This window comes from Ursus arctos, chromosome X (assembly GCF_023065955.2).
Source record: "Ursus arctos isolate Adak ecotype North America chromosome X, UrsArc2.0, whole genome shotgun sequence".
Classification (NCBI taxonomy): domain Eukaryota; kingdom Metazoa; phylum Chordata; class Mammalia; order Carnivora; family Ursidae; genus Ursus; species Ursus arctos.
This window is the reverse complement of record NC_079873.1, coordinates 108,156,036-108,216,983: the sequence shown is the minus strand read 5'-3', so window position 1 is coordinate 108,216,983 and position 60,948 is coordinate 108,156,036. Positions and strand designations below refer to the sequence as shown.

The window sequence follows — 60,948 nt, the reverse complement described above, 5'->3', positions numbered from 1 at the left end:
CAGTTTTCACATCCTTTGAAAACTGGAATGAGGTAAGCTGCAGGTAAGCCAGCATCCACTACATGGTCCTTTTGCAGATGGGCCCAAACCATGCAAGCTCCTGGGATTTTGCCCTAGGGTCAGATTTTAGAGTCAAAAGGGGGCTTAGACATGATGCTAACTCTCTATTTACACATTGCAGCACTGAGGCCCAGTAGGAAGGCATTCAGGGCCACCCGAGTCGTTGGTGGCAAATGATGGGAATAAAATCTAAGTGCTCGGAGACACTCTTCAGTGTTCCTCACACATTCTCTGTCCTCACGTTGTCCTGTTTCATTTATTTGTAACTAAACCTTAAAATCTCTGAAGGCAAATACCATCTCGCTCCACTAAAAGCTCTAGTGCAGTGGAACAACCTACCGGTAGAATGATCTACCGTGTTCGCTGGTCACCACGCACGTACAGCGCTGCGCAATCCAGCTTCCGGCCGTGGTGGATACGCGGCATACCGGCTCTGTCCAGTACGGTCGCTGTGAGCAATGTATGGCTACGGAGCACCTGATACGTGACTACTGTGACCGAGCAACTGGTTCCTGAATTCCGTTTAATTTTAATTAGTTGGAATTTACATTTAAACAGCCACATTTGGCTAGTGGCTACCGCAGGGACTAAGGATGGTGGCTGTGGAGTACGGGGCGCGTCACAGGGCTGAACCTGAGGAAGAACGAGTCGCCAAGGCTGGAGTCTGAATTCCCGCGAGGTGTTTGGTTGATCCGCGATAAGCAGTCACGCCACAGACGCAGGCCTCAGGCCGCACGCCTTCATTCAAGGGCATTTCACAAGCAGTAGAAGGGCCAGGCCTTGAGCGGGGGAGGGGGCATAAGACCCCCTGACGGCCGTTAAAAAGGGGCGGGGCCTGGCGTCAACGGCTGGCACGTGCAGCTGAGGGGGGCCACGTCAGCGTCACCGCCGCGGGGGCTTCTGGGTCACGGGTCGGCGGCACCGAGGTGTCACTTCAGCGAGGCAGCGGCCCGGAGCCATGCCTTCTGAGCGGAGATCGATGCGGGGGAGGACTCGGTCGAAGTCCAGGGTCCTGCAGGGGATCCGCGCCAGGCTGCTAAGTTGTGAGGCGGGGTGCAGTGCCGATAACCCGGCGATCGGGTCGCACCCAGGGGGCAGCATCCCCGGGCGCCGGGCCGTCATGGCGGCCACGCCTCAGCCCGGCTGGCAGGCGTCTCTGCGCGGCCTCCGGGCTGAGACGCGCCCTTCTCTGGTGAAGATGTGGGCCCACAAGCGCTTCGGGCTGCTCTTGCTCGCCATCTGGATGTTGCTTTTGCTGTGCTACTACCTGAACACCGGTGAGTGGCCGTGGCCAGCCTCTGCCGAGCCAGGCGGTTGCGTTCCGCCCTCCCGCCCGCCCGCTGCTGCGCGCTTCCCCCGGCCTCCGACTTCTGCCCGCTTCATCGCCTCGCACGCGCCCCTCAGAGCCCCTCGGAAAGCCCTTCCCTCCCCAGCCCCTTCATCACGACCTGCCCTCCCCGACTTCCCCCACACAAAATTCTGACCCCCCTCACCCCCCTGCCTTTTTGCAAAAAATGGAGGTGAATTTCACCTCAAGTAAAATGGACTGTTTTGTGATGAGCTAGTCGGTGGCATTTAGTCTATTTCAACGTGGCAAAGCCACCACCTCTGCCTACTTCCAAAATGTTTTCCTCACCCCAAGTTGAAACCCGCACTCGTTCGTAAAGCAGTTAGTCCTCATCTCCCAGCCCCTGGCAACACCAAGCTGCTTTCTGTCTCTGTGGGTTGACCTTTGGCAGACATTGCATATAGAGGTAACCTAGAATATCTGTGCTTTTGTATCCAGCTTATTTTACTTAGCATAACATTCTTGAGATTTATGCCTGTTGTAGCACGCATCAGCACTTCATTTCATCTTAATGGCTGAATAATATTCCATTGCATGAATATACTGCATTTTGTTTATCCATTTATCACTTGATGGGCATTTGGGTTATTTCCAGTTGTTGGCTATTACTAATAATATTGCTGTGAATATTCATGTCCAAGTTTTTGTGTCAACGTGATTTTAGTTCTCTTGGGCATATACCTAGGAGTGGAATTGCTGGGTCAAATGGGAATTCCATGTTGAATTTTTGGAGGAAGTCCCAAACTATTTTACAAAGTGACCAAATCATTTTACATCCCCACTAACAATGTACGAAGGTCGCAATTTCACCAACATTTGTTACCCACACCCCCTTTTCGATTATCACCATCTTAGTGGGTATAAGTGGTATCTTATTGTGGATCTCATTAGTATTCTGTAAAGACTAATGATATTGAGTGTCTTTTCATGTGCTTTTGGACATTTGTGTATCTTCTTTAGAGAAATGTCTGTTCAAGTTCTTTGACCATTTTTAACTGAATTTTTTGTGGTTTTGTTATTGAGTTGTAAGAGTTCTTTTTATATTCTGGATATATGATTTATACATATTTTTCCCATTCTGTAGGTTGTCTTTTTACTTTCTTGATAATGTTTTTTTGATGCACAAAAGTTTTTAATTTTGAGGAAGTCCAATTTATCTGTTTTTTTAATTTTTTATTTTGTCACTTGTGCTTTTGGTGTCATATCTAAGAATCCATTGCCAGATCTAAAGTCATAAAGATTTCTTTCTTTTTTTTTTTACAATGATTTTTTATTATATTATGTTAGTCACCATACAGTACATCCCCGGTTTTCGATGTAAGGCTCGATGATTCATTAGTTGTGTATAACACCCAGTGCACCATGCAATACGTGCCCTCCTTACTACCCATCACCAACCTATCCCATTCCCCCACCCCCTCCCCTCTGTAGCCCTCAGTTTGTTTCTCATAGTCCATAGTCTCTCATGTTTCATTCCCCCTTCTGATTACCCCCCCTTTATAAAGATTTATTTCTATGATTTCTCTAAAGTATTTTATGGTTTTAGCCCCTCTATTTAGGTTGTTGATGCGTTTTGAATTAATTTTTGTATATGGTGTGTGTTAGGGGTCCAACTTCATTCTTTCTACATGTGGATATCCAGTTGTCTCAGCACCATTTGTTGAAGAGACTATTCATTCCCCATTGAGTGGTCTTGCCACCCTTGTTGAAAAGTAGTTGACCATAGATTTATGTGTTTATTTCTGGACTCCTAAGTTCTTTTCTGCTGGTCTGTGTATCTATGCCTATGCCAGTACCATCCCTCTTTTGATTACTGTAGTTTTGTGGCAAGTTGAGAAATTGGGACTAATGAGTTCTCCAGTTTTGTTCTTTATTCATAACATTTTAAGCATTCAAGGCCCCCTTGTAATTCCATATAAATTTGAGAATCAGCTTTTCCATGTATGCAAAAAAGCCACTACAGTTTTGATAGGGATTGCAATGAATCTGTAGACCACTTTGCGCAGCCGTGCCATCTTAACAATATTAAGTCTTTCAATCCATGAACATGAGATGTCTTTCCATTTATTTATGTCTCCTTTAATTTATTTCAGCAATGTGTTGTAGTTTTCAGGAAACAAACCTTTAACCTCCTTGGTTAAATTTTATTCCTAGATATTTTGTTCTTTCGAATGTTATTGTAAATGGAACTGTTTTCTTAATTTCCTTTTTGGATTTTTCATTGCTGGTGTATAGAAGCACAATTGATTTTTGCATGTTGATCTTGCAAATTCAGCAAAGTTGCAGGGTACAAGATCAACATGCAAAAATCAAAGTACTAGCCTCCATCTCCCCCTCTCTTAAAGCTCTTCTACCTCTAACCTCATCTTACCAATCCCCCTTTACCTCATCTCTCAAATTCCTTTCTCCATCACCTCCCTTCACAGAGACCTTTCTTTGCTAACTTCCCTACACCAAGGCCTTCCCTTCTTTTATGGTTGCTCTCCCTGCCTCCTCTACTCCCACAGTTGACTTCCCTCATTTACCTCCTCCCTTGAAGGCCTCCTTCCCTCAAGCCCTCTCCCAAAGTAGGAATTTCCCTCTCCTCACATTAACACTAAACTTTCACCTCCCTCACTGCTCAAAAGTTCTTCACTTTCTTATATTATGTTAGTCACCATACAGTACATCCCTAGTTTTTGATGTAAAGTTCCATGATTCATTACTTGTGTATAACACCCAGTGCACCATGCAATACGTGCCCTCCTTAATACCCATCACCAGCGTATCCCATTCCCCCCACCCCGAAGCCCTCAGTTTGTTTCCCAGAGTCCATAGTCTCTCGTGGTTCATTCCCTCTTCTGTTTACCCCCCCTTTCTTCTTCCCTTTCTTCTCCTACCGATCTTCCTACTTCTTATGTTCCATAAATGATATTAACATTGTATGTCAACTACACTTCAATAAATTTTTTAAAAGAAAAAAAAAGTTCTTCTTAACTTTTAATCAAGGTCTTTTCATTGTTCACCTCACCACAATGACTTTCCTTTGCTCACCTTACAGGCCTCCTCTCCCCTCACTCAAAAGCCCTTCTTCTTTTTTATTTTTTTTTTAGGTTATTTTGTTTTGTTTTGTTTTGTTTTATTTTTGCAAATGACACTACAGATAAAAGACTGGTATCCAAGATCTACAGAGAACTTCTCAAACTCAATACTCAAAAGCCCTTCTTTATCTCACAAAGCCCTTTATTCCCCTTACTCGAGGTCTTCACTCCACCTCCCTTTGAAAATGCTTTCATTCACTAACTTCACACTGTCCTCTCTCTTACTTTCGCAAAGCCCTTCCTTCCCTCAGTCAAAATCCTTCTCTTACCTCCTTATTTACCCTCCTTCAGGCCTTCTTCACTCACTATCCTCTTAGAGGCCTCTTTCAGCCCTCCGAAGACCCTCCTTCTCCCCGCTCACAGGTTTCTCCTCCTTCACCACTCAAAGGTACTCTCTCCTTCTGCCCCAGAATCTTCTTTTCCTCCTACTCAGTGGTCTTGCTGCCTCACTTTCCTCACTCAAAGTCTTTCCCACCTCCTTCTCCAAATATTTCTTGTCCCTCACTCAAATACTTTTCCTTTCCCCACAGCCTTCTCTCCTTAGCTCCAGGTTGGCCTTCTCTAAAGTACCTTCTCTACCTTACCCCCCTGGCCTGCCCTCCCTCCCAACTTCCTCTCAGTGGTATTCTGTCTCCTCATCTGCATGAAGGCCTTGGCTTTCCCACAGTCTTTCTCCCTCCCTCAAGCTCCAGCCTCAAGCCCAAAGCCCTTCCACCATCCCCACCACTAATCTCAATGACTTCTCTTTCCTTGCCTGCTCCAGGGCCTCCCAAAGCCCTTCCACCATCCCCACCTCTAATCTCAATGACTTCTCTTTCCCTGCCTGCTCCAGGGCCTTCCATCCCCCCAACCAAGGTCCTCCCACAGTCAAAGAAAGAGGCAAAAATTGGGCAGAGGCATTGTAAGTAAATGGAACAGAGACCTCTTATACTATGTCATAAGTTTGTGGTTTGTAACTTTTGGTGAGGGATGAAATTCAAAGTTAAATAAAGTATATGCTGTGCATTCTTTTATCAGCTAATTTACACAAGTTGGGGAAATATAATTTTTGCTCTTTCACAAATATCTTAAAATACTTTTTAAATGATTGCTTGCAAATCATATTACTTCAAATTATTCATATTTATTTTTCCTTCTATTCATCTAAAATACCAAAGTATTTCTGAATTACTTTTACTGTATTTGTAAATGTTAGTTACAAATACATTTGAGAGCTTTACAAACTGAGAGCTTTTTCATTCTCTGAAAAAGTAAGTTAAAAAACAAAACTATAAATTGTACATCATTTTTTCTTAGTCCATGATTTCTTCATTTTCTATTTCTATTTTGAGTAGAACTCTCACCAAAAAAGAATACTGTTATTCAGTGTGATTTCTTTATTTCCATGGGGACTTTTTCCAATATAGGTTTAACATGTTTTCTCCTAAAATAATCCATGATTCATTCTTTATATTGTCAGATTTCCCAGATTCCCAGGAGGTGATATGTGACTGGATGGATTAAGTATCATTTTGCATTTTAAATGATTTAACTTAATTAATTTAACTAAATGCAGTGTGTTATGGGTTGAATTGTGTCCCTTCCAGAAAAAAAAGTTAAAATTTTAAACCAAAGTACCTCACAATGTGACCTTATTTGGAGAAAAGTTCTTTATAGAGGTAATCAAGTTAAAATGAAGTGAGCCCTAATCCAATATGACTGGTGTCCTTATAAAAAGGGGAAATTTGGGCACACAGTTAGACTTTGGTAGAGGAAAGACCAAATGAATAGACACAGGGAGAAGACAGCTGTCTATAAGCCAAGGAGAGAGGCAGGCTTTTTCTCCCAGCCCTCAGAAGGAACCAATCCTATTGACATCTTGATTTTAGACTTCTAGCTTCCAGAACTGTGAGACGATAAGTTTCTGTTGTTTAAGTCACCCAGTTTATGGTGCTTTGTTTCAACAACCCAAGCAAACTAATACACACTGAAGAGTAAAATAATGTGGCCATGGCCTGGAGTATTATGGTGAAAACAGGTTACATGGTCCTAGAGCTAAAGTTCCCCTTCTCCTTCCTAGACAGACCCTTCTGATTTCTCTTAGACTTAATGTCACCAATGGAATTTGAAGTTGAAGGACTTGAGGTAGCTCTGGAATATCTCTAGTTTTGTATTTTCATTTGGTCTCCAGGCTGCTTTGCTTGTCAGGTTATATTTAGGTAGAAGACATAAAGACTAGTGGCATACAGGATGAGGAGACTAGCAGACTGGGGACTGGGAGTTTGATCCCACCTACTCCACCAATTCTCTGTAACCTATTGAATCAGTCCTCATTGCACATCTTTTCCAGGGAGATTTAAAAAATAAAACAAGAAGTAAAGATTGACTAATAGGTCATATTTTCAAAATACTTTAGCTCCATGGAAAAAACATGTGACTAGTTTCTGTATTATTATATTAGAATACTTCACTTATCTCCTATCTTGGGGAATGAATGAGGCAGCGTATATTGAAAGAAGGTCTGGCTATCTGCCATGTACCTCATTAAACATCAAGCTTGCTCTTGCCTTAACCATTTGTGCATGTGTGCTCTGAATTAGGAGTTGAGAGACCCAAGTTGTCTTGATTCTGCCGCTGACATGCTGTGTAACCTTTGATGAGTCACTTTACCTCTTCAGGTTTCAGTTACCTTCTCTAAAAATTGAGATTTCCTAGATGAGTGTTTCTCCTGCCTCAGTCATTTGTATAACACCTGCACAGTTCTTGATTATCTTAATGTTACCAGTTCTCCATATTTTGTTAAATTGCCCCACTTTTTTACATAAATATATTTATTTTAGAAGGAAACTGTAGCACAATTATAAATTGAAAACTGGTCATATTTGCTATTAAGATAATTATTTTAAAAAATAAATATCCTGAAAACAAAGTAATGTTATTAAATTTAAAATTATAAGCAATAAAAATAAACAATGAGGGACATATGACAAAATACTCATTTTACATTGTACTAAGCACTTCATTTATGACTTCATTTAATCCTTACAATCCTTCAAAATAAATATTACCCCCATTTTGCAGATGAGTAAACTAAGGCAAAGAGAAGTTTACTGATTTGAAGTTCACCAGCTAGTACGTAGCAGAGCCAGAATGCAAATTTGTGTCTATTTGAGGCCAAAGCCCAGAAAGACTGACCCTCATCTATGAAAGCCCCAGCAGAATCTTGTCCAACGTGATACCATTAGCCACTGCTCCCATTCTGTCTCCTCACTCTTTAATCCAGTTCCTTATCTGAGAGATCTCCCTGCAGAGCAGGGCTGGCAACATAATTCACATAATGAAAATGCAAGGTCCCTTGTTCAAAATTTATTACACATTTCAAGATGATAGCAGAACATTGAACCAAGAGTAGGGTCCTTCTAAGAGCCAGACTATAGATTGCACAGGTCTCATACCCATGGAACCTGCAGCTTTGAGTCTGTTTTTGTTTTTCTGAAATGTAGTTAGATTTTCAGTCTTTTTTTGTAACAGGGAAATTAAAAAATAAAAATCATTGTGATGGGGAAACATGGTTCTTTACCATTTCTTGCTGCCTTTTAAGGAAGCTGGATCCTAATCTTTTGCTTGCTGAGCATGTTAATGAGTGTACAGATGAAAATTAGAGGCAGAGAAGATGGAGTTATTCTGCCTATGAAAAGCAATGCTGGAGGGGAAAGAGTCTAGAGCCTAATAGGGTGAAGAGGAAGATCTGGGAAGACTTGGGTGAGGGCTGATTGGAGATTTTGGAGAGAGGGAAGGACAGTTGAATTGCTCCCAAGGATGAAAGAACAGAGGTGTTAAGGGGGATTTTATAAAGGTTTGCCATATGGTGAGTTATGTCAACCTTGTTTGGTGTCATGGTAGTTTTGATATCCTAGTCATTCATATATATATATATATATATATATATATATATATATATATGGAGAGAGAGAGGAAGAGAGAGATAAACAATCATATATTTCTTTCTACACTTATAAAGTAAATACATAAATAGCAAAAAATAAATACATCTATAAATATTCAACTGTGTTCCTCCTAAAATCAATTCATGTAATGCTGTTGATACTCATACCACACTTTGGGAAATACTGCTCAAGGTAATTTGTAACTAATTGTCTTTCAGTGTAGGGAAGAAACTAGTGGTAGAGTGCAGGTTAAATATACTGGAGAATTTTGGTTCAAGCTGCCACTCGTGGTGCCTATCTGAGTAAAATGTTTAATTTTACTCTATTTCAAATGCTCATTGAACTGACCAAAAGATCTATAACGGTTGAAAACTAAGAGAACCAAGAAGGGTTCCATCTGCCATCAACATGCCAGAAATTTGGAGGGATTTCTGAAAGATAGAGAGGAGGCCAGGCCAGACACTACTGAGAAAAGTTGCAGCAATATGTGTTTTACCTCAGGCTTAGGCCAAACCTATCTGACAGGGGCTGAAGGCTAGGGTACTTTGAGTTGGGGCTTAATCTCTGTCCAGGAGGGGCTCCAGGAAGCACAGAAAGTAGAAGATAACATAGAGTGGAGACTTAGGCCACAATGTGCTACTGCCAGCCAATACTTCCTTCAGATGGTGCACTGACAAGGACAGTCAATTGGGGAAGGGGGGCACCAAGTGAAGAAATGGCAGTTTCTCGTCCTGTCAAAGCCACTTCTAATTGTCGTTCCTTTCCTGTATGGTGTAGGGCAGTGAGCCCTCTACTCTGTTGAAGTGTGCCTGGCAATATTAATCTCATTTTTTGTACCCTGTTCTGGAAGCACTCTTCCAAGCCCTTTGTGTGCCCAGCTTCTAATCCTTTTTTTAAGCTTAAATATCATCTCAGATAGGCCATCCTCTAGTTAAGTTAAAGTAGGTCCCTTACTTTAAACTGTATTGGTATCCACTTTCTTCACAGCACTCATTACAATTTGTAATTATTTGTTAGTTTACTTATTTTTTGTCTGTTTTCTCCACAATATTTTAAGCCCCATGAGGGCAAGGTTCTTATCTGATTTGTTCAGTGGTGTATCCCCCAAACGTAGAATATAGTAGGCATTAAATACATATTTATTGAATAAGTAGGAGTTAGGAAAAAAAAACTGAACAAAATGGGTTATTTTAAATATTGTCAAGATATGTAATATACAGTGAAGATAAAACTGTAATGAATGAATGTTTATGCATAGTGTTAAAATACATAAAACAAATGGTTTAGAAATTCAAGTAGAAATGGACAAAACCACAGTCATTGTGGGAGACTCTAATACATATCTTTTAGTCCTTGACAGGTAAAATAAAGATATTGAGCATTTAAATAACACACTTTAGCTTGATTTAACATGTATAATAAAGTTAATATTCATATAATTTCATATCATAAGAAAGTGCCTTACAGGCTGAAAACACACATTCAAGTGTATGTGTATGAAAATTGGTCTCATTAAAATAAGAAAGGATATTTTCATTGATATAAAGGAGATTTAAAAATTATAAATGACTATTATTATGATTCCATCCTAATAATTATTTTGTAAATGGATGATTTTTTAAGAAAATTGAAATTAAAATGGGCTCATGAGCATGAAGTAGTGCAATGTTGCTAAGGAACTATTCCCTCTACAAAATAGAGTCAGACTATTTATGGAGGAGTTTTCCTAAACTTTTAATGGATCAAACATTTCCTATGTTGTTTAAATTGTTTCAGTATAGAAAAAGAGATGGGAAGCTTCCCAGATTATTTTATGAAGCAAATATAAACCCCACACCAAAACCTACAGAGATAGGAGAAAAGGAAATGCAGGCACACTTTACTTAGGAATGTTGATCCACAAATCCTACATAAAGTGTTAGCACTTGTGCACTTCAGGAATGCAAGAATATTTTAATATGGGAAAATATATTAATATTCAACTGTTAATAGGCAGAGGGAAGTATGATTGTAACAGTAAATATTAACAGCACTTGATAAATCCCACTTCCATTCTTGATTAAAAATGAAACAAAATAATAAAAGAAAATTTGTAGTAAGCCAGGACTAGAGGAATGCATCCTTAATTTAAAATAAAAAAGTATCTATCCTAAACCAGCAGCCAAAGATTTACTTAATGATGAAACACTAGTGCATTCCCATTAAAGTCAGGACTGACTGTAGGATGCCCATTATCATATGTTTTTCACCATAGTTTCAGAAGTTCTAGCAATGCAGTGAGAGAAGAAAAAGAAATGAGCCCTTAGTATTGGAAAGAAAGGAGGCAAAACCATCTATATTTAGTGATAATATGATTGTATAGATCTGGAATGAAACCGAAGAACAGTGGAGATCTAATGAGAGTCAAATAAGGTAGTAAATCAGAATATACATGAACCAAAATCAATAGCTTTCTTACATACCAACAGTAAATCAGCTAGAAAATGTGATGAAATAGATTATATTTGCATAGGAAAATATATATGATATAAGGGAGTAAACATAGTAAGAGAGATATGGGACCTGTATGAATATAACTATAAACCTTACTCAGAGAGAGAAGAAGAGAGTTGAATGAGTGGAGAAAACAAACCTATTATTGGGTGAGAAAATTTTGTACAATTATCACTTCTCTCCAAATGTGTTGACATATAACTGAATTCATGCTTAGCACATGAGACATACAATAAATGTTTTTTAATGAATGTTAAATAACTGAACATCATTATAATAAAATATTAGATTTTTTGACTTGATAAAATGATTCTAAGCTTCATGTAAAAAAACTCTTCAGAGTTAAGAATAAAATTTTGATAATGAAGAATAATGAAAGGATTGCCAGATCAGTTATTAAAACATATAACAATGTAAGATAATTATAACAGTGGTGGTATTGGTGTGTGAACACATAGATTTATGGAACAGAGTTGAAAAGTCAAGAATCAGATTTATAACTGTTTAATGACCTAGAATATGATGGTGGTATCATAAGTAGGGAAGGATGGATTTAATGTATTTGGAGATCTAGAAAAAAAGCGTCCCTGCTTCATAATATACTCCAGGTGGATTAAAGATTTAAATTTCAAAAGTAAAACTATCAAAGTGTTAGAAGGAGGGCGCCTGGGTTGCTTAGTTGGTTAAGTGTCTGCCTTCCGCTCAGGTCATGATCCCAGCATCCTGGGATGGAGTCCCACATCTGGCTCCCTGCTCAGCAGGGAATGTACTCCTCCCTCTCCCTCTGCCTCTCCCCCGGCTTGTGCTCTCTCTCTCACTCACTCTCTTTCTCTCTCAAATAAATAAATAAATAAATAAAATCTTAAAAGAAAGTGTTAGAAGGAAGATCGGTAGGAGAAGAAAGGGAAGAAGAGGGAGGGTTAAACAGAAGGGGGAATGAACCATGAGAGACTATGGACTCTGAGAAACAAACTGAGGGCTTCAGAGGGGAGGGGGGTGGGGGAATGGGATAGGCTGCTGATGGGTATTAAGGAGGGCACGTATTGCATGGAGCACTGGGTGTTATACGCAAGTAATGAATCATGGAACTTTACATCAAAAACTAGGGATGGTGACTAACATAATAAAAAATATTATTTAAAAAAATAAATAAATAAAATAGTTAATATTTATCCCACAAAAAAAGAAGGAAATATTGGAATTTATAATGTCTTTCTAAAGGAAACATTGGAATTTAGAATGTCTTTCTAAACCTGACCCAAGAGGCAGAAATAGTAAAGGAAGAGATTGATACATTTGATTACATAAGACACTTAAAACTTTTGAACTTCTCAAAAAATCATAAAAAATATAAAGGTAGCTGACTACCTTGAAAAATATTTGTAACATATGTGACAGACTAATAAAGCTTAAGTTCTCTACTATATAACAAATGTATGAAAGATGTAAGCTCACTGATGAATCAAGGTGAAATTAAAACCAAAGAAATACCATTATTTTGCCCATCGAACTGGCAAACAACAATAAAAAGTCTAGGGTGCAAGAAAACTGGTATTTGCCTGCGCTACTGGTATAAGTGTACTTTCGGACAGCTTTGCTGGAGGGTAGTGTGGCCAAAATCAAGAGCCATTCCTTAATAATTTATCCTAAGGTATTTTTCATAGCTATTTGCAAATCTATAGTTCCAGTGGTAATCATTACAGTGTTTTTTATTTCTTTTTTTCTTTTTATATTGAGGTATAATTGACATATTATATTAGTTTCAGGTGTACAATATGATGATTAGAGATTTGTGTATATTGCAAAATGATCACAATAACTCTAGTTAATATCTGACATCATACATAGTTACAAAATGTTTTTTTCTTGTGATGAAAACTTTTAAGATCTACTCTCTTAGCAACTTTAAATATGCAATACACTACTATTAACTATAGTCACCATGCTGTACATTATATCCCCAGAAGTTATTTATTTTATACCTGGAAGTTTGTACCTTTTGATTCCTTTAACCCAGTTCACCTACCCCTACCGCCTGCCTCTGGCAACCACCAGTCTCTTCTTTGTCTATAAATTCTATTTTGTTTTGTTTTTGTATCTATGAGTTCTATGCAGTGTTCTTTATAATATCAATGTCTTGTGAATAACTTAAATGTCTTTCTATGGGGGAATGGTTAACTCAGTTGTAATAGAGCCATGTAATGGAATACTGGGAAATTATTAAAGATAGTGTTGAAAAATACTGAATGATATGGACAAATCCATGCTACAGGAACAAAGATGGATATACTTTCCTGTGCTATAAGAGGGAATGATGTAAATAAAACTAAAAGCAGTTTGTTTGAAGTATTGAGGAAGAAGGATTAGGAGAGTTTTACAATGTCTAAGGTCTTGATTTTTATCAGTAAATAAAGAAGCCATCAATATATACCAAGAGTTTCTGTGATGGGGTCCGATTTAGTTGCCTTACATACCGTTTCCAAGTTGTTAATTGTTTGGGCCTCTGAATCTTAATGCTGTTTGTCAGAGGCAAGTTCAGTTTTGTAATTCAGATTAAAGCAAAACAATGAGATGTGTTAACCTATGTTTAAGCATTTTAAAATTATTTTTTAATTAAAACATTTAAAAAATTTAATACTTAGCTTTTCAGCTTCGCAGCAGAATCACATTCTCATTATTAATAGTACCTAAGCTGTTATGAGATGTAAGTATAATAACTGTTAGCTCTTAGACTTTCCATAATTAATTTAAGTAAAGGGTAATTACTATTAAAGGGTCATAAAAAGTGATGAACACTTTATATGTTGGGATTAATAATTTCACTTTTTCTTAAGGGTTCTCGAATTCTGTGTCTCCAAGTGAACGTATTCTGTGGAGCAGTGAAAATGCTAATGGACAATCTCTGGAAAAAAGTTCCATTTGGGAAGCTCTGTTAAAATTTTTCTTTCCAACAAGTAAGTTCTTCGATTTTTTTCCTCCCAATGTCCTCGTTTTGGAAAGAGTAGTTAAATGTTTAGGAGGCAGTGTGGTCTACTGGCATTGGGGTGAGACAGACCTGAGTTTCAATCCTGATTCTGCCCTTTGCCTTAGGCAGTGTAACATCTCTGAACCTCAGTGTCTTCATTGTTAAATGAAAATATTTACCACCAAGAATTGTGAGGATGACCTGAGACTATACTTTTAAGACATTCCATAAATGTTTGTTACTCTTTATGGAAATACTTTTCCTTCACAAATATCTAAACCTTTCACAATTTATCTTAATGGCATTGCCTGAAATTTAGTCATTGACCCAGTGTTGTGAAATCAATGTCTTCTTTAGCATTAATCAGGGAACTGTGTGGCTCTGATGTTATGGAATATACCAGATGTTTTCCCATCTGTTTTAATGATAAAAAGTTCAGGTTTCAAGTCACATCATCTTTTTGTGATTCTGTATATAATATGTTTATCAAGCACATGATGACCCCTGAGAATTATTAAACACAAATAAACGTGTTTCATTTTCTACAGCATGTGGTGCCCTTTCAAGGAGAATCTTCAAATAAATTGACATGTGAATTACAAAGATGAAGCTTTTATTAAAAATCATGAGAATTTATTCTAACAAAATTTGATGTACATATATGAGCACAAAATTATATCCATTGTTTAATTTCAGACTCTACCACTTAATTTACTTGTGATCTTGCATAAATCTCTTCACATTTCTCTATATTGGTTTCATCAAGTACAAAACAGGCATTATAACACCTACTACTAATGAGAATAGCAAAATAAATGAGGCCTTAAATAAATTTAAAAACTGCATGGTCAAGTTGAGTGAAGAAGGAGAAATTTGAGGTGTTGCCTGGCTGGCTCAGTCGGTAGAGCATGTGACTCTTGATCTTGGGGTTGTAAGTTCAAGCCCCATGTTGGGCATAGAGTTTACTGTAAAAAATAAAAATAAAAATAGGGATGCCTGGGTGGCTCAGTCAGTTAAGCATCCAACTCTTGATTTCAGCTCAGGTCATGATCTCAGGGTGTGAGATCGAGCTTTGCATGGGGAGTTTGCTTCTCTCCCTCTCCCTCTGTCCCCCACCCCCACTGACGCATACACTCTCTCTCTAAAACAAATAAATCTTTTTAAAAAAAACAATAAAAAATAATAAAATACTTATAAAAAAAGAAATTTGAGAAGGTGGTATGTTGTGAAACTAAAAGAAAAGTTTAGTGAGTGCCAACGTTGGTCATAAACAACAAGAAATGATGATTTAAGCTTTAGAGCTTATGAAGATAACAGACACAAACTGTCCCATAATTACCTCTAATTAACATTATACAAACACTAAAGCCACCTTTAAAAATAGTCAAATAAGAATATCTGCATTTCCAAAATATTCCTTCAACCTGGTGCAGTAAGTTGAGTCAAAATCAATTGTATGAGATGCCCAACAAAATCAGACTGTTCCATTTTAAGAGAAACATTGGACCCAGGGTGATTAAAATCTTTCAAAAACAGTGATTAAATATTTATAAAATGTATATGCTATCTCTTTGAAAAGAATAACTATAAGTTCATAAAATGTGAAATACTTTTAACCAATTTATTTCTTCCCCTGTATAATTGAAAAGGAACACTCTTCCCCCTTAAGCACTAAAAAAAAAGCCTCCCGCTTTGTCATCAGGCTGTTGTTCATAAAAGATTTATCTCTTGCGCATTTAAGTGATAACGTTGAGACAGACTAGCAGGGAAGCTTGAGAGGTCACATGATCCTTCTCTCTTTGGACAAAATTATATACTTAAACCTGATAAAAATTATTGTACCCTTTTTATTGTTCAAAATACAGGTGTCTCAGTAATTTAAGTCTGAAAAAATACAGGTGTCTCAGTAATTTAAGTCTGAAAGTTAATTTTAGTATCTGGCATAAAGTCTATCAGATGCAATTTCAGTATAAAATAATAGAAGCTCAGCATTAGATGGGATCTTAGAGATCATCCGGTCTGGTCTCTTCTGTGATTTAAAATCTCTTCTTTGATTTCCATTCCTGGAAAGTGGTCTTTGAACAATGCCAATAGTGAAGAATTCAACACGCAGTAAGTCCATAGCATCTCTGACCAGGCCCTGACTATAGTCACACGTTCTTGAGTGTGTGATGCCCAGGACTCAACGTGGTACTCCCGATGCAGTCCAGCCTGGGGAGAAAGTCACTGTGGGCCTGGTAGAATTGGAGAATAGATTGCCCAGTGAATATAACAATAAAGTAGACCAAACTCTCACATGTCTAAAATGTTTGGGAAACAAATATCCAGGCCAGCTGGAAAGGCATTAAATTTTTTGCACAGGTTACTTTGATCCTTCATTTCTTTATTTCTAGAATGGGGGTTTTAACACTCATTTTGAGAGTTTGTTGTGAAAATTAGAAATAATATGTGTAAAGCAAGGAATCTGGCCCAAACAGGTGCCTAATGAATGGTAGCTGTTATCACTTTTACCTTAGTTTTAGGAATTGCAAATATTTAAAAAGGAGAATATAATGAAATAAACCAAGAGATTAAAAAATATGCCTGTAACCATGATATTGTTCTTTGCTGACATTAAAGTTCTTTGCAGTGATCATGAAACATCAGTTATTACTTTTCTAAGTCTGTAGTTGTTGATAGTATTGGAGATTGAACTGAATCTATGCTGGCCGGCCTTAAGCCATACTATGGAAGTTATCTTTTTGAATAAAAATATGATATCTGCCTTTTTAGTTGTCATTTGTTTCTCTTATAAAACAGGATTTTTTTTAATCAGCTATTTGAGCTTGTGTGTCTCTATTTATTTATTTATTTATGAGCTTGCAAGTCTTATAGATTCAGATATGTATGGATTTATTGCAGTTGCATGAACCTTGGTGTTCATGCTACAAATCATTGCCTTTTCAAAATTATAGAGTCATAACTTAAGGGCAGAAGGAAGAGTCTTAAAACATACTGTAGTGCCAATATGGTAAGTGTTCACAGTAAGTAGGTCAATGTCAATAGTATCTACTTACCTTACACTCTAGCAATAAACTGTGAATTTTACTTACATTCATTTTCATTGACATATTCAGTGAGTTTCTGTAGCTTAGAAAAATTGAGTGAGAAGATATCTGTGGTATTATTTTAACAAGGTGTTAGTGTTAAGGACATTTGATATTTCTTGTTATTTAGCTCCTTCTATGTTATATTTGCATCACTACTACTCAGCTTATGATCTATAGTCCTTTAAAAACTATCTTACCAATGACCTGTTAACAATTTATATTTTTCTGTAGTTCATCTAAAATTGAAAATGTGACGGTAATAACTCTGTGGTAATTTTTAGCTTAGCTCTTATTTTTTCAGCATTCATCACTATTTGTATATGTCATTCAGTCTTTAAATGCACCAGTTAGAATGGTTTTTTTTGTTTTACAGTCATTATTTAATTAGGGAAAGTGCTTATTAACCATACTGAATTCTTTTTCTTGGATTTTGTTTCTAAAAGCATGCATTCCAAAGGAGAATCAGGTGGTGAAGGCTTGCAATGAGCTGCAAGATTATAACATGAGTGAATGTTTGGAATACAAATGCTGTTATTCACCCTTCAGGACCAGTAACTTCAGCTGCTTTGCCCCATTAAAAGATAGTAAGTTCATCCTTTTACATTTATTATATTTTTATTTTTAAAAATCAAATAAATAGGTCACAATGGCTTAAATTTAAATTTGGATCTCCCAGCTTAACACTTAAAGGGGGCTCCCAACCCTAGAGCAACACTGTCTGTAAAAGTCCTGAGGTGTTCAGGCCTCTATTCATGAACAGTTTCTGCTTAGCCCTTAGATGTGACTTTGGCAGTTCAAAATTAGTCTCATCTTTTCTTTTGTTTTAGTCACTTTCTGTCTTCTTCCAAAGATTTCAGACTCTATGAGATGTAACCCTCAGTGCCTGAGAAGAGATACCAACAGGCATGCCTTAGCTTATTTTTCTCTTCTCACTTTCTCTTCCTACTTGAGTAGAATTCTTCCCATTTTTCTTGTCTTCAACATCTCAGTATGTACCAGTAGACTCAAATGTTCCTTGTTAACGTTTATTAGTTTCTCTTTGTTCTATTGTTTTTGAATCAGTTTCTTAATATTTTTTTTCTTTATGAAGTTTTAAGAACTAGACCATCTGTTTTTGCTCCTGCATTTGGATAATGGGGACATATTACCAGTTGGTCCCATGATGGACATACTAGGTATGATTAAACACTAACAAATACTACAAAAAGTATGCATGCAAAACAATGTCTTAGGTTAATACAGCCCCTATTCAATTTACAACTCTTTGTTGAACATCTAGTATTAATAATGGAATCTGAAACCTGATCATGAATATAGTATTACAATTTCAACGCTGTCACATGGTGTTTATAATTCATTCATCAGTTTAGTCTTTATATTATGCGTGAAGAGACACTTGGTCTTCGTAGAGGGAAAAATTGAACTGTGACTTTTAATTCCCCAATCATATTAGAATGCATTTCCAAATGAATATAAGAATAAAATATGCTTGGAGCACCTAGGTGGCTTAGTTGGTTGAGTGTCCAACTCTTGGTTTCGGCTCAGGTCCTCATCTCAAGGTTGTGAGATCAAGCCCTGCAACAGGCTCTACACTCAGCGTGGAGTCTGTTTGTCTCACTCCCTCTGCCCCTTCCCCTAGTCTCTCTCTAAAATAAATAAATAAATAAAATCTTATAAAAGAATAAAATATGCTTATTTACCTGCAAATTCTTGATTTCTTGTTTAATGTTTTATAATTTGGAAGTAAACATTTAAGAAGCCATTCCTTTAACAAGTTAACTATTCATAGATTAATTCACTCCTTGAGTGCTTGAAGATGTATAACATATGGCCAAGGGAGAAAAACACACTTAGGCCATAGAAAGAAATATATAGTATGAATCATAATAGTCTGTTAACAAAAACAGTAGAATCACTTTGTTAAGGCTTCCTTTGGGAGGCATGTATTTCAAGTGTAGTGTTTAGTTGTATTTCAAGAACATTTCATAAACTCCTGCTACTGATAGAGTAGCAAAGATATTCACCTGTCATTTAAGAATACCTCCTTATTTTGCTTTATTCACTGGTAGGTTTTTTTTATAAAAACTTTATGAAGGAGCTCAGATTTGCTTTCTTGCTTAAGTCATAAAAGTAACAGGATATAATTAAACCAACAGAGCCTACACAGATGTTCCGGATGTTTGGGCTTGGTGTGATCAGCATGATCATCCTGGGATGTCTGCCCATTTATTGCTGCTCTCTTTGCCGGAGGAGGTAGGCAAACATAAACTTTTATTTGCTGATTGCTGAGTGTATTTGGATATTTCTGTGTAGACACATTTTTCATATGCACTAGAAACACAGGGATTATGTTTGGATCCCTTTTGTTTAAAAGAAGGTAGCTTAGGAAAAACCTAAAATAGAGTTACCATAATATTCTTAAATGCATGTTATTTTATTTTTCCATAAATTTAGACATTCTCCTGCATAGTCTGTACATTCCCTCATCAGACAGTTGGAAGGGAAAATACATCAGTGAGCTGGGAGTGTGTGAGTGGAAGTGGTTATTAACTGCAAGTCAGAAGAGTTCCCAGAACTGTTGTCTCCATCTAGTAGCCGGTCATCTACTATTGGGTCTTAAAAGCCTTGGTCTGTCTTCAAGCCAATTTGTATCAGATTTCTTCTTAGCATCTTATAAAAAATCCCAGTGGCCTATTGGCACAATGCTTCTAAGTTTAAAAAAAAATAGCTCCCTACCAGCGGAACAGTGGATGTGGAGATAGAGAGCAGGGACAGGGTGAGTGAGGCAGTTGGAACACAAAATTTAAGGAGGCACTCACTCTGAGGTTTGTGCAAGTGCAGAGTCGGCATTAGCACAACCCTGAGAGTAAGTATTTCCTTCAGTTCTCAAGAGAAAGAAAGGGTACCTCGGGTGTTTGGGTGGCTCAGCCGGTTGTCCGACTCTTGATTTCTGCTCAGGTCATGATCTCAGGGTTGTGAGATCAAGCCCTGCATCGGGCTCCGTGCTCAGTGGAGAGTCTGCTGCTCTCCCTCTGTCCCTCACCACCCCCACCCCACCCCTGCTCGCATGTATGCGCTCTCTCTCAAACGAATGGATAAGTCTTTAAAAAAAGAAAACAAGAAAAAGGCACCTGTTGAAGATTAAGCATCTTTAATGTTTTTATTTGAGTTAATGAGAAAGTGGTATTTGAGGTACCAAAAAATTGTTTAGATTTCACTGGAAGAGTGACACTATACACAAGTTACCTTATTTTCCATAAAGATCATCATGTCTTTTTTTTTCTTTTTTGTGCCTTTTCCTTGAGTTTGATGAATATGTCATATTCATCACTGTATTTTCAGTCAATAGCAGAGTGCCTCATATATTAAGGTGCTTAATATATTTTTGTTGAATAAATGAATGGTTGAACAAATAAAGAAATATAGTAGATGGCATTGGCTAGCCTGGAAGGCAGTCTAACAGTAATTTAAACTTTCTCATTGCTTACATAATTTTCTCAGACCATTTTGAAGACACAGTGGAGTCACAGCCTTTCAACTCCTCCAGTTTGCTGACAGTCAGTTCTTCTCTCAGTTTTCACTTAGTTTCCTATACTGAGTGTATAATCCTTAGGCCTCTCTCATTTTCTTTGTTTCCACAGATGATTGGGAATAGGAGTGGAATTTTTGACCATTCCTTCTTCAAAGTTTGATTTCAATTAAAAGATAACCCATGAATAAAAATGAAATAATATTTGCTAGAAAATGGTGGCTAGGATTATGCTATTCATTTTAGAGTGTCTGGTATAATAGGCCTGGTATAATAATTTCATTATGGCCCTTCTATTGTGTCTCTGCCAAGGAATTTATTGGGGATATTCAGGCACACTGGATTTTTCTTTAAAATGAAATTCAAAGAATTATTCTTGATAAGAACGTATTTTCTTCTTTCTACGTAGTATAAACTGCTTGAGAGACTTCAACAATGTGAATAGTATATTTATTGAACACCAGAAATTTTGGTTTACTATGATTTATTTATTTACTTGTTTATTTTTTAAATTTATTTTATGATTTTGTGTAAGAGTGTTATGTTCCTTCAGACATTCTGGGTTGTTTGTTGCAACCCCAGAGTATGTGCTTATTAGCAGCTTGCTGCTTAGCTTAATTTCCAGGAACAATGGATGTTTGAGGGTGGATGTGGCACTGTCAAGTTTTTTCTGGTAAGCTGATTTTAGAGGAAGGGGAATAATTGTGTTAGAATAAAGATCCTATCCTTGATACCAAACAAGGAGATTAAATGGAAGCCAAAGCCTGCTAACCACCCCTCTGCCTTTTTGGGGTCAAGATATCTCTTTAGAACTATCCCCTTAACTCACTTCCTGTTCTTCATTTCAAAGAATAAAGAGATAGATAAAATATTACAGTAGGTAAAATAAATGACCACATAAAAGGGAAATAGATGCAGCAGCAAAATCAATATGTAGTGGTTTTAAAAAGAAAAGAAAGTAGCCAAACAATTGTTTGTCTAAATCAGAGGGGCTAAAAGCCAAAAGCAGATCTGCAGTAACATGATCTGGACCTATTTGTTGGAAGAACTCTTGAGGCATTGGAAGATACTCTTAAGCTCCTTCTCCTGCTGGATCCTGTCCTATACATTAAATATACATACCTTCAGATGTTGTACCTCTCCCCTCTCGGCCTTTAGTTGTAAGGCAAAACAAGTGATGTTTTGACACTCCCCAGCTCCTGCAATTTGGACAGTGAGTTTTATTTACAGATTGGCTTGGGAGCTCACAACTGGCAAGAGTTGGAGGGAGTAAAAATGAGAAGTAATATGAGCAGGTGGGAGAAATGAAAGAAGTTTGGGGGAAGAGAATAATCACTTTCCAGAGCCAAATATATTTCATTCTTTTGGTGCCTAATTCATGCTTTCCTTAGTTGACCATATTTAATCACTGCTTGTTCTAGGAAAGATTCAAAAATGTCTAAGACATAGGCCCTACTTTCAAGGAGCTTAAATTTACCTTAAAATAAGTCCCAAGCATGACATGTTAAATAACAGTATAAGATGGAATATAATTAAGGACTAAAAGAGTGGTGGCAATAACTTGTCAAAGTTCTGAGGCAGTGGGGATCAGGATGAGTTGGGGAGAGCAGAGTGGGCTCCACAGTGGAGGTGCTATTTGAGCTGAGTTTTGAAGGGAGGACAAGATTTAGGTTGGAGGTGGGGCTCCCACAGAATTCATTACATCCAGATGGAGTCTTCTCACTATAAACCCCTTAACTGCTCATGATTTGTAAGCAGAGGTGGCTGAACTTTGCCCCTGGAGTAATCTATAATGGAATCTCTAGTTTACTTCTACTTGGCTTGAGTTCAGGTGTGGTTCGAACCAGGTACGCAGAGAACTCAAAACAGCTTGAGCTGGTTGCACATATACAAAAGGGAGCAGAGAGCATTAGTGAAAAGCTTTCTAAGAATTTGTGGCTAATAGCCTTATTAAACTTGCATATAAGATGAGTTTTGAAATTCATTACATCTTCAAGGTTATGTAAGATCTATTTTTATTCTCATTAATAGGGATCAGAAGCCTCATTAGGTTTAAGTGTCACTGGCAGGCTTAAGACTTATATAGAGATGAAGGAAGGAAAAGATCAGGTGGATGAGGACAAAAGGAAGCAGGGGAGGGGGGCTGTAGTGAAGAGAGGAGAAGAGTGGTGGCTGAATTGTTTCCGTTACAGTAATGGAGTGCCAATAATAGTAGTCTCAAGTGCCAAATTGAGTTTCTAAGCTTTATCTGTTTTTAGATAAGGTTTAATCTCTATGCATGGGCCAGTTGAACATCTGTGTATCATACAGTGATATGATACTTGTGTATGTACATAGCTTTGGTAAGGTGGAAAATTCAAACATTATAATACTATGCCTATTAGACTCAGATGGAGTGCATTTGCTTGTTTTTTTTCTTCCTATCAGATTGAATTTGCAACTTTGAATTAAGCAAAAATTCAGAACTCAGTCTGCAAATGACAAAACTATGTTTTCTTTCAACTAATAAAAAGCCATTTTTTTAAGATTGTAGATCATCTGATACACAGATGATGTAAATAGCACATCCCCCATACGCTTTCAATGTTGCTACTTGCCAGATGGCTGTTACTGAAAATTTCTACATTTAGACAAATCCTGCTGCGTGATTCTCTGTATTATAATGTGGTTTTCATTATGCAGATAGTCTTAATACCACTTCGTTTCTTAGAATGGGAGGTAAAGAATTGGGAATAAATGTGTCAAAAATTGCCTAAAAATCATCACCCATTGAATTTTAAAAATAGGCATTTACATTTTCAAATCCCCATGTTTGTGTGTTTCATTATACTGTACAATATAATTAGTAATGTTATTTTGAAAAGCTTTATGCAGTAATTAGCCAACTGCTGAAAGGTTTGAAGTTCCTGGATTATATACATATGAATTCAGAGAAAGGAAATAAAGTCTATAAATTTTGAAAGTATGGCTAGTCTCTAAGAACTTTGATAAAATATGATCAGATGAGAATGTGAGCAAATTGGAACCCTGCTCTATCATGAGTCAGTATAGATTTGAAACTCACATAAAGCCAGTTCTTCTTGGACCCTGTTCAAGGTAATTTAGTTACTGAAATAATAAGAGAATCTCATTATATGCAGCTTATATGTCTGAGGTGTTCCCATTGCAAGGACTCCAAGGGCAGCATTTTAGAGAATTCTGAAATAGTAGGTACTATTAAAAAGAACATTTTGTTGCCAAGTAACTAATAACCTCATTGCAAAATACAGTGGCCTTTTCTCAATTCCATCCAATTTGACCTTTTTGTCACATAGTAGTACACTGTTGACTGCTCCTTTTTTGCAACTTTCCTTCCTTGGATTTCATTGTCCCCTTACCATTCTGATCCATCTCAGTTTGCTTTTCTTTGTTCTCCCAACTGTGGTTGTTCCCCAAAGTCTTTTTCTCATCTACCAGAGAATATTACAAGTATGTATCAGAAAGAACATTTGAAAAGATCTGTGTTCTAGTTCTGCCTTTTCTACCAGTTTTATAGTGAGCTTAACTTCTTTGGTACTGGTTTTCTCTTAAAATTAGAGTAGAGAATTGAGTTAGATAATTTCTAAGTTCCTTTCTGATCATAACCCATTCTGGGTTTCTCTGGGTGAATGACTCTTTTAAATCTGAATCCTGGGGGGTGCCTGAGCGTTTCAGTCAGTTAAGCATCTGCCTTTAGCTCAGGTCCTAATCCCAGGGTCCTGGGATTAAGCCCCCACATCCAGCTCCCAGCTCAGCAGGGAGTCAGTTTCCCCCTCTTCCTTTACCCCTCCCCCAGCTTGTGCTCTCTCTCCCAATCTCTCTCTCTCAAATAAATAAATAAATCTTTTTTAAAAAATCTGAATCCTGAAATCCTTACCTCTATCTCTTCCACATTTCTAATTGCCCTCATGAATTAGATGTTCTGTTAGCACCTTAAATGCAACATGTGGAAAACTGAACTTACCTTTTTTTCCTCTCAAATCATCTCCCCTTGACACCTGTCCATTTCTATCAGTGATTTTTTTAGTCTCCCAGACTAGAAACCTTGGAGTCGTTTGTGACTATTTACTTTCCTTTATTTTCAGTATGTAATCTAGTCTCTTAGTCCACTGTCATTTTTTGCTTTCCTTTAGAATGATTCTGGAATTTGCCTCTTCTCAAATTTATTTGTTGTTACAGCTTGGTCCAGGTCTTGTATGCTGTCAACTTCTGTCCCGGGTAGGTGGTTTTGGGAGAGGAGCAAAAAGGAGCTAAGGTGTATTAGTCTTCTAGGGCTGCCATAGCAAAACACCAGAGAACAGGGGCTTTAAACAATACACATTTTTTTCTCACAGTTCTTCAGGCTAGAAGTCCATGATCACGATGTCAGGTGATTTGGTTTCTGGTGAGGACTCTCTTCCTGCAGATGGCCATCTTCTCACTGTGTACTCACATGGCCTATCCTTGATGCATAAGAGAAGGGGGAGAGAGAGAAAGAGCAAGATCTCTGGTTTTTAGTTTAAAAAACTGAAAAATTGGAGCACTTGGGTGGCTCAGTTGGTTAAGTGTCTGCCTTTAGCTCAGGTCATGATCTCAGGGTCCTGGGATGGAGCCCTGGTCTGGCTCCCTGCTCAGTGGGGATTCTGCTTCTCCCTCTCCTTCTGCCCCTCCCCCTGCTTGTGTGCTCTCTCTCTCTCAAATAAATAAATAAAATCTCTTAAAAATAAATAAGTAAATAACTGAAAAATTAGTTTTTGTAATGACATTCATTTTACTGATTGGGGCCCCACCCTTATGACCTCATTTAAACTTAATTACTTCCTTAATTACTAGAGCCCCCAATCTGCAAATATAACCACACTGGAAGTTAGGGCTTAAATATATGAGTTTCAGGGACACAAGCATTCAGTCCCATAACACAAGGCTAGCAAGCATCCAAGGGCAAAGAAAGGATTGAGAACTGTGGAGGGCATTGGAATGAGGTGTTTAATCCAAAGAGTTTGTACAAGAGAGACTATAACTAGTTTGGGACTGCAACTGGGGTTTGGAAGATGGCTAGGAGTTGAGTGCTGGAGAAGTTTCCTGGCACCTTTATAGGAATATATGGCTGTGCCCTTAAGAAGGAGGGCATTAGTAAGGATGCTTACCAAGCCAATTTGGACATATACCTGGATTCCTAATCTATGCTCCTTCTAATCCATCCTGGAATGTCCTGCCAGATTAATCTTCCAAAGATAGTATTATTTCATTTCATTGTATTATTCAAGAACTTCTAATGCATTCAAGAATATCTGGATTCCAGACCTTGTGTTTGGTAGCGTGAAGAACAAAGAGGTGATTCAGATCATGCTCTGCTCTCAAGGGACACCATAGTCTAATAAGGGATATATACAAATACCCAAAGTAAAAAGTCACACTCCATAAAAAAGGTACAGGTAAAAACAATTAGCATGTTTTACCTTTTCCAGTTTATGTGAAGTTTTCACATACATTGTCTTATATGACCTTCAAAACAGAGGTGCAGGAGGGTTTGGTCTCTTGCTCAAGATTACATAGTGATAGAGCAAGGATTACGATCTATTTTCTGAGTTCCTTGCTTTTTCTACCATAGAAAATAGGAAGAAAAGAAATGTAGATAAAAACACAATGGCATCTTGTTACTTCAAGTCCACTCAAAAGACTGTGGCTTTCAAAGTTATCTGTTAGATTCATTCTGTAACTCCAGTAACAGTTCTTATAACTCACCATGTATCTTGTGTTCCATCCAGGGAACTATCTTTACTTTTCTTGGCATACCCCAGGCTTTATTCTTGCCTCTGTTCTTTTGCCCATGTTGCTCCCAAATTTTGTGATTGTTCTTCATCCTCTTCACTAATTTAAATTCTTTCTTACCTTCCTATTGCAACTGCCCCAATTCGTCCACAAAATGTTCTGCAACTGCTCCAGATCCCAACGTTTTCTTTTTCTTGGAGCCTTTCACTGCACTTGTGTTTTTAACCACATAGTATAACACATAATTATCCGTTGTCTCCTGTTATTAGTTTTCTTTCTCTGGCTAAATTGTAACTTCTGTGAGGACAAAGGGGCAAACTTTATACTTCTCTGAGTGTAGAGCTGTGGTTCCCCAAATGGGGTCCCTGCACTAGTATCATCATCATCCCCTGGGAGCATATCAGAAATACATGTTCTCAGGGCCTACCCCAGATCTACTGAATCAGAACTCTGGGTTTAAAGCCCAACAATTTGTGTTTTAACAAGCCCAACAATTCATTCTCATGTACACCCAGGTTTGAGAACCACAGGTCTCTAGACCATGTGGTATGCAACTCAATAAATAATGATTGAAATAATCTAGTCAGCCTTTTTGGTGGATTCTCTATCTTTTTGATATTGCAAATAGTAAGTTAAATTGATAATTTTTTTATCTATAAGATCAATGTTATGTTCTTTAGCTATCTTAAAGAATTTACGTTTATATTAACGAATTAGAGTTTGTTAAGAAACATGGAAAAATCAACCTACTAGACCAGTATTTATCATGCACTAGTCTGTAGATGACTTGTATGGAAGTAACCTTGGGAATATTTAATAATATAGATTCCTAGACTATACCCAAGAGATTCTGATTTAGTAAGTCTGGGATTTGGACCTCAAATGTGTATTTTCTAAAGCACCCCAAATGAATCTGGTACATAGCCCATTTGGAACTACACTAGACTCTCCAGTTCAATCCTTTATACATTCATTCTTTCTGCAAATATTTATTGAGCTCCTATGGGCATTTGCTAGGTATTGTGTTTTTCTCCATCTGGTCATCTCCTTGGGCAGCCTCACTATCTATGTTATGAGCCATCTAAGCCCATAGCTTCAGAGTTCCCTGATGCGCTCAATTCTGAAGAATCTCTCCTGTATTCTGTATTGACCACCCACATTCATGCCCATATCCTGAATCTTGTCATTCATCAAAAATTGAACCTCTGAGTCTCTGAAATCTTAAACTTCAAATCTCAAACTACGCTCTTTGACCATAGGTGCTTTGTTTGTCCTCTCTGTTTTTCCTTTCTTTTACTCTTGCTGCACCTGTTCTTATTGGGACCACTAGCCTTTTTAACTCTGTTTTCCCCTATCTTCTGTTTTCTGTCTTTTAATATTATCTGATTTCTTTATCCAGCCTGGATCCTATTATCTGATACATGAATCCATTCTTTCCAGCTCCTTTGTTTCATTGAAATTGAATCCACACTACTGCTCTGCTCCTAGATCTATAGGTTCCTGGGATTCTTAGAGAAAAAAAGTCTCACAACCGTATAGATCTGTATCACAAGAAATTCCCAGTGAGCCAATTAGTGTTTCCAGCCATACCACTCTACTTGATATTTAGGAACAACATACTTCTTTGCCACTCTGATCTTTTCACACAGTGTACCACCCACTGTTTGACATGCTTTTATACATCTTCCCATCTCCACTCTTCTTTATCTGGCTCACTCCACTCTGGATGCAAGCCTCAGCTTAGATGTCACCTCCTCCAGGAAGCTTACGCCAAACCTCCGGCCCAGACTGGGTCAGGCTTCTTCCTTTTTGTCTCCTACCAATCTCGGCTTACCTGTGTTTGAACTATCTCAATGTGATATAATTATCAGCTTATATATCTGCCTTCCCTTCTAAATTTCAAGCTTCTTGAGGGCAGGATGCATATATTATTCATCTTTATGTCTTTAGCATTTAGAATGGTGTTTATTCCATAAATGAGCAAATGTGTCAGTGAGTGAATGAGTATGAGATAAGTTGATCTGTACATTTCAAGTATGAGTATGCTGGTAACAATATGATATTTTACATAAAAAGAAGAAAATCAGGGGCGCCTGGGTGTCTCAGCTGTTAAGCATCTGCCTTCGGCTCAGGGCGTGATCCCAGGGTCCTGGGATCGAGCCCCGCATCAGGCTCCCTGCTCCGCTGGGAGCCTGCTTCTTCCTCTCCCACTCCCCCTGCTTGTGTTCCCTCTTTCACTGGCTGTCTCTCTCTGTCAAATACATAAATAAAATCTTAAAAAAAAAAAGAAGAAGAAGAAGAAAATCTCCTCTAGGACTCTGGACAAATCATTTCACCCCTACCTACTTTCCCTCTTGGGTATTCTCATTAGATAGTGAGTAGAATATCTAACTTTGGATCTTAGTAATAAATTTTAAGGCTGAACCTAAAACCTAGTTTTCTGCAACCTAGACTAGTGCAGTGCATTTCAAAATAAGGCCATATTTCATTTTTCTTTGTCGATTAAGGTCAAATGTACTCCATTAAATTTAAAGTAAAATCTATGGATAAAGAAAACATAGTCATTTTAATTATGTGAAATAAAATATTTTGAAGTCACAACATTAGAAAAAAGTATAAGTCCCCAATTTCTTATCTAAAATTCTGAAGTTCAAAAACTTCTACAAACCCAAAGCTTTTTTCCTAACTCATTTGGTAGCAAAACATGAGCTGACCTGACCTGAGACATTTTCTAGCATTATTTAATGTTTAGAGTAATAATCATATATTTTGTTATAGAAATATTACTGTGTTTGATAATGAGATGTTGCTCCAGGCCTTATGGGAGTGTCATGTAATATTCAGTATATCATGTCATATTAGTTTTCTAAAACCCAAAATATTCTGCATTCTGAACCACATCTGGCCCCAAGAGACTGAGAACTATGTAGTTGTTTCAGTTATTATTTTTTTGAGACTGAAGTTAATAGCACTAAAACATAAAGAGGCCGTAGGTAAATCACAAATATATTTTTGGCCTTCACCCACTATTTCATTTATACCTGGAGACTTTTTTAATGATTAATTGAGGAAAAAGTATTTATTTGCTCCATGTATGTCTTACCTAGTGGAGCTCAGTGACAACTCAGTAATGCAATTTGAGGGGAGAAAAGTGAGTATTACTTTCAAAGTCATCATTTCAAAGGCAGGCTTATCAATCTCTGGGCCCCACATGCTAAGAACCTGGTTGCTCTGTATAGCTAAGTAGCACTGTCAGGAGCCAGGTGTCCTCTTCTGTACACTACCTAGCTTTGTGCTGAGGATAGGCCTATGTATCTGTCATTGCCTCTTCATAATGTCATATGGAAATTTTCCTTTCTCTTTTGGGTTTCCGTCCTTACCTTTGCTTTGAGCATTTCTAGTTTTTCTCCTTGGCTTGTGCTTAGGTCTTTAGAAAGTGAAAGATCTTGGGGCACTTGGCTTGCTCAGTGCTTAGAGCATGCAACTCTTGATCTTGGCGTTGTAAGTTCAAGCCCCATTGTGGGTGTAGAGATTACTTAAAAAGAAAATCTTTTAAAAAAAGAAAGTAGGGGGAATGAAGCATGAGAGACTATGGACTATGAGAAACAAACTGAGGGCTTCAGAGGGGAGGGGGGTGGGGGAATAGGATAGACTGGTGACGGGTAGTAGGGAGGGCACGTATTGCATGGTGCACTGGGTGTTATACGCAACTAATGAATCATCGAACTTTACACCAGAAACCAGGGATGTACTGTATGGTGACTAACATAATATAATAAAAAAACATTAAAATAAAAAAAAAAGAAAGTGAAACCTCTTATAAAAATAAATATCAGCTAACATTTCCTGAACCCTCATTGGGTACAAGTCTCTGTGGGGTATATAAAGTTACAAGGTAAGGCTCTAGCCTGAAGTTATTTCCAAGCTCTGAGGGGAAAAGGGGACAGGTTTGCATAGTGAGTGAGAGATTGCTCTTTGGATTAGGCAGGTCTGGATTTGAAACCTGGCACCATTGCTGAGTAGTCTGGTGACCTCAGGCAAGTTGCTTTCCTCCTCAGTGCCTCAGTTTCCCCATCTGAGAAATGGAAATGATAGAAAAAGAACCTGCCTCATCAAGTCATCATGAAAATTGAGTAAGGTCGTGCACATGAAGTGCTTATATAAGGCCTTGGCACATGGGACGTCTGTCATACTTGTTATTAGTCATTATTTGCTAATGCTGCAGTGTGGTCTAAGGGAAAGAGGCTGTATTTTAGAGTCAAACAGACATTGGTTCAAATGCTAGCATCTCCATTTACTATCTATGTATGACCTTGGGTGAGTTATCTTACTTCTCTAAACCCCAGCTTAATTATTTGCAGAACAGAAAACACAATATCCACCTTATAGGGTTATTGTGAGGATTAAGTGAGATAAAGTATGTAAAGCACCTGGCCAAGTTCTTAGCCTGTGATAGGCTCTCAAGCACCCCCAACCCCGACTATCCACACAAATGCAAGGAAGTACAAGATTGAATACCAAATGATAGCAATAGTCAGTGAAAGTGCAAGCTTGTAAAATTATAGATGATAATGTAATGTGAACTATTACCATTTAGTTTTGAAATTAATAGGATGGAAGAATCTCTATAAGCTAGAAGTAAAAGGGAAGGTTTCCTAGGCAAATAATATATAAGCCAGATCTTGAAGGGTGAGTAACATCGATGTCAGCAGAGGGGAGTATGACAGCATTCCTATTATGGAAGACGATCAAGTGATCAAAATGACACTATGTAGAGTAATAGTAATGGTTACAGTGATAAATATGAATGAGCCAAGTGCAATATTTTCTATCAGATTTGTTAAATTTGATGAATTAAACAATCAGGTGGGAATGTGTAAAGAGTTATGTGGATAATTAGCCTTTTCCTTATAACCCATCATTTTTTTATAACCCATAATTGTTATTGTTCACAATCACTGTTGAGAAATAAGGATTCACTTTGAAATTTTAATATTACAGCAAATGGGCCAATCCTTTACGAAGGAAAGTCAACAGAATTTTAAAGGGTTTGAAGAAACAAAGAAAGAAAATAAAGAGGGATGCTCAAATGTTAGGGAGAGCAGTAGAAGACAAGGAAGGTGTAGGTGATGAAAGAGAACAGGAGACCAAAGGTAATTAGCAGTAGGATATAAAATTGAAGTATTTAATATTTGATTCTTGTTACCACCATCTTGGTGCAATTGATGTGTTTTGTTTGTTTGTTTGTTTGTTTGTTTGTTTTTACCCCACAAATGCTTGGACTACAGTAGTATCAGCTTCTGAAACAGTATTATCACTAGGGATATTTGGATTCTAGGAAGGTGGACAAGAAATGAACAAAGTTGTTTGGGTACCACATTGTTTGGTATGCATAGTTCAGCTCTTTAGAAGAAATAAGTGGGATCTGCCTGTTCTGACTCTATGGGTCCATGAAAGACACCCATGCTAAATAACAATGGCTATAGTTCCCCATATGCATTGACCATGCCAAATATCCAGGGGAAGGAGGGTAGCTTCAGGAATCTGAGAGATCCGCAATCAAATCCTGGGTCCCAGCTGTTAGTTTCAGCTACCTGTTCCCCAAACTTAAATAATTCAGTATTATGAGTGGTTGAGGTATCCCAGAATTATACAGCAGGGACTACCTGGCCCTTAGGCTTACAGATCTCCTAGGCTTGGCCTGGGTTTCCTTCTCTCATGGTAATTATGAAGAGCCAACTAAGAATAAAATGGTCAGTGAGAAAAGAGGTATCAGGGAATAGAGTATTGGACTGGGCGGGGGGTGGTCAGGAGACTCAGGCCATTAACTTGTGGCATTTTCTTGGACAAGTGAGTTAACCTTTCAGCAGCTTGATACCATCAGCTGAAATTTTTTGTGTAGCTTAAACAATATATGTGAAAATGCTTTGACAATTGCAATGCAATACTCGAATTTAAATTGTTAATTTCTAGCCTCAGTTACAGAGAAGCAGAGGAGTGGAATAACAGACCACTGATCTTAGTGTCAGGAGACTCTGTCTTTAGTCTCAGTTCTGCCATTATGTACAGTGGGAGCTTGGGCAGTTCCCTTAACTTTCCTGGGCTTCAGTTCACCAAGCTGCAGAATGAGAAGTTTGGACTAGATGAACAGGAAATGTGACTTATCTCAGAAGAAACAAAATCCTTATATATTTTATATATATATGTATTATATTATTATATATATATATGTATATGTATATATATGTGTTTTATTATTATATATATGTATTATATATATAGGTATTATATATATGTATGTATATATTTATGTAAGGTAATACATAAATATATATATAATCATACATGTATATACATACCTATATATTATTGCTTTGTATAAGTTTAATGAAATACATACATATGCATATGTATGCACACACAGACACACATATATGACATTATAAATAGACTAACAATACAGTTTCTCTGGGCCATGTACTGGGTCATGGATGTTCACCTTGTTATTCAGAAATTGTGATTGTATTTGCCACAGTGTATTTTGTCTTTATGCTTCACAGTAACATAAGATGGTACACTGGCAAACTGAAAATATACAAGTTAAACATAGCATTGAATATATAGAGTTTGAAAACTTTGTTGCAGTCGTTTCCTTTTCTAACAAAGTGTGATGTATGTATACTAGTCCTTTCAAGTTGTTTAACTTTGTTTTACTTTTCTCCTGTAGCATTATTTTCCCACTGAGAAGAACACAAACCATTCAGAGCAGAGGAGACTGTCCCAGTCATCTAAACCTGATGGAACATTTTAGAAGGACAAAAATTCGTTCTTATTTTTGTCATGTTTACTTCCAAATATAAAATAAAGTTGATAGTTCTGTTTCTGTGCATCAAACCAGGATCTGAATTCTTCTTATTGAAAACAGTTACTACAGAATTTTAAAAAACGTATGAAAAGCACTGGTGGCATTTCAGTCCTAGGTAGTAGTGTGATTTTTGCAACTTCGGTTATGTTATCAACATATACTTCTGTTGGGGTTAAATAAGGCAGAGATTTCTTGTTGTTTTTCACCTTCCAGCAAAGTGGTTGGGGGGGTGGAACCCAGTGATCATATTTCACTATATATGATACTGTGTTTATTTTGAAGAAAAGAGGTAACAATATTTTGTAGTAGGGTTCTTCTTTTTATTTTATAATTTATAACATTATTTTTTCCACCATAAAAGGCACACTCATTATAGAAAATTTGGTAAATAAAGCTCTGTAGAAGAAAGAAAAAAAATCATCCATAATCCTACTACCAAGATCTGAACACTGCTGTTAGCTTATGTTTTTTAAAAAAAACAAAAACAAAAACAATTGTGTTCTGTGACATACATTAATTGATTTTTAAAAAGTTGTCTTTTCTTTAATATTCACTTTCTTCTTTTTAGATGTTTAGGACTCAAGTTTACCTAGGCTTGTTGCTCTTTCATTCAACAAGCATTGATTAAGCCTCTGCTATGGGTAATGCATTTTCTATGTGCTGGGGATGTAGTCACAATCAAGATAAAGTTGGCCTTTCCCTCATGGAACTCAGAGCCCAGCTGGAGAGGAAACCAGATAAAGAAGTAATAACAAGGGTATGATAGAAGGACTACCAAGTTCTGTGAGGGCATTTAGCAGGGGCACTTAGCCCGACTTCAGGAAGAGGCATAAAATGGAAGGTAAGAAGGACCAACAGGTGTTTCCCATGCAATCACTGTGTGGTGGGAGGAGTGTTTCAGATATGAAGGCTCAAGTACATGGAATATTTGGAATATGGCAGAAAGTTCAGGATAGCAACAACTTCGACTTAGGTGTTAGATTAAAAGAACTTTATTTTTTTTAAGATTTATTTATTTATTTGAGAGAAAGAGAGAGAGAGAGCACACACGTGGGGGGAGGAGCAGAGGGAGAGGGACAAGCAGACTCCATGCTGAGTGCAGAGCCAGAGACCATGATCTGAGCCGAAATCAAGAGGACACTTAACCGACTGAGCTACCTAGGTGCCCCAATTAGAACTTTATAACCCACATTTATTTATTTTTTAGGCCATTTTTAAAATTTTAATTCCAATATAGTTAATATACAGTGTTAAATTAGTTTCAGGTGTACAATACAGTGATTTGACATTTTTATATATTTCCCTGTGCTCCACAAGGTAAGTGTACACTTAATCCCCTTCACCTATTTCACCCATCCCTTCTGATAACCACCAGTTTGTTCTCTATAGTTAAGAGTCTGGTTTTTGGTTGGTTTCCTTTTTTTGGTTATAACCCACATTTTAAAAATGGGTTTTATCTTGTAGACAGAAGGGAACCAATGAAGGGTTTTAAGCACAAGAATGGTATGGTTAGATCTATATCCTTAGAGGTCACTCTACCTATTGTGTGGAGAATTGGAAGTGAGCAGCACTGGGATCAAGAGAATCAGTTATGAGACTGTTGTATCAATATAGATGAGAAAATATGGTGTCCTGGGCAAGGGTAGTGGCACTGTGGATAAAAGTAAATAGATCTAAGAGCTGTTTGGCATGTAGCATTGGTAGGACTTGGTTATTAGTTTGTGTGGGGAAGGAATGAGGAGGTTCAAAGAGTATAAATTTCAGGTTTCTAAATGATGAACCAACTGGAAAGATAGTGGTACTCTTCCTATTCAGTGAGATGGGACAATTAGAAGGACAGGTGTGGCAGGTGAAGATGAGTCATTTTTGGATAGGCTTTTTGAAGTGCCTGTGGAACATCCAGGTAGAAATGACTAGTAGGCAGTTAGATATATGGGTTTGGAGCTCAGGAGAAAGGTCTGGCTGTGTGTAAAAGTTTAGGAATCATCAATATATAGATGATAATTGAAGTCCTAGTGAATGATTGATATCAACCAGGAAGAATAAGAAAAAAAGAAGGGACTGGAATAGAATCCAGAAAAACACAAGCATTTAAGGGGTGGTCAGAAATGGTGTGCTGTCAGTGGAGACTGAGAAGTATGAGGATAAACGAGAGAGTTGTTGGGGAGGAAAAGTTTTTCTATACCTTTCAAAATTCTTTTGGCTGGTCTAAGAATTAAATTGACATGAGACGAACTAACAGGAGGAAATCAAATTTAATTATGTACATACAGAGGCTCCATAAAGAATTTGAGGCCTACAGGCAGGCAGGCAATTGAGGCTTATATGCCATTCAAAACTAAGGAGAAAAGGGATAGGGGTCTGGGACTTCAAACGGAAGAAAATTCACAGGTAGATGAAAACGAGTACATTTTTCTGGGCGCCTGGGTGGCTCAGTCATTAAGTGTCTGCCTTTGGCTCAGGGCTTGATTCTAGGGTCCTGGGACTGAACCCCACATCAGGCTCCCTGCTCCGCTGGAAGCCTACTTCTTCCTCTCCCACTCCCTCTGCTTGTGTTCCCTCTCTCGCTGGCTGTCTCTCTCTCCGTCAAATAAATAATAAAATCTTTAAAAAAAAAAAGAAAAAAGAAAAAGAGTAAATTTTTGGTAAACAAATGTTCGCTGGGCCTAACGGAAACAATGGGATACTGAGAGAAATTTTAACAAACAAACTTTGCTAGGTTCCTCCCTGTCTGCCACACCTAGTCCATAGTATACTGTAGTTATCTATGCTAATAGCTCCCTTCCCAGAGTAGGTCCTCTATCCAAATTCTTTCAGGCAGTTAGCAGGAAGGCAAAAAAAAAAAAAAAGTCTCGAGCTTTCGGTTTCTTAAAAATAATCAGCCTAAAATAATCCACATGCCAAATAGACACATTTTGGGGCGGCAAGTTTTGCTCCCCTACAGAGCAACATAATGAAATCTAAGAGGATGGCGTGTTTCAAAAAGGAGGGACTGATCAACAGCATCAAAATTCTGATTCATTTCCGCTGGATTTGGCAACATGGAAGTCATTGGTGACTTTGGCAATAACAGTTTCAGTGATGAGGTGGGAGCAGAAACTAGATAACTTGAGCTGCCGAGTGACTTGGAAGTGAGAAAGTGAAAGCAGTGTGGACAGCTTGTTGAAAAAGGTTGGCTGTGAAGGGAATCAGAGAAACAGTGGTATAGTAATTGGTAGTTTAGGATGGGGAGAATTTTTTCAAGATAGGAAGTAGAAAGAGCATTGAATGTAAAGGCTGGAGGTGTGGGGAAGTTTCAACCTACCCTTTTGATCCCCAACTTATCCTGTTCTGTTTATTCCATAGCATTTATCACCTGTGAACATACCATATAACTTAGTTATTTATTATGCTTACTGTTCATTATTTGCCTTCCCCTGCCAGGATATAAGCTCTCCTAGGGCAGAGGGAATTTTATGTGTTCAGTTCAGGGATACATCCCAAGTGCCTAGGACAGTGTCTGGCACACAGTAGGTGCTCAACAAATAAAATAACTATTGTATGATTGGATTGGAAACAAAGACATTTTTGTGGTATTCTTCACTTTTGCTATGATTAAGGGGTGCTTCCAAGGCAAACTGAAGTCTTAGAAAAAAAGCCAAACTGTACGACAAATGATCACCAGAGTTTAGTAAACAAGTGGTTGCTTTCAAAGCTATTCCCTAAGAATCTGATACTGCTGCTCTAAATTTTAAGAGGGGCATTCAGGGAAAATGAACAAACAAAACGAATGAAAAAGAACAAACAAAAAAGTTCTCTGGGTAGAAATAAGTAATAACTACATAAGGAAACAGATACTTTAGAGTATAAAATTGAAATTTTAACAAAAGCAGTGGCAATCTACAGATATAAGCATAGTCTGATGCAATACTTTGAAAGCAATAGATAGGAACATCTGCAATGATTCTCTAACAGTTCAGAAACTAAGTTGTAGGGGACACTGACAGAGATTACCATTAAGTGGTAATGTGAGGGGAAAGAATATCATTTTACAGTGGCAGTCGAACAACTAGAGATGCAGAATAAATATTGGGCCAGAGATGAAAATTTGAAGCAATTGAGGGTTGTTATTATTAAAGATTAGAAGCCAAAGGGACCCTCACAAGAGTGGGAAGGAAATAAGTTTTTCAGAGAGCTGTCCCCAACACCAGTGCCTAATACATTACTAAATCATGTCTGACATGGCTGACCAAGTCCTGCAAGAGATAAATTGGTAGATCATAACTGTGTCACTAACATGCAAACTTTAGTAGTCATGGAGTCATTTCCCTCAATCCATTCCTGTATCTGTTCCAAATAAAAAGACACTGAACAAGAAATACCTCTGATGCAGAGCCTGAAGTTAAACTGATTAGGGTGACTGCTTTAAAACCAGAGGTGATGAACATTCTCTCAAACTACACAGACATTGAGACTTTAAACCAAGAACAACCAGGGCACCAGGGTGGCTCAATCAGTTAAGCATCTGCCTTTGGCTAAGGTCATGAGCCCAGGGTCCTGGGATTGAGTCCCACATGCAACAGGCTCCCTGCTCTGCCGGGAGTCTGCTTCTCCTTCTCATTCTGCCTCTTCTCCCCACTCGTACTCTCTCTCTCTCAAATAAATAAATAAAAATCTTTAAAGAAAAATAAACCAAGAATGACCAAATGGTCAAAAACAAAGCTCTTCCAACTTAGCCCATGGCCAGCTAGACATTGGTACAGAGAGAATCTGGATAGATGTAAAGTTCAGTTGTTTAGAAAATGAGGACAATATCTCTCTTAGATATCAGCATCATGGACAATGGAAATGCTCCATAAAGTAAGGGCTTCTCTTTAGTATAAGAAAACACATTTTATTCATTATGGTATTTTGTAAATATTTCTTGTCTGTTTATGGTCTAAATGATGTCAACTTTCCCTTGGGAGGAGTAGGAAAACTGGTAATACCTACTATAGGATTGTCAGGCTGAATTTAAAGCCTCAGACCAAGCTGTAATATGTGGGTTAGCTGCTGCCTGTCCCAGATCTCAGGCAAAAAATGTAGTTATACGTGGGTAATAACTTCAGGGTAGAAAGAGCAGAAGGAGGTGAAACTCAAATAGATAATTATTTAGGAGTAGCAAGACTAGCTATATAATGTGTGGAGCCTTTTACAAAATGAAAATACAGGTCTCCATTTTTACAATTATTAAGAATTTCAAGATGGTGACAGCAGAACATTAAACCAAGCACAGAGCCCTTCTAAGAGCTGGGCATGTTTATGAGTGCATACGTTGCATGCCATGAAACCAGCCTTGAGGGATAGTCGTCATATATGGCAAACTGAGTTATCATATATGGATCCCTCCTCCACCTTCACCCCTGCTGAAGCGGGAGAGCTAGGTTCTTGTCTCATGGAGCTGAAGAATGAATCTCGAGGGCCTAAGGGAGTGAGTAAAGCGATAGAGTTTTATTAAGCAAGGATACAGAAAAAGGTCTCAGGAGTGAGAGGGGTCCCAACAGGGTTGCCTCTGAGGGCTTGTAGGGTTGGTCTTTTATTAAAAGCTAACCAGGGAACTTCTGGTTAAAAAGAAGTCTTTTTAACTTCTCTACCCGCAGCACCATTGATTAAGGACTAGTGATAACATTTTTAATGGCTTACTTCTTTTTTAGGGCCTGGTTGTTTTCTGTTGACCACAAGAGACTGTCATAAATAAGACCCCCCACCTCAGACACCTAGCGTGGGGTGGTCTGGTGTGTTCCCTTATCTCTGGTTTCCTTACAGCTCTGCATTTTTGGGCTTTCTGTGAGCCTGATCACTTAGCCCCCTATCATCTCTCCCTACCTAGCCCCACCTGTCCCTTACTCACTGCCAATGCCAAAAAAGTGATGGAGAAGTTAATGGAACTCAGTGTCAAATTTAGCGACTAAAAATCTATTGAAAGCCTTAGGGCAAGGTTCATACATGAAGGGAAATGCAGGGGTTGCCCAGGGCCTACAGATGCCAAAATGGTTAGGTAAGGTTTTCTAGTTGCACTCTTTACTTTCCCTTCATTTTCTCCAGAGTCAGACCCCATTTTCAAAAGGTGAATATTACTGAAATTTCAAGAACAGATAATAACAACCTTACACAAATTGTTCCAGAAAGTAGAATAACAGGAAAAGCTGCCCATCACTTTTATGAAGCTGGTATGCTATAGATACCACAACCAGAAGCTAGTGCAAGAATATTAGAGAATATTAGAGGCCAATTTAACTTAAGGACATAGAGACAAAAATCCTAGAAGTGTGTGCGTGTGTGTGTGTCTGTGTGTGTACTAAAGCCAACTATGTATTAAGTAGGCTTTGTTGCAGCAGTACAAGGATGCTTCAATGCCAGAATGCATAAGAATATAATTACATTAATGAACTGCAGGAGAAAAATTACATGATTTTCTGAAAAGGTGCAGAAGAAAGCAATTGATAAATATCAACACCCATTTATGATTTATTTTTTTAAAATTTTATTTATGTATTTGACAGAGAGAGAGGAGAGAACAAGCGGGGGGGGGGGCAGCAGGCAGAGGGAGAGGGAGAAGCAGACTCCCCGCTAAGCAGGGAGCCTGACCTGGGGCTCCATCACAAGGACCCTGGGATCATGACCCGAGCTGAAGGCAGACGCCTAACCCACTGAGCCACCCAGGCACCTGACACCAATTTATGATTTAAAGAAATCTTAGCAAACTAGAAATAGAAGGAAACTCCCTTAACCTTTTAAAAGAAAATAAACAGTAAGTATTAATGAAGACAACTTAGAGGTGTTCCCTTTAAGGTCAGGAACAGGGCAATGAAGGCTGGTATCGCAGCTGCTATTTTTGTTTTGTTTTGTTTTGAGTAAAAACTTTCCCCCCAATGTGGGGCTCAAACCCATGACCCCAAGATCAAGAGTTGCCTGCTCCACCAACTGAGCCAGCCAGGCGCCCCACAGCTGCTGTTTTACATAATACTAGAGTACCTAGCCAAAGAAATCATTTAAGAGAAACAAAGATACTTTAAAGACTAAAAGAGGAAGACTCTGTCACTTGTATACAATATTGTCATTTACATAGAAAATATAAGAGAATTAAATAACTGGGACTAATAAGACAGTTAAGCATGTTATATCCAGCACCTAGAGTCCCTAACAAGTCTATTGTATATCAGCTTCCCTTAACCTTACTGCTCTGGGCAAGGATAACCACTCTCCTGGTTGCCCAGAACAGAGGGGTTTTCTTGGATGCAGGACTTTCCATGCTAAACCCAAGACAGTCACCCTAACTCTGGCTCTGATTTCTTTCTTCCCTTTTAACCCCTGGAAATTTACTTTCCTTTCAAGCTAGTCTATGTATTAAAATTTGTTTGGGTATTTTATTTTATCCAACATTCCTAGATATATTTTAGCATAAGGTATGGGTCTACATCAGCTCAATCTGCTCTTTTGTCAGAATTCTCCATAGTAAAACTGTAAGAATAATGAAATGTTTAATGACATGGAAAAAATGTTTATGTGTAGAGTACAAAAGATGACACAATTCTCTGTATAGTTGAGTACCATTTTTATTATAAAAATATTTCATATATTCATATCTTTGAAATGTTTGAGATAGCTAATAGAATTTCTGCAGATAGAATTGACTTCAGTGTCTTTTGGGGGTGGATTATTGTGGGTAGGGGAGAAAGGAAATCTGATAGGTTGGAAAAGGGGAAGGATGATAGGGTAGGATAGGAGAAGAAAACTGGTGGAGATCGGGAGATGTAACACAGAGGGAACATTCCCATTGTAGTGAGAGGGTTTGTATTTTAGATATTTATGACCCATAGTTCTTTCTCTTTTTTCACACTGTATGACTCTTCTCTCACACTGGAGAGAAATAGTGATCGAATGTTATTCCTCAGAGCCCTGGATCCAGATTGCATTGTCTTATTGAGCATGTAACTAGGTCACTGGAGCAGGCATTTTAAACACTTACTAAGGGGATTTCGTAAAATCCATGCTTCAACCAGAACAAGAACATAATAAGTTAACTAACATATATTTGAATGTTAAATATTCCTAGAAAGGTTCTGATACATCCTGGGTTTTTTTGTTTGTTTGTTTGTTTGTTTTTTTTTTAATGGCAATAAAGCAGATTGATAGCTGTGAGCCCAGGTTCAAAACAGCTTTGATGAGTTGTCAGGGATTTCTCAGTTATGAAAATGAAGGAAATCTGTTCTTAGAATTTTTAGGTGTATGTGTGTCACAGTAGGGAAATCCCATCTGAGACAGTTTCTTCTTCTCCTTTTTTTTTAAAGATTTTATTTATTTGTGAGAAAAAGAGAACATGTGCGGGAGAGAGAGCACAAGCGGAGAGGAGGAGCAGAGGGAGAGGGAGAAGCAAACTCCCCACTGAGCAGGGAGCCTGACGCAGGACTCGATCCCAGGACCCTGAGAACATGACCTGAGCCAAAGGCAGATGCTTCACCCACTGAGTCACCCGGGTGCCCCTAGGGCAGTTTATTCTTTCAAAAGTAAACACAGGTAATGTAGAGAGGAGGGGGTAGATATAACTATGAAGGAGTAGCACTAGGAGATCTTTGGGGTGATGGAATAGTTCTGTATCTGGACTGCGGTGATGGTAACAATGAATCTACACACGTGATAAAATGACAAAACTATGCACACACATTGTACAGATGCAAACTTCCTGGTTTTGATATTGTACTATAGCTATGTGAGATGTAACCATAGGGGAAAACAAGGTGATGGATATGTGGGACCCCTCTGTTGTATCCTTGCAACTTCCTGTGAATGTATAATTATTTCAAAATAAAAGTTAAAAAAAATAACACCAAAACTGAGGTCATGTAGACTAGCGTCACCCAGGGAAAGCCAATGTAACTCCCAAATATTCTGTCTACTTTGTCTTAGTTGGGCACCAAGGCTGGGAGACGAGTTTGGGGCTGGCCGACACTTGCGTGCCTTGCCAAGTAATGTGTTTGACAATGGAAAGTTAAAGATAGCCTGAAAGTACTTGTTCATTTTCACTTTTATATAAGCCACAGTGTCCTGCTGCAGTTAGACAAATGACCTTCCAAAACATTCTTCCACAATTGGTTTATTTAGACTGTTTAGTCAAATGACCAGTTGATTCACTGGAGGCTGAAAAATCACCTAATGAATTGAATGATTAATCAGCCAGAATGTTAAGTCCTTCACTCAAGTATAGACAGACATGGGAAGCATGTTTATGATAAAATAGTTTACAGAACAGCTTTTAGACGATTTGACTTACAGTTTTTTTAAGTGAGGGTCATACTTGGAATAAGCATTAACAATAACTAGTACATTGGAAAATGGACCTTAAGCATCTAAGCTAAGTTTAAATGTAATAAGACTATTTAGAATTAGAAAAGACCAAAAGTTGTCTAACCCAATCACCTCATTTCATATGTAGTGGAAGTTTGTATCTGAGTAAATACTAAGATTTAGACATATCTAGGCATTCATTTTCATAGGTTCATTACATCGGGAATGGGGCCCGGTTAGGTTTGTGTCTGGCCACTAGTGGCAGAATCTTAGTGATGGATGAGTGAGTGGAGTGCCTATTCCTCTGATTGGCCCCATAGACCAGGCCAGAGTCCAATGGAGAGAAGAGCATTCTTTCCATTTCTCCTTGGAACATAGCATGTGTTAAGGGTAAAACAGAGAAGAGACAATAGGCATAAAAAATAAATAATGTGGTATGTTAGAATGTCATAAATACAATGGAAAAAAGTAAAAAGTAAAGCAGAAGGAGAGCGGTTCAGGGTGGCACTGAGTGGAGGCCCAGATTGCGCTACTGAATAGTCAGGATAGAATTCATTAAGCAGGGACAATTTGAGGAAAGATGTGAAGGTGTTAGCTGAGCTGATATCCACGGGAAGTGCATTCCAGCAGAGGGGACAGCTACAGCAAAGGCCACAAGGCAGAAATGTGCCTGGCCTGTTTGTGGAACAGCAAGGAGGCCTGTGTGGCTGATTCAGAGAGCAAAGGGAAGGGTAGGAGGTGAGGAGATAAGAGTGGTGGGCAGGGCCAGAGGATAGATAGGGTCTTGTAGGCCATGGTGAGGACTTGGGCCTCTTCATTTGACATGTGAGCTGGTGTGCGGTTTTGAGCAGAAGAGAGATGGGACCTTGCTTGTGTTTTAATAGAATCACTTAGGTTGTTGTGTTGAAAATAGACTTTAGAGTGGCAAGAGGAGAAGCAGGGACACCAGGGTGGAATCAGGTGAGAAGTGATGTTAAGAAGGTCTGATTCTGGGAATATTTTGAAGGAAGGGTTGATGGGATTTCCTAACAGATTGGTTGTGAGGTATAAGAGAAAGAGAGTAATCCAGGAAGAACTGGAAGGATGGAGTTGCTCTCAGTACTGATCTGGGAAAGGCTGCAGGAGGAGCAGATTTGAGGGGATGAATAGGAATTAGCCACATTAAATTTGAGATGATTATTAGATATTCAAGTGAAGATGTTGGCTAGGTTGTTGGATAGGATTTAGGAGTCCAGGGCTGCAAGATAAAGATTTGGGAATTGTCAGCCTATAAATGGTATTGAAAGCCCCAGGATAGTAGGGGAAAAGAGGAGAATCAGCAAAGGAGGCAGTGTCAAGTGAGGTAGGAGGGAAACTCAAAGTGTATGATGTTCTGGAAGTCAAGGGAGGAAAAGAGGAAGATGTGATCCACGGCCAAATGTTGCCAATAGGTCAATAAGGTGAGAGCTTACACTTGAAGGCTTATCAATACAGAGGTCATTGTAGACCTTGATGAGAATGCTGTGGTGGAGTGGATGGCGTGAAAGCCTGCTTCACGTGAGTTTAAGGAAGACTAAGTAGAGGAATTAGAGACAGCAGATACAGGCAACTCTTTTGAGAGGGTTTGTTTCAGAGAGGAACAAAGAAATCAAGCAGTAGTTGGTAGGTGGTGGGGACTGAAAGAGAAGTGTGGTTTTCTTAAGATAGTGTATTTCATAATGGGAAAAAAAGAGATCATTTCCCCATTTGAAGTTTATTGACAAATGCACAATTAATGCAGATTGTGTTGAATTAAGACATGGTCTGTGAAATGGAAAAAGAGGGAGTAAAGCTGCAGTTTTGAAAGTGAGGTTCCTGGAACAGCAAGACCAGTATCAATCGCGGGGATATGTTAGAAATGCAAATCTTAGCACCTGTGCACCTCCCCCCACCAAGACCTATAGCATCGGAAATCCATACTTTAACAAGCCCTTCAGGTGATTCTGCTGCACACCAAAATTTGAGAGCCACTGGTGAAAGCACCATTATCAGGTGAGTGTACTTTAGAATCCTCAACAGAGAGAGAATATCTCCATTTCTTCATTAAGAGCAGAAGGTATGTTTTTCCCCCCTCTTCCCTCCCATCTCTGTGTTGCTCAAGCGTCTTCATCCTAAAAGAAGTCTCTGTCTCTCTCACGGGAGAAATAACAGTATGTTTGTATGCTGATGGGAAAGATGCGGTACAGAGTAAAACACTGGGGATATAGGAGAGAGGGTGTAAACTTGCTGGAATCGTGTGCTTCAGCAGGTGGGAATGGAGGGATCTGATGCATAAGTGGCATTAGACAGGAGCAAGGAGCACTCACATACGGTGATAAGCAAGAAGACAGAGAGTGTGGGCACAAACAAGCGCTGTGGCAGTGGGAGTCTGCGCCAGGTTTCTCAGTTAAGTAGGAAGCAGCATCATTAGCTGCGAGTGAGGATGGAGGAGTCTTGGCAGGCTTGGCATCACATTCTGTGAGCAATGCTCTGTAAGAACAGTCACTCTCCAACTTTGCTAGTGGGAGTATGGAATCATTCTAAAACGACTCCTATGGAGAAAGGTTTAGCAAGATTTTTATCCTTCGACACAGCAATCTCACTTCTGGTAATTTAGCCTGAAGCTATCCCTCCACAAATATGAAATAACATATGTACAAGGTCATTTTTGGCAGCATTGTTTGTAATAGCAATATATTAGAAATAACCGAACTGACTGTTCATAGGGGACTGGTTGATGGACTACCGTGCATCAGTAGAAAGAATAAGGAAGATCTCTACAAGCTGACATACAGTGATTTCCTGGCTATACTATTAAGTGAAAAATGCAAGGTACAGGAGAGATTATATTGTGTGCTACTTTTTGTGTAAGAAAGAAAAGGGAATGAGAATATATACTTAGTTTTACAAAAAGACACAGAAGGGTAAACCAAAAGCTAAGACAAATTATTACACAGAACAGGTGGGTAGAAATAGGGTAAAGGGAACAGGGATGGGGCTAAGACTTCTCTGAGTATCTCTTAGCATAGTATTCTTAAACAGCCTTATTGAGATATAATTCAGTACATAAAGTTCACCCTATCAAAGTGTACAATTCAATGGTTCTTAGCAAATTCACAGTTTTTCATCAATACCCATCATCTAATTCCAGAATATTTTCATCAATCCCAGAAAAACCCCATACCTATTAGTGCTTATCCCCTTGCCTTACCTCCCCCAGGCCCTGGCAACCACTAATATACTTTCTGTCTCTATGAATTTGACTATTCTGGATACTTCCTATAAATGCAGTCATGTGATACGTGGTCTTTAGTGTCTGGCTTCTTTTACTTAGCATCATGTTGTCACGGTTCACCCAGGTTGTAGCACGTGTCAGTATTTCATGCTCCTTAATGGCTCAGTAATGCTCCACTGCATGGATATACTGCCCTTTGTTTATTCATTCATTAGTTTCATGGACATTTGAGTTGCTTCCTTCCACTTCTCGGCTATTATGAATAATGAGATTATGAGCACTCATGTACAACTTTTTGTGTGTTTTCACATCTCTTGAGTATATATCTAGTATATACCTGGAATTGTTGGGTCGCATGGTACTACTGTATTTAACATGTTGAAGAACAGCCAAAGTAGCAATGTATGAGGGTTCTAATTTCTCCAAATCCTTACGAACATTTGTTATTCTCTGTCTTTCTGATTGTAGTCATTCTAGTGGGTGTGAAGTGGTGTTACACTGTGGTTTTGATTTGCATTTCTCTAATGGTTGTTGAGGTTGAGTTCCTTCTTATGTGTTTATTCTATGTTGATTCTTATGTGTTTAGGTGTCAATTCTATATCCTCTTTAGAGAAAAGCCTATTCACATCCTGTGCCGAGTTTTTTAAAAAGATTTATTTATTTATTTGAGAGAGAGAGAGAGAGAGAGAGTACAAATAGGAGGGGCAGAGGGAGAGGGAGAGAGAATCTCAAGCAAGCTCTGTGCTGAGGGCAGAGCCAGATGTGGGGCTCGATCTCATGATGCTCAGATCATGATGTGAGCTGAAATCAAGAGTCAGATGCTCAACTGACTGAGCCACCCAGTTGCCCCTCATTTATTAGTTCTAATAGTTTTTTTTAGCAGATTACTTAGGATTTTATATATAAAAGATAACATCTGTGTATAGAGAGATAGAAAATATGGCTTTACTTCTTCCTTTCTGATCTGAATGCCTTTTATTTCTTTTCTTGGCTATACCTCCAGTATAACATTGAGCAGAAGTGATAAGAGTGGACAGCCTTGTCTTGTTCCTGATCTTTAGGTGAAACATCCAGTCTTTCATCATTGAGTACAATGTGCAGTTTTCATAGACGTCCTTTATCAGGTTGAAGAAGATTCCTTTTTTTTTTTTAATTTTATTTATTCATTCGACAGAGATAGAGACAGCCAGCGAGAGAGGGAACACAAACAGGGGGAGTGGGAGAGGAAGAAGCAGGCTCATAGCGGAGGAGCCTGATGTGGGGCTTGATCCCATAACACCAGGATCACACCCTGAGCCGAAGGCAGACGCTTAACCGCTGTGCCACCCAGGTGCCCCAAGAAGATTCCTTTTATTCCTAGTTTATTCCTAGTTTGCTGTTGATGGGGTGTTAGATTTTGTCAAATGCTTTTTCTATGTCTATCAAGATTATCATGTGGTTTTTCACTTTATTTTATCGATATGGCATATTACATTGATTTTCATATGTTGAACCAACCTTGCGTTCTTGAGCTAAGTCCCATTTGGTGATGGTGTATAATCCGTTTTATATATTCTGGGTTTGGTACTTTATTGAGGATTTTTGTGCCTATATTCATAATGGATATTGATCTGTAGTTTTCTTTATTGTGATGTCTATGTCTTTTTTTAAAGATTTTATTTATTTGAGAGAGACAGAGGGAGGAGCATGAGTCAGGGGATGGGCAGAGGGAGAGGGAGAGAGACAAGCAGACTCCCCACTGACTGTGGAGCCTGACATGGGGCTCGATCTCAGGACCCTGAGATCATGACCTGAGCCAAAGTCAGACGCCTAACCAACTGAGCCACCCAGGCGCCCCTATATCTTTTTTTTTTTTATGGTGAAACATTTTAGATTTAGGTTTAGCCAGCTGGACTTAGTTTAGATGATTCCAATTTTGTCGGCAACATCCAGAGCATCATAGTCAGGAGCCAGTCAGACATATACCTTCTTCTCTCCATCGGGCCTGATCAGGGTGTTGGCCTTGTCCACAGCAATGTCATAGAGTTTCTTCAAGTTTATTTGATCTGGTGCTTGTTGGCCTTGACATCCACAATGAACACAAGTGTGGTGTTGTCTTCTCTTTTCTTCATGGCTGACTCAGTAGTCAGGGGGAACTTGATGATGGCATAGTGGTCAAGCTTGTTTCTCCTGGGGGTGCTCTACTGAGGATATTTGGGCTGCCTTGAGAGATGCAGTGTCTTGGGCTGTTGGAAGGTAGGTGACATGTAGGTCTTCTGTTTTGTGTGTGACTTGGACACTTTTTGGCACTGCTTTCTAGGCCTTCAAAGCTTTTGCTTTGGCTTCAGCTTTGGGAGGGGCAGGGGCTTCCTTCACTGCCTTCAGCACCATCTTCATGAAAGGGCTATGTCTGCTTTTGATATCAGGGTATTAATGGCCTCATTGAGTGAGTTGAGAAGTGTTTCCTCTTCTTCTATTATCCGAAAGAAATTGTGAAATCCAGTGAAGTTATCTGGACCTGGGCTTTTGTTTGGGGATAGTTTTTAAATTACTAATGGAATTTCTGCTTTTAAAATCTATTTGGATTTTTGTATTTCTTCTTGAGTTTCAGTAATTTGTACCTTTCTAGGAATTTATCCCTTTCATCTAAGTTGTCTAAGTTATTGGCATATAATTGTTCATAGTAACCATTTTATTTCTGTATCCTTTTTTATTTTTGTAAGGTTGATAGTAAAGTTCCCTCTTTCATTTCTGATTTTAGTAATTTGAATCTTCTCTCTTTTTTGCTTGGTTGATATAGTTAAAAATTTGTCAATTCTGTTGATCTATTCAAATAAACAACCTTTGGTGTCATTGATCTCTATTTTTCAACTTTCTATTATTAATTTCTGCTCTAATCTCTATTATTTCCTCCCTTCTGCTTGCTTTAGGTTTAGTTTGCTCTTCCTTTTCTTGTTTAGGTTATTGATTTGAGTTATTGATTTGAGATCTTTTTCTATTAATATAGGTCTTCACAGCTATAAATTTTCATCTAAATACTGCTTTAGTTGTAACTTATAAATTTGGTATGTTGTGTTTATATTTTCATTCACCTCAAACTATTTTACAATTTTCTTTGTGATTTCTTCTTTGACCTTATGGTTATGAAGCAGTGTGTTGTTTAATTTCTACTCTTTTGGGGTACCTGGGTAGCTTAGTCAGTTAAGTGTCTGACTCTTGATTTCAGCTCAGGTCATGATCTCAGGGTCCTGGGATCAAGTCCCACATCAGGTCTGTGCTCAGCCCAGAGTCTGCTTGAGATTTTCTCTCTCCCTCTGCCCCTCCTTCCACTCATGCTCTCTATCTCTCTCTAAAATAAATAAAATCTTTAAAAAATGGTAATTTCTACTCTTTTGATATAGTTTTGACTTTTGAAACATGTAAATATCTGACATATCCAAAAGAGATTTAAGAAATGCAAATCTTAAGTTAAATGCATACAAAAACAAATGATCCTAACTGTGTATCAGATTGATAACTTAATCACAGAAGAAAGAATTCAAGTGAATTTTGACTCTGAATAATCTTAGTAGGATATATCCTAAAAATATAAACCAAGGGCACCTAGGTGGCTCAGTCAGTTAATTGTCTGCCTTTGGCTCAGCTTGTGATCCCAGGGTCCTGGGATTGAGGCTCACATCAGGCTCCCCACTCAGCAGGGAGCCTGCTTCTCCCTCTCCCTCTGCCTGCTGCTCCCCCTGCTTGTGTTCTATCTCTCTCTGTCAAATAAATAAATACAATCTTTAAAAAAAGATATAACAATCAGGAGATAATATAATTGTGGTTTGTTCCTATACTTTTTATTTTGTTTCATTGATGCATTTATCTATGCTGTCCCCAACAGCACACCGTCTTATTATAACTGTATAGTGGGTCTTGATACCTGGTTGTGTAATTCCTTCAGCTTTATTCAGGTTTGGCTATTCTTGGACTTTTGCATTTCTATATAAATTTCAATATCGGCTTGTCAGTTTTCATAACAAACCTGCTACAGTTTTTATTTAGATTTCATTGACTCCATAAATCAAGGAGGAATTGACATATTAACAGTGTTCCATGGTGGCCCAGCGTAAAATGGCTGCAAACAGTACCCTCCTTGATAGTGTATGCAGCCTGTTGATTTTATGGGTTGCCCTAAGAGGCCTGGGAGACAGCCCTTTCCGGTGAACATTGATGTCTGACCTCATGCTATCTCCAATCTAGGCACCAGACAGGTATACAGGGTACCTTTGGAAAGCCCAGGGCACAGTGGCCAGGGTCCACATTGGAAAAGTCATCATGTCCATCAGTACCAAGCTGCAGAACAAGAAGCATGTGCTTAAGGCCCTATGTGGGGCCAAGTTCAAGTTCCCTGGCCACCAGAAGATCCACACTTTCAGAAAGTGGGGCTTTACTAAGTTTAATGTAGATGAATTTGAAGATACGGTGGCTGAAAAGTGATTCATCCAAGATGGCTATGGGGTTAAATTGTGACCCCTTGGACAAATGGCGGGCTCTGCACTCCTGATTACTTTGGCACCGCCTTCTCCCTATTCATCCCCACCAATAAATCCTACTTTCTGTGAAAACCTCCCCCCCCCAGTATTAACAATATTGAGACTCTAACCTATGAACATAGTATAACCCTACATTTATTTAGGTTTTCTTTAATTTCTCTCAACAGTATTTTCTAGTTTTCAGTGTAAAGATCTTACAGATCTTTTGTTAAATTTACTCTTAGGTATTTGATGGCTTTTAGGTGGTATTATAAATTAAAATTTTTTTAAATTACTTATCCTGATCTATAGAAATTGATTTTTACATTTTAACCTTATATCAACATTGTTAAATACACTTACTAATTCACATTATTTGTAGGTTCTTTTGGATTTCTTATGTATACAATCATGTCTTGTGTAAATGATAGTTTTTATTTCTTCATTTCTGCTCTTTTCGCCTTTTCTATGTTTTCCTTGCTTGATTACACTGTCTAGGACCTCCAGGACAGTATTAAATAGAAGTGTTGCTAGCAGATATCCTTGTCTTATTCCTGATTTCAGGGGAAATTTAAAAAATAATGATTTAAATGAAAAATTAATGATTTTTTTGCAGCTACTATTTATTCAGACTAAGAAAGGTGCCTTTTCTTCCAAGTTCACTACAAGTTTTTTTTTTTTGCTATGAGTTTTTTTTAACATCAAGTGGGAGTACAATTTATTAAATGCCTTTTCTGCATCTGTAATTTTCTAGCTTTTTCCTGTTAACATGCCAAATTACACTAATTGATTTTCCCATAAACCCTACTTCGTTGAGATATGTTAATCATTTTTAAATATCACTGGATTAGATTTAAACATATATATCATTGTTTACAATTTTCACTTCTTTTTTAAGCCACTTTATTAAGTTATAGCTGGCATGCTAAAAGCTGTATATATTTAATGTATATAACTTGATGAATTTGGGGATAGGTATATATCTCTGAAACCATCACCACCATCAAGACTATAGACATATCCATCACCTTCCAAAGTTCCTTCCTGCCCCCTTTATTATTATTATGTGATTTTCATTTCTTGTCATTTTTTCAAATTTTAGTTATGCCAGCTTCATAAAATATGATGGCAGATATCCCCCTTTTTTTCTGATTTCTGCAAGTGTTTGTCTAAGATCAATGTTATTTCTTCTTTAAGTGTTTGAAAGAACTTACCAGTGAAACCATTTAGTTCTGCAGTTTAACTTTGTCGGGAGGTTTTTTCTGAGGGAGAAGGTTTTTAATAACAAGTTTCATTTCTTACACACATAGAGGGCTCTTTTCTTCTTATATCAGTTTTATTGAATTGTGTTTCTCAAGGAATTTGTCTAAGGGCTGCTTCTGACCCATTCTCTCACTTTTCTTTTCTGGGTCTCCCAAGTACACTCTCTACCATATCTCATATGTCTCTCATATGTCTCATTTCCATCCTTTTTTCTCTCCATTCTTCTTTCTAGATATTATCTATTGACCTATCTTTTAATTCACTAATCATGTTTTCAACTTTGCCCAATCTGCTGTTAAATCTATTTATTGAGGTCTTAGTTTTAGTTATTTTATTTTCTGTTCCAGAGTGTCCGTTTGGCTTTTTATTACAGTTTCCAGTTCCCTGGTGAAAATTTCTCTCTTGCCATCTATTTTCTTGAACCTATTCATCACACAATTATTCCAGCGTCTGTGTCTGATAACTCCAGTATCACCTATGCTTCTGTTTCTATCCTCTCTCTATTGCTCTTGGTCTTGTTTGTTTTTATGCCAGTAAATTTTGATTGAACGACCAACATTATGTGTGGAAAATTATAAAGCCTCCAGATCATGTTATCTTCCTCCAGAGAGGATTACCCCCTCCTCTGGCAGGTAGCAGAGATTCAGATCACCTTATTTCAACTACAGACTTTGCGGACTCAAGGCTAGTTTGCAGTCTTTATACGTCCAGGTTTGCCTCTGGTTCACCCCCATTTCTAGGGGGTAGCCCTCTAGGAGTTCCAAATAAAAATCAGGGTGGTTTGCTAGGGCTCTTTCTACTTGGCACTTTATAACCTCCTCTTTTTCTCTCTCCAGCGCTGTGAACCTGTCACAAACTTGCTCTACTTTGCTGATGCTTTCTGCCTGATTTCTTTTTTTTAAAATAATAATTTTTTATTATATGATGTTAGTCACCATACAGTACATCCTTAGTTTTTGATGAAAAGTTCCATGATTTATACTTGTGTATAACACTCAGTGCACCATGCAATACGTGCCCTCCTCTGCCTGATTTCTTAGCCTCATTCTCTGCACAGCTTAAACTGTAAATACCTCTAGAAGAAAACTGGTTCCACGTGTTAGGTTCTATTTTGTGTCCTCCTATGTCTCTAGGATCTTGGTCCCTCAACAGTCAGCTACCTTGACAATTCCAAACTTTACTTTTATAGTCTTCTAAGTCCCATGAGGCAACCTAAAGCTGATCCACTGGCTTCTTTGTCTTATGTCCATATGCCAAAAAGATCCTGAGGGGAAAACAATGTGCAGAAAGTAAGGCTTTCCTTAATGAGCTTCTCTTCTTTCTGGATCTAGTCTCTCAAATCTTGGCTGCCTCAGTAGTCCCCTAATTCCTTCACAAAAGGCATTTTTTAAAACCTGACTTTTCTAGTTTCTTGTTAGAATATTCATCTGCTAGAAGGCTACTCTATCATGGAAGTCTTCTGAACTCATGATTAAAATGTGTGTGTATGTGTAGGCATGTATTTGCCCTTAGCTCTGTACATTGATCAGAAGGATATAAGAACAAACTCTCTAGTAGCAGTGAACACACCTAGCGCTCAGATATTTGTTTCTGTACATCATTTCCCACTAAGATGAATCAGGTTTCCTTAAAGAAATAGCTGATTTCGAGGAAAGTACAAGATGAGCCTTAGTATCTTGCTGGATCAAAATTAAGAAAAAGATCAGAGAATGATGGGAACATGTCGTAAGGACACAGAAGCCAAAGTGAAGGAACACCCAATGGCTAAGCCTGGAATAATTTGAACATCAAAAATAATAATGATGGGAAAACAAAAGCAAAAATGAACTATTGGGACTTCATCAAGATAAAAAGCTTCTGCACAGCAAAGGAAACAGTCAACAAAACTAAAAGGCAACCTACGGAATGGGAAAAGATATTTGCAAATGACATATCTGATAAAAAGTTAGTGTCCAAAATATATAAAGATCCTATACAACGCAACACCTAAAAAACCAAATAATCCAGTTAAGAAATGGGCAGAAGACATGAGGAGACATTTTTCCAAAAAAGACATCCAGATGGCCAACAGACACATGAAAAGATGCTCAACATCACTCATCATCAGGGAAATGCAAATTAAAACCACAATGAGATATCACCTCACACCTCTCAGAATGGCTAAAATCAACAACACGAGAAGCAATAGGTATTGGCAAGGATGCGGAGAAAGTGGAAACTTCTTGCACTATTGGTGAGAATGCGAACTGGTACAGCCACACTGAAAACAGTATGGAGGTTCCTCAAAAAGTTAAAAATAGAGCTACCTTACAATCCAGCAATTGCAGTAGTACGTATTTACTCAAAGGATACAAAAATACAGACTCAAAGGGGCACAGAGAAAGCCCAAATGTCCATCGACTGATGAATGGATAAAGAGGTTGTGGTATATATATATATATATAAATACTATGGAATATTCCTCAGCCACCAAAAAAGAATGAAATCTTGCCATTTGCAACAATGTGGATAGAGCCAGAATATATTATGCTAAGTGAAGTAAGACAATCAGAGAAAGACAAATACCATACGATTTCACTCATATATGAAATTTAAGAAACAGAAAGATGAACATATGGGAAGGGGGGAAGAGAGAGAGAGGGAAAGAAACCTCTTAAAGCTAGAGAACAAACTGAGGGTTGCTGGAGGAGAGGAGGGTGGGGGATGGGCTAGGTGGGTGATGGCTATTGAGGAAGGCACTCATTGTCATGAGCACTGGGTGTTATACGTAAGTGATGAACCATCGAATCCCACTCGAGAAATCAATATTACACTATATGTTAACTAACTAGAATTTAAATAAAAATTTGAAGAAAGGGAATGAAGACAACTTAAAAAAAATAATAATGGTAGGGGCTCCTGACTGGCTTGGTCAGTAGAGCATGTGACTCTTGATCTCGGGGTCATGGGTTTGAGCCCCACATTGAGGTTAGAGATTACTTGAATATATAAACTTAAAAAATAATGATGGTCATAGTGTATGATACATTGAGTTATATAAAATCCGTGAATCTGTGCTGATATTTAAAATTAAAGGAGAAGAGAATAAAAGAGGAGAGCTCTGTTTTTGTTTTTATTTTTACAGAGGAATGCCAGCTATTAAATGTAAAAGGAATGGTTTAATTAGGAAATTGCTGTCTTGTAACTCTTGAAGGAATAATTGGTTGAGGTAAGGATCGTCAGTTGATGCAAATATGACTGGCCAAAACGTTCTTGGGAACAAGTCTCAAATGATCGCTCCACAGAGTATTTTTAATAAAGGGGAAAATGTGCTCTTATAATGGGCAAGTCCACTGGCCGCCACCTTAACCAGTGGTCAAGCCTGGCCATGCCAGTAGTGGTTTGACCAAGTGCCTCCAGTATGATCCAGTGGGAGGTACACAATGTCACTTATGTGACAAGAACAATGTGATGTTCTTGCTGGAAATGTTTTACCTGAATTTCACCATGAGGAAACCAGGCAATTGTGTAATGTGGGCAATGATGAAAGACAACTGACCTGGACTCTTCAAAGGATTTGATGTCGTGAAGGACAGAAGGAGTCAGGGGGATTGTTCTGGATTGCAGGACACTAAAGAGACACAAGCCAAATGCTCTGGGTCTTGAGTGGATCCTGGATTGGAAAAACAGAAGCCGTAAAGGACATCTTGGGGACAATAGAAGAAGCTATAGTATAGACTGGATGCTGGATATTGAATCTATGGTGATTTTGTGGAAAGCATGCTAATGTTGTTCAATAGGGGGATCTTCTTCTTGGGAAACGGATACTGAAATATTTCATGGTGAAGTGTCATGATGAAAGTAGCTTACTTTTCTATGATTTGAAAAAAAGGAAGTGTGGGCATGTGGGTGTGTAGCCAGATGGACTGGGTGTAGCTAGATGTTAACAGTTGGTGAACATAGGTGAGGGGTATTTGGGTATTGAAAATGAGAAGGAAAAAAATATCCTTGCAGCTTTTTACCTTTTTTCAACAAAAATCCACCAGATGGCAGTAGAAGAACACTCTTAGAATGTGTTTCTTTGCAGCAGCATGTGAAATCCAACAAAAGGATTGGTTTTGGTTTGTGAATACATTTCTATGAAAAGTCATACAAAAGTACGAACACAAAATGCTATTTGGCTGTCTCATTCTACGGATTGCTTTTATTGAAATACCATTTTGTTAAATTTGGCCCCAAAACTCTTAAACTGTATCTACAATGTTGTGTGTATGGGCACTTTTTCTGGTGAGAATATCCACAACTTTCACCATGTCTCAAAGTAGTCTGTCATCACCCCCCAAACTGAGAAGGTTGAGGGGTTCGAGAAAGTGGCACTAGGTCAATGCCTTAACGACATCAGGGTTGGTAGTAGTTTAAGCCGTTTCCTTTAATAAGTTCTTTAAAAGTGTTCTGTTTTAGTGCAGTGTCCTGGCAATGAGTGTTTGTTGAGTGGATTGACGTCGGGATGGATGGATGTAGATGGATGGGAGTCAGAAGACCTAGGTGTGAATGTCACCTTACATGTCCCTCCTCCCCACCCTCCTCCCCAAACCCACACACGGAGATCCAATGCATTTAGCCAAATATTTGTGGTCACTTATTGTTTTACTTCCCAAAGAAAAATAGTTTATTGGTCAACGGAGATGCTAGCCATATAAAGCTTTCTCTTTATAAACATTTATCCAAAGCGTTCATTTTTTTATGGTCACATGAGCCAAGCTTCTTGTGATTACAGAAAGCGTCTACTGTCTTGTGCGTGTCACCTGTGCCTGTCGGTTTCCTCCAAGTGTTCCTGGTTTGGATCAGGACTAGGTTTCTACAAATTGCAGTATGAGCCGCTTGCAGGGTGAAAGCCAAATCACATAACACTCTTCTCTTTTTGATTCGCTAACCAAAGAGCAGGCTTTGTTTTGTGTGGAATTGAAAACAACCCGGCAGATAGCTGTCTTAAAAACTTGTCTGTTGACTTGATTGCAAAAGGAAATCCCTGCTAAGTGCCTTGATCTGGCTATCTGGGTGCCTTGATCTGGCTATCTGGGTGGTATGGAGTTTTTTTTTTTTTTTTTAAGACTCACGTATTGGAATCAACCGAGGGAAAATAAAATGCCCATTTAAGATGCGTTGGCAGTGTGTAGTTGGTTTAAAGTGTCATTTACTGGATTCTTCTCGTTTTTCTTTTTGCTCTCTCAACTTCATTAGGGCTGGAGAATTCCTCATTGAGGACTGCAAGGGAGAGACTAAACGGTAAAATAGGCATGTCTTTAGAAAAGAACTCTTAACTTCTCCCCCTGCATGTTCAAGGATTTTTTTTTATGAGAATGTAGTCTGAATAAATACTGATCTAAGGGGAACATATGTCGGCACAATCCTCTGAGACCGTCATATGCTGAATGTGATTGCTGCTCAGTATAATCAGTTCTGTCATTCATCTCGAACAGACCAAAACCAAGGAATGCCAATTAATTAACCTATAAATTATATCCTTTCTACATTCAAAGCTGTTCGCAATATTAAAAGACCTGAAATGGAACAATAAAAATAAATGTATAAATTAAAAAAGACAAATTGTTGAGAAGAAATGAGATAGCCATTTAGAAGGAATGAGATAACTGTACCACGCGTGTGGAATGACTTCTCTACTGCAGAGAGCAGAGGTCAGCTCTGAGCTTTCTGGTTCCTCAGCACAAAAGACAAGCAGGTCGGCTCTGTTGTTTGTATTTGTGTTCGTATTTGTACTAATGGAGGGATATGAAAAGAAAATTTATCGTATGGTGTCTTGTATAAGCAACACCGAGTGATATTGTTAAATTAATTAATTTAATTATATTAATTAAAAACATTTTTCCTATTAAAATGTTTTTTATTATATTGTTTACAAAAGACACAGAAACCTTTGACTAAATATTTTCTCTACTTACTCTCTATAGAAATGCAGACAAATATCAGATCACAGCTCAATCACTGCAAAAATGTCTTTGGGGAAACTGAGGGAACATAGTCCAGGAGCGTATTTTCCTGATGATCCAAACAAATCGTTTTCGAATCTGGATGTGTTGTGCAAATCCTGGTTTGGGAACCATTCCTCTATGGTACGCGATGAGCATAGCATATTTTCCTCTAGCAGATATCTTATTTGAAGGCAAAAAATTAAAAACATCTTTCCTATTAAAACACACAGATGAATTATGACTCAGAATTCAGATTTCGCATTCATTTCTGAATTAAAACATGAGCCTTAGACATTTAATGCATGCAAGTGTTCATTTGGGGCTGTATTCCCAGACCCTGAGGAGATAGAGTTCATGCCTCACTACTATTAAAGTATTTTGATGGAACGGTTTTTAAAGTGTCTAGGGAATTGTATCAGTCAGGGTTCAGTGCTTATAAAATCCTTGGAAGGACTAGAAGATTGGGGATGAGGAGATAGCACTGTAACGGGGACCCAGAGGCTAGGAAGCTGCTGCTCCAGCCCCTGCCAGCACTTCCTCTGCCTCCCACTCCTTCTCACTGACACTCAACCAGCGGTGACAACAGCAGCAGGAAGAAGGCCTTTCGGTGATGGATATTAAGGAGGGCACATATTGCATGGTGCACTGGGTGTTACATGCAAGTAATGAATCATGGAACATTGCATCAAAAACTGGGGATGTACTGTATGGTGACTAATATAACAAAATAAATATTATTTAAAAAAAAAGGAAGATGGCCTTTGTCTCACTTCCACCTTCCAAGATTTGGAAGCACAAATGCATCTCCTTGGCTGTAAGAGAGCCTGCAAAATTGACTTTCCAGTTTTTCCATCCCTGTGGTTTATCGGCAGGTGCATGAAGAGGGCAGGAACGGACCCCATCAAGGGATGCTGTCAAACACGATCATGAGTCAAAAGTGCTAAGCAGCTGGGTCTAACTGACCAGGGAAGGCCCTGAGAGTCATGAAAATGGAAATATTGCCAGGCGCTTGTAAAGCTGAGTGGGATAGTCTTTCTAGACACAGACTAAGATGGGAATTAATTTTTCCCTTTTATGGAAGACGTTCTATAGATGACTGTCCCCCAAATGATGTTGGTTATTGGCGTTGGCATCTGAGCCACGTATCTTCAACCGAGAAGTTATGAATCACATTTTTTCCGTTGCTTATGAAAAACCTTTTCTTTAAGAAAGTATGTCGTGGAAGGAGCCGAGATGCCCTTCAACAGATGACTGGATTAAGAAGATGTGGTCCATATATATAGTAGAATATTACTCAGCCATCAGAAAGGAGGACTGCCCAACATTTGCATCAACATGGATGGAACTGGAGGAGATTATGCTAAGTGAAACAAGTCAAGCAGAGAAAGACAATTATCATAGGATTTCTCTCATCTATGGAACATAAGAACTAGGATGATCAGTAGGGGAAGAAAGGGATAAAGAAAGGGGGGTAATCAGAAGGGGGAATGAAGCATGAGAGACTATGGACTCTGGGAAACAAACTGAGGGCTTCAGAGTGGAGAGGGGAGGGGGATTGGGATAGGCTGGTGATGGGTAGTAAGGAGGGCACGTATTGCATGGTGCACTGGGTGTTATACGCAACTAATGAATCATCGAACTTTACATCAAAAACCAGGGATGTACTGTATGGTGACTAACATAATACAATAAAAAATATTATTAAAGAAAAGAATGTATGTGACTGAATCTGAGTTATATGTGACCTGCTATCCCATTATTTTCCTTGGTGTGTGTGTGTGTGTGTGTGTGTGCACGTGCACCCACATGCACTTTCTGGAAGGCTTTACTGGGTTAGGAGATAGGCTGGCAATTGCCCTGATTGTCCAGACATGGGTTATCCAAGGCAGACTTTAGCCTGCCTGTGTTTGTGTTGGCTTGGTATCAGAAGGGACACTTATCTGAGAGGATCACTGTATTTATTATTATAATAAATATTTATTGAGCACTTGCTCTCTGCCTAACATTCTGCTAAGAGCTTGACATACATCATTTCTCTAATCCTTATAACTCCTTGAGGTATGTGTTACTACCCTCATTTCACAGGTGAGGTAACAGGCCCAAAGAGGTTAAATAACTTTCCAAGGTGACAGAGCTGGTAAATGGTAGAGCCAAAATTTGAACTCAAGTGTCTGATTACCAAAGCATCACTGGGTTCTATGACATGAAGAAAACTGCTGCTATCTCTTTTCTATTTTACTCTTATTACTCTCTCATTCCCTCTATTTTGGCCCACTGTATGGCCAGACTCAGAGCTGCAATGTTGACGGTGATAATGCGTTTAGGAGGGGAAGGGAATGTGTTTAGTAGGAGCTAAGATACCCACTCGAAGATTCAGGCAGTCCAAAAGTGTGTGGTTTTTATTTTATTTATGGAGTAATTAATTGTTCCCAAGCAGACATAAGACGAGAATCCTCTTATTTCCCCTCCTTTCATGCTATTTGCAGCATACAGTTAGGGGGTGAGGCTATCATACCTTCTGTGTATCCCTACTATGCTTAGCATGTAGGTAGTGGAATAGATTGGAAAAAATAGTAAGAAGGTAGAGAAGTAACATGCATTTGTCCATTGTCTTGTCTGAACAAATTCTGAGTAAAAGAGGAAGTTTCTCTCAGACAACCATGCGTATTGGGAGTTTGCTGCTTGTCCTTGGAGTGATGGCAACAGAACTGGAGAGATTTCTGCTTATTCTTTAACTTATTATCCCGTAATTTCACCATTCCACTTTTGTGTGTGGCACAGGACCATACGTAATCAAAGTAGGGGGCAGACAACAATTTCTATCCAGTATAAAATACCCAGCTCAGCGTCTGCCTTCGGCTCGGGTTGTGATCTCAGGGTCCTGGGACCGAGCCCCAAATCGGGATCTTCGCTCAGCGGCGAGTCTGCTTCTCCCTCTCCCTCTGTGATGGCTTTTGCTCTCTCAAATAATAAGTAAAATCCTTAAAAATAAATAAATAAAATAAAATACCCAGCTCGATAATAAATAGGTGCGGTTGCCCTCATCCCGCAAGTATCTGGTACAATGTTTCTCGAGTAAGGCACCGTGTGTACTTTGGGAGGAACTGTTCTTCATTGGGAAGGGCTGTAAGTAGGTCGCTTAGCGTCTCTGACTTCAGGGCACTAAGTGCCAAGTAGCTCTGACCCCATCCTGGGGCCAGGGATCTACCTCCTCCATGGCAAGACGCAGAATAGGGAATGCTGATTTTCTGTGGGACATTTCTCCAGGGAAAACTGAATCACAGAGAATTCATTTGGTCAAAGTGGAATCACCAGATAAAATACAGGATGCCCAGTTAAATGTCAATTTCAGATACACAATGAATAATTTTTGATAGAAGTGTGTCCCCTAAATTTAACTGAGTGCCCTGGAGTTTTATTTGCTGAATCTGGCAAATAAGCAGGCAACCCAAACCCCAGGTCAGTTGCAGATCTGTGACTCAGGAAATGGCAGACCTGGTTTTGCTTTGTTTTTTCAGTGTAATCTCTACACCCAAGGCGGACATGTTTTCCAAGGCTCTGCAT

At 38.5% G+C, this 60,948-nt stretch overlaps 1 protein-coding gene and 1 pseudogene across 2 annotated transcripts; both read left to right on the top strand.

Moving 5' to 3' along the window:
* The first annotated feature begins 987 nt into the window (after positions 1–987).
* FMR1NB (FMR1 neighbor) lies at positions 988–33,150 on the top strand. Of its 2 annotated transcripts, XM_044392444.3 has the most exons (6): positions 988–1,337; positions 13,742–13,861; positions 17,405–17,545; positions 19,118–19,214; positions 31,261–31,412; positions 32,987–33,150. In XM_044392444.3, exons 1-6 carry the CDS (start codon positions 1,019–1,021, stop codon positions 33,001–33,003), a joined length of 846 nt encoding a protein of 281 aa, XP_044248379.1. In that variant the 5' UTR covers positions 988–1,018; the 3' UTR covers positions 33,004–33,150. The 2 variants fall into 2 exon arrangements, with proteins under 2 accessions (XP_044248379.1, XP_026335488.2); XM_026479703.3 differs by lacking the exon at positions 31,261–31,412.
* Positions 33,151–49,711: 16,561 nt separating this feature from the next.
* Positions 49,712–49,833, top strand: LOC113241906 (small nucleolar RNA SNORA70; annotated as a pseudogene).
* The last annotated feature ends 11,115 nt before the right edge of the window (positions 49,834–60,948 follow it).

What these genes read in the sequence shown, in the direction of transcription:
- FMR1NB (XM_044392444.3), top strand. Translation starts at nt 1,019, where the DNA reads ATGCCTTCTGAGCGGAGATCGATGCGGGGGAGGACTCGGTCGAAGTCC. An exon ending in GTGCTACTACCTGAACACCG is followed by an intron (nt 1,338 to 13,741) that starts GTGAGTGGCCGT and finishes CTTTTTCTTAAG; the next exon opens with GGTTCTCGAATTCTGTGTCT. An exon ending in TGCTCTCTTTGCCGGAGGAG is followed by an intron (nt 19,215 to 31,260) that starts GTAGGCAAACAT and finishes TTAATATTACAG; the next exon opens with CAAATGGGCCAATCCTTTAC.